Consider the following 72,089-nt stretch of genomic DNA (forward strand, 5'->3'; position numbering starts at 1 on the left):
CTATGTGAACATCCCTGTCCCCATACATGGATACCTATGCTGTGCCCAACACCACGTATCCCGTGGGAGGGATGGCGCTGTGCGGTGCACCAGCTGACATGGGGGTGGCAGCAGGCACTGGATGTAGACATATGTGGTACCCATGTCAGGCCAGGCAACCATCCATGTGCGGGATAGCAGTGTGTGGGCACATACAGCACTGTGTTGAACAATATCGCAGCACATAGCACCTGTCAGGGTTAATGTGTATGCATGGATGTGCGATACCTGCATGCACCAGACACACCCCCACCAAGCAGCGTGCAGCCTACCTTGCAGAAGGCCAGTGTCCACACCATGATGATAGACATGTGTAATGTCCATATACACATAGCAATGACATATGGAATGGACAGCCACCCTGCCAATATCAGTACCCCCAGGTGGGTCACATCCCAGTGCCATGTATGTGACATACCCTGCCATACCATGCAGCCCTGCCCAGCAAGGCTGCACGTGCTATCACAGTCCTACATGGTGCGATGGACAAAAGGCACTTTCACTATCAACCGTCCACAGCAGTAATGTGGCAGTGATGCACCCTGTGGTGTTACAGGTGCTGTGTGTTGCTGTGGACAACGTGCGTGCGCACATGCTATGCATGACCTTTCCTGCTAATGTCACATGGTTACACATTGTCCCATGTGTATCACATGTGCAACACAGGTGAGCCGTGGCAGGTTGGCCAACACCCGTACAGTGCTGTGTAGATGTACATGGCACAACACATGCATGTACAGGTGTCCATGTGTATGTGTGCAGTGCCACCGCTGACATTCATAATGGCCGTGTACGGGATGCCTAGTGACATATACACAGCATCCAGGTGAACAGTAGAACTGTTGTCACATGGGGACATGTGCCAACTGATATGGACACAGGTGCAGGCAGGTACACATGTCCACAGCAGGCTAACATCAACATGGTGCGTGTACAGTGTGATGAGGTGACACACAGATATGATATGAGACCCACTGCTTAATGGTGTGACGGCAACACGTCGGCTGTGTCACTGCCATGATGCATCGCAGAGATTACTGTGCAGATGTTGTACATGTCATAGCAACGTATGTCCAGCAGTATGCCAGTACAGCAGTGTAAATGTGACCTGTCAACATCATTATGTCTTACAGATAATGCCACGTTCCGGCTGCCTGCCTTCAGCCGACAGGAGGATGACGTGATTATACCGTTGCTCCACGACAACTACGACATACTATTCAGCCATGTGCCACTACAGGCACAGCAGCGTGATGACATGTGGCAGGATTTGCGCAGGAGGGTGAACAACGTGCCTGGCAACAACCGCACCTACCAGCAGATCCGCAGACACTGCACAGACCTAATTCGCAGCGAAACAGCGTGCGCCCGCAATCGCCAGACAACAAGGTGGGACAGGTGGTGGGCCACCAACCCAGCCCCACTCACACACGGAGGAGCTCCTGGCCAGTCTGGGGACGCCCAGGGGACAACATGCAGAAACACTCGCTGCCATCGTGGAGGTGGGTGTCTCCCAACCAACGAGCCTGGAGCTGCCTGGTAAGTCAGTCTTGCATGTTTGTATGATAACTGACGTAGGTGTGGGTGTCATAGTACACCACATAATGTACCAACACATGCCAGGTATATGGCCACACAAGCTGCATACTACAGTATGCTACGTTGTGTTTGCAGACATGTGCATAGCACATGCTAACACACAGGTACATGATGTGACATGCACAGTGCTTACCGTGGCGATAGTAATGGATAATGTGTATACTGTTGTGTCGCCCTATACAGGTACCTCTGGCGTCGCACAGACATGGGTCCGTCGCAGGTGAGACTGTTGCTAGTAATAGGCATGATACAGTGTATAGATATTCCCCATGTGTCCAGGTATGACATGCACACCTGGGTCTGCCCCAGTCATGGTATACAGGTTGCACCACCTGACACACACGCCACCCATGTACAGTAGATACAACCGTTAGTATAGACCGGCATGACACCACATAACCCATCGGTGTGATATGTGCAGTCAGCTATGCATACAATGGTGGAGGTGTTCCACAATGGCTGCATGTGTAGTATGCATCGGTATGCCTTTGCGGTATGCACACAGTACCACATAGTGAGCTGTGATCTGGCCAGCACACAGGTGTTACCACTGTGACCTATGCCCCTGCATTGGGTGCACACGTTGTGACATGGCACATGACATGTCCCATGCACGTGGTGGTCTGTCCGCAACATTGTCACACCATGACATGACCTACGCGACATAGCAGACATCCACAATGTCTGCATAGCCTTCGGAATGTGACACCTCAGACTAGTATGGGTGTATGTCACATGGGCCACCACAGGGATGTGTACACGATGCCCATCACACACAATTGTCCATGAACCAGTCAAACATGGCCATGGGTGATACCTACAGGCATGTTGCCACACAGTACATCCGCAGTGGGTAGTCACCGTTGCACCCTGTCCACACATAGTGCGGTCATAGCTGTAGTGGACCCCCTGGACATCTGATGTGGTACACCAGACAAATGAAATGCCTGTCTGCAGCCACTAGAGGTGCCACCAATGTCTACCATATACGTGCTGTGGAACAGCATGACTGTGTTGCAGACATGGCAATGCAATGCGTCCAGGTTACGCATCGCACAGAAACATACCTGTGTCTTGCTGCCATGCAGTGGCACAGTGCCCGTACTCCCCACTGTACAGCTATGTACACAGCTCACACCAACCACACCTGCACAGACATCCTTGTTACACATGCATTCTATCTGTAGCCTGTACACATAACACTGCACTGTGACATCCGTTTTGATGTGGTGCATGTGGTGGGACACCATTGTCACATGTCCACATGTTACCGCACATGTTTGCGGTGTACATGACATAGTGACGCCAGCCATGTGTACTGTTAACCCGCCCGTGGCCACATGGTGTATCACGGTGATGCATGCAAACTACCATGAATGTGTGTACTGCAAGCCTACTAAAAGACACCTGCTTGATGTAGTGTGCACCCCAGGGCAGTATGCATACTACCACTATTAATGTCTGGGCTGCATTCACTGGGCTGTGGTGTGGGAATGCTGCATGCCACCTGCAATATCACATGCATGATGTGTCTGCATGTGTGTGTGTGTCTGTGTGTATGTCAGCATGTGTGTGTCCGCATGTGTGTGTGTGTGTGTGTGTGTGTGTGTGTGTGTGTGTGTGTCTGCGTGTGTGTCTGTGTGTGTGTAATGTAACTTACGGTATGTCTTTGTATTCACAGGTGCTGTAGGTGCGTTCCCCTCCTGCGGTCCATCTGATGCTAGTGTCCCCACAGATACTAGCGGTGATGACCATGTGCATGAGGCACAGGCAGGGTCGTCATGGGCAGAAGCTGTGCCATTGGATAACATCCCACCTATGTCCCCTTCATCTCCGCACATGGTTCAGATGCCGACACATACCACATCACCGCTGCCCATAGAGGAAGGACAGTCAGCGTCTGTTGGCACCGAGCAGGAATGTGTGGTGGCTACAGAAGGTGCAGGTACACACCATGTTGCCAGTGTAATGACTGGTGATGTGCCACACAGGCATGTGGCTGGTGCTGCTCGTAGGAGGAGCACTGGTAGACATGCACCTGCCGTACAGGGTGCAGCAGCTGGTATCACCAGATGCATGTTTCAGACTGTAATGGCGGCACAGGCATGCCGAACGGCAGAACCAAGAAGGGCAGAGGCTGCAGAGGGCCGCAATCCGTTCCTTGAATGAGAACATCCAGTCATTGGCGAATGCTCAACAGCAGCTTGCCGATGTTCTGGATAGGAGATTAGGTGAGATGGTTGGAATCCTCGACCGAGGCATGTCAATCCGCGGCGTGAGCTGTCTGTGCTGGAACACCTGGTAGGGGTGAGGCGTAGGACACGTGGCCATAGGCCAGCAACACCACCTAGTGCAGGTCGACGTGTGCGTGCCACCTCTCATGCCCACTCACACAGTGCTGGTAGCAGCAGCAGTGCAGCTGGTGCTACACCAACCACACCAGGACACAGCAGGCCACGTGGACGTGGCCCTGGATGGTCCCAGCATGGACACGGTTCCAGCGGACATGTGTCATCGGAGAGTGGCCACTCCATACCTCCACCTGGTAGTGCCCGTGCGACCCCAGGCAGGCACGGGTCACGTGGCCGCAGGCGGACACAGTGAGCCGTACACCTGCACTGTACAGTCTGGGGCTGCCAAGTATACCCCGTGTAGGCATCACAGATGGCTGAACTGTGTACACACATACCCACACACAGCAGACACAACTGTAGGGCTCCACCACATCCACATGCATTCTGCACAGTCATGCCCAGTAAATGCACAGGCCCTTACACACACACATGATGTCATCCATTGGTACAGCCTATACACATATCACCCTGTGCATATGATGAAGCCTCTGCCGCAGCACCGTGATACACACCATCGGTGCAAGTTTATGCAAACATATTTTGATGCACAGGGTGGACAAGATAGTGAGAGGTGTATGTGATACCTGTGTCCGCGCATAGTACGATGTGTATGTTGCAGTGGTTGTGTATGACAGGTGACAGGTGCGTATGTGGCGTGGGTCGTGCACTGACATCATGCAGCAGACATACCATGTAGTGCAGGTGCAGCATACATTGATCTGTGTACACGGTATGCGTGGCGGTTACATGTGTAGCACCATGTTGGTTCAGTTAACCTGTATGCCAATTATGGTGTACTTGCATGTGCCTACTGGGAGCACTGTTATCAGTCCCCCACATGTAGCTGTGGGGTACCCACAGGCACATCTGGCAATATCAGCATACCACAGGTACCCGCAACCTGCATGGACCCCTACATAGGTACATAGGCGCATAGGTACATACCAGGCTATGTGCCCTACGGCATGTGTAAGCCTAGCCAGAGTGTATGTGGCTGTCATCACCCCTTAGGATGAGGATACCACATCCATCGGTCCGCTGTCCCTCTGTCCAGCAGTGACACAGAGATGATGCCTGGTGCATACCTACGATCACACATCCACACGTCAGGATTACTCTTGGACAAAGTCAGTCAGGGGCTCTGCTTCACATGGGCTGGGAATCCTTTCCATGTTGTAGGGTGTCTCTGGGCGTTGACCCTGTTCCCCCAGCACGTCCTATGTATGTCCGTGTTGAGGTTTCTGTCAGTTGCTTCTGTGCCCGTGTTTGCTTGGAGCCTAGGAGGTGGAACATGTCCATGTCACCCAGGTCGGACATGGCCGTGTATGTCAGGCACAGATCACCACAGAGCAGACGTGCTGGGAAGGTATACAGCCGGAGTCCCCTTGGTCGGGCAGCATGTGACACATGTCTCAGCACCTTTATCCCTGTGTTGTGGAATGTTTGTGGTCCTTCCGAGTGCTGCAGGTGTCAGGTTAGGTACATCCCAGATGTGGCATTGTACGCAATCATTGGTCTGATGTGTGAAGAGTACAGGGTACAATGAACTCCCCTGATGTGGATGTGATTCCTTCCTGACCAGGTGGCCACAGTGGAATGTATTCCCAACCACATTGGCATTGTGAGTGTCGACAGAGGTTACCGACAGGTGTGGTACCCATGTCCCTGAACACGTCCACCATGTTCAATGGATTACCACCTACATGTTACGTCAGGGCGAACATGTCCTTCCCACTGGGTAGGTCTGCACCTTCCCTGGCATGTAGCATCAGGCCATGGCTCTGGCACCAGTTATCCATTTCTATGAGGCCCCAGGTGGATGTCCGTGTCTGATGGGGTGTTGAGTATGGTGGCCGGTGTGCAGTCATCTGCATACCTTGTCTGCCACAATCCCCCATGTTTGCATGCACATTGGAAGGTTGAATGCCGAACAGGAGGGGGCCCAGGACTGAGCCCTGTGGGCCTCCACTCGAGACCAGCTTGGAGTCTGACATGGCACCAGGAACACAAACCCTGTGTGGTGTGACCTCCATCCAGTTGGCAAACCATCGTGTGACATATGTCTCCACATGTACGCTGGTGAGCCTTTCCATGAGTCCCACGTGGAGTGTTGTTTGAACGCTCCCGCCAGGTCATGGTAGTCTGTGCAAACCGACGTACCCCTATCAATGGCCTTAGTGACCCCTCCAGACAGGTCGAGCAGGTTTGGGAGGCAGGATCTGCCCTTGACTAGGTCGATGTGGGTATGTTCCGGTATTGGCTGTACACCACTGTCTGTACTTATGGGCTCCAGTATGGACCTCCCCACAGCTTTGCAGATAAGGCTGGTCAAGTTGATAGGGCAGGGATGTCTACAGTCCAGAAGAGCACTACCCTGGTGTAGTGGGACCACAGCTGCCATATGCCATCCAGCGGGGACCTAGCCCGTAGTAAGCCTAAGATGACACAGTGGCCTTATGTGTGGGGCGAGGGCCTCAATGAGGTTGTGTAGCACACAGCCAGGGACACCATCTGGTCCTTTGGTGCTGTGTTCACCGCTTAACAGATAACAGATCTCTCCTGGGCATACGAGATGTTTGGGAGGCTAGACTCTGGTGGGATGGATCCGTCCCCTCTTGGGGGGGGGTAGATGTATGCATGGAACATGTCCGCTGGTTTGTTGACAATGTCTGTGGGTTCAGTGATCATTGTACCATTCTGGTGTAATTCTGGGCATGACTGTGTGCTCCCACCCATGTCCCTACCACAGCTAAGGAAGGCCCTATGGTTGTCTTATGTGTCCTCTGCAGTACCACTCCCACAAGCGGCCTTGGATGATTGTATGTGTGATCGTCTGTTAACGCCGGTATTAATCAGTGATGCCTTCCCTGGTACTGATATTGCTCTGTCATGTACTAGCTCCAACTGTCGTTGTACAGTTTGTCAATGGCTGGGGTCCACCAGACCATGTGCCTGCCTTCGGTGGACAAGGTCCTGATGTTATCATGATCGCTTGGTGCAGACATCCCTGGGGGTGCTCAGAGAAGGCATTTGTAAGGGTTTCAGCAGTGTGGCCTGTGTTTACCACTGGCATGGAGGCCTTGTAGGGTACCACACCGGTCGTATGACGTGTGTGGTTCGCTGTGGAGAGGTGGTCACTTTGGTCTCCCATGCCGGTGTTGGCTGCAGGATGTGGATTACCAGTGGATTCACTATACGGTCTGACATCACCATTGAGGGATGTACATCCTGTGTGGAGCATATCCTCCCCATGTGTGATGATCAGAACTGGTATACGTCCCCCCCTTGTGGGTATGGTGCATGGGTGTTCCACAGCAGTCAGGTGTATGAACACCTGGGACCTTTGGCGTAGGGTGTTGTGTCCTGGGTAATGTTCTCGGTCTATGTATGGGTGGTTGATGTCACCCAATATGACGGTGTTGTGAGAGCATTCACACTCACCAGTGTCTTCAGGACGGCTGTGCAGGTATCCTGGGTTTGGGAGGGTGGTCTGTAGCATGCAACAAACTGTAGGGCAGTCCTAACCATGGTTAATTGCACCTGGATATTCCCCACTGCTATGGGCATCTCTGCCAACATGGAGGTGTGTGTATCCGTCATGGAAATGGGGACTCCCCCTCCTTCTGTGTTATGTCCGGGTTATGGTCCTGAACGCGTGATATGGGGTATGACCCGACAGTGCTGGGGTGCTCTCAGCAGCCCTGACCAATGTTTCAGTCACAGCACTGACATCGATGTCCTCCATACTGAGGAGGGCATTTGAGGGTGTGCAGCTTGGCCGTAGGCCACTGGCAGTGAGCTGTATTATCCTGTGTGTTCTCCAGGCTTGTAGTGTAGGGTGGTAGGTCTATCATTCCAGCCGTGCCTGCAGTGAGCACTGTGGGGGTGGCAGGTGCCTTCGCCAAACCCTTGAAGACCGGGGCGACAGCTGCCAGCCATACCATGCGAAGGGGCGTGGCATGCCAAGCATGTCATCCCAGGTAAGAGGAATCCGGATCCCCTCAGACTGACACCGGTAACCAGGCACATTATCAAGGGTGACCACATTGAGCCAGTATAGTGGCATCATACTTGATGAGGGTGGGATACTGCCCAGGGTCAGGGACATGCCGGCCTGGGCTACACAATCTGAGTGGCCCTCTATGTCTCCTGTAATGTATCCCAGGGTGGTATGCCACCAGTCGTTGACACCAGCATGGGCAATGACCGCGTCATACCTGTACATGCTGCGGAGTGACCTGAGTGCGTGTGTTATGTGGCGTATTCCAGCGGCCGGCAGGCAGCCTACTGTGATCATTCCCTTGTTCAGTATGGTGGGTGGGACGTCGGTGTGTCTGGCAGTGTCGTCACCCATTACAGGTGTGTCTGGCAGTGTGTGTGTCACCTTTGGGGCTCTGCCAGGTTAGCACACTGACGTTGAGAACTATGTGTTGCATGTCCAATGTCTTGTGGAGGCAGTAGCTTGTGTGTCTGCTTCAGAGGGCTCGTTAGGTTCGTGACATGTCCTACAGTGCCTCCAGGTATGTCTTAGTGTGTTCATGTGTTTGATCAGCATTTGCGATAGTCACATGTGACACTGGGTATGTGGTGTGCATTGTGTCCTTCCCCTCCCGCGTGGTCTTGCCGATCATGGTTGGAGAGAGCACAGCCCCCTGTCTGGCTATATAGTTGCGTCTGTCACATGTATTATGTTCATTGGGGGAGGTGCGGCTTGTCCGTGTCCATGAGGCACCTATAACAGTGGCCAGGACGCACAGATTCACCATCTGAACAGGAGAGGTCGCTAGCAATTGACCCATCGACATGCCAGAGGATGTGAATGCATTTGCTGTGTAACTGGGTCAGAAGGCACCTATAGGGAAGTGGGCACACAAGGGGATTCTAGGACAGTGTAGTACTCCATTTAGTATTCATGTACTTTATCTATGTGGGAATTCTATGGAAGCAGGTGCAGAGCTTTTCTGATGTAGAGAACAGACAGTCGGGATTGCAGGAAGAGAGGTCATACACATAAACCTGCGGAGCACGGAGCCGGATACAGTGTAACGTTGCTTACACGGTACATGACGCACATGTCCACACATATACTGCACCTGACGCCTGTGGTCGGTGCCACAGGCTACGGTGGACAGAGACATCACATACATGGCATGACACAGTACAGGTATGGTGACATTCTGCAGGTGTCATATGCAGTGTGCTGGCTACTGACCACAGGTGTCACCTGTCAGCTGTGGTGCACAGTGTTCGACAGTCGGATGCTGTACCGGTATAGGACTATTCCTGCATTCGCGGGGCGTACACCTCTATGGCACACACACCATTGTGTGCAGATGGGGACACCTGTCTGTGTGGTCGGCACCCTCACAAGACAATGCACCGACGTGCCATGTCACAGGGGGTGGTCTTGCACAGGTGGCCAGTAAGGCTCACAGGTATGGAAATGACAGGGCTGTACAATGCAGCACCACTACGGGATGGTCACCCTGTGTGGTCAGTGTCCAGTCACAACACGATATCTGCATACACCCTCTCAACAGGCAGCAGACATACACACATGTCGACACACTGACATGGTGGTGGCCACACATGTCTACATGGAGGGATGACGTGTTGCATGTACTACACCATCCACATCGGTGCACCCCACACTGAGGTAGGTACAGAGCTCTACCATGGTGTACAGTGATGTGTGGCATGTGGCACATAGTTCCCCCGATCTGTGGCATACATGGGCACATGTTCCTGCACACATGTTGGTGCTAGGAATGCCACACCCGCTACATGGGATCTGTGCAGGCGTGCAGCGGTATGTGATGCATCCTGCGTACTACCACTGTATCCGGCAGCTGTGCCAATATCTGCACTTGGGTGGTGGTAGGGGTTACAGTGGCAATGTGACATATGGTCGAACCCGCATGGCCGATGGGTATGCATCATGGCAGCGCTGTCATGTAAAGGCGACATAGCAGACTGTATGCACATGGCAGTGTAGGACGGTGTGTGACACACCTGTGACCAGCACCTGCACACATGCATGTGGACAGGTGTTTAAACAAATGGTGTACACACAGACTGCCATGCGTGCTGTTACTATGCCACCATATGACGGCCCCCATGATGGGTATGCATGTGGGAGGGGGTTGCAACTGTGTTACAGACACCAGACACTGCCCCTGCACGGCTGCACCATGCACAGTACACGTGTCACATGTATCCCCTGTTGCCATGTGTGTATGCATTGCTACGTTGTGACATGTGTGTCAACATGCATGGTACATGGACTGTGCTTTGGTATCACAGCTGTCACAGGCAAACTGTACAAGGGTATGTGTCCCTGTGAACACTGCCACACCCTGTAGGGGGTGCATACCACAGACATGTGTCCGCCTTCCCTTCATGTGTGTATTACCGCGTACGCCTGTGCCATGCATGTGGTACATCACAGGCTTCGTATGTGTCCTGCGTGCAGTCCATGCACACAGCCTGGAAACCACATATGTGACATATCCGGACATTGTTTCACTGTGGTACAGCTGCATTCATGTGTCATACCTGTGTCAGGCCCGTGGCATGTGTGGAGCACGCCTGTCCATGTATACCGGTACGGGTGGACTACATCACACCTGTGGGATCATTGATAGTACATGTGTACTCTGCACGATGGACGTACACTGCCACATAGTCTTCTGGACATATGTCACATGCAGTTTCTGGACCGTGAGGCATACTGCTGCACCGATGACATGGTGCTGGCATAGCAGCTACAGTGTTCACTTCGGTGTGTACATGTTCAGCCTGCACCCGTGGCGCCTGTGCTGTCATCTGTGTGTGTACGTGTGACTGCATGTGTGTCCACCCTGCGCGTGTGTACGGGTTTACCTGGCTGTGACTTGCGGTGTGTGCACTCCGTCTGCATGCCGGACGGCGCGTAGCACATACTACGTGTATGAGCATGGCCGGGTCGCTGTTGTGTGGCTGGACACACACGACGGTCCACTGTCTGCCCACTATGCCGTAGCCCCATGTGTATGCATGTCTGCACTGTGCCGATTCTAAGTGTCTGAGCATGCCCAGTACGCAGCTGTGTAGATGGACACACAGTACAGTGCACACCGCGCCTGACTGCATTGATACCCCGGGTGCATGCCTGTTTCCCCTTCGCAACTGCCACATCTGTGGCATGGCCGGGTTGCTGTTGTGTGGCTGGACACACACGACGGTCCACAGTCTACCTCCCATGCCGTCACCCCATGTGTATGCATGTCTGCACTGTGCCGATTCTAAGTGTCTGAGCATGCCCAGTACGCAGATGTGTAGATGGACACACAGTACAGTGCACACCGCGCCCGACTGCATTGATACCCCGGGTGCATGCCTGTTTCCCCTTCGCAACTGCCACGTCTGTGGCATGGCCGGGTTGCTGTTGTGTTGCTGGACACACACGACGGTCCACAGTCTGCCTCCCATGCCGTCGCCCCATGTGTATGCATGTCTGCACTGTGCCGATTCTAAATGTCTGAGCATGCCCAGTGAGCAGCTGTGTAGATGGGCACACAGTACAGTGCACACCACGGCCGACTGCGTTGATACCCCGTGAGCATGTCTGTCTCCCCTTTGCAACCGCTAGGTGTGAGAGGCATGGCCAGTACACCTGTCGGGGGTACACACAACAGTCGGCACCGATGTCTGCTACTAGGCATGTAGCCATGGCCAATGACATCCTGCATAGCCATGGTGACCATCCAGGTGACTCATATGTGGCTGTCATGCCACATTGGCTGCCTACATCCTGCACGCCGGATGCCCTCTCATAGGGTATACTGTCATGTGGTGCATCCCGTATTCATGTCGTGATGTACTGCTCCGTAGTTATTTGGTATTCCCGACTGCAGCACTACCGTGTTACTGTACGGCCACCTTGGGATGGTAACAGGCTGTGTAACTGCGCACTCTGTCTTCATTCCCTATCGGCCGCATTGCCTCTGCAGATGATACCACCCACCTAGGGGTATGCCTCCTGACAGTGCTGTGCTCAGTAATCCCGGTAGCACGTTCTGTAAATGCTGCATGCTGTAGTGAGTTCATGTAGGTAGGCGTAGGTTCGACTCTCAGCCCTTTCCTGTGTGTGTGTGTGTGTGTTTCCAGCTGCCTCTGCAGATGAACATGCTTTTAGATGCTTCGCAAACATACCTTGCCTATTGCCGGCTATTCTCTTACGGGTGATGTCACCCACCTAGAAGTATGCCTCTGACAGCGCTGTGCTCAGTAATCTCGGTAGCGCGTTCTGTAAATGCTTCATGCTGTAGTGAGTTCATGTAGGTAGGCGTAAGTTCGACACCCGGCCCTTCCCTGTGTGTGTGTGTGTGTGTGTGTGCTTCCAGCTGCCTCTGTGGATGAACATGCTTTTAGACGCTTCGCAACACATACCTTGGCTATTGCCAGCTATTCTCTTACGGGTGATGTCACCCGCCTAGAAGTATGCCTCTGACAGCACTGTGCTCAGTAATCTCGGTAGCGCGTTCTGTAAATGCTTCATGCTGTAGTGAGTTCAAGTAGGTAGGCATAGGTTCAACTCCCGTCCCTTCCCTGTGTGTGTGTGTGTGTGTGTGTGTGTTTCCAGCTGCCTCTGCAGATGAACATGCTTTTAGACGCTTCGCAACACATACCTTGCCTATTGCCGGCTATTCTCTTACGGGTGATGTCACCCGCCTACAAGTATGCCTCTGACAGCGCTGTGCTCAGTAATCTCGGTAGCACGGTCTGTAAATGCTTTATGCTGTAATGAGTTCATGTAGGTAGGCGTAAGTTTGACACCCGGCCCTTCCCTGTGTGTGTGTGTGTGTGTGTGTGTGTGTGTGCTTCCAGCTGCCACTGCGGTTGAACATGCTTTTAGATGCTTCGCAACACATACCTTGGCTATTGCCAGCTATTCTCTTACGGGTGATGTCACCCGCCTAGAAGTATGCCTCTGACAGCGCTGTGCTCAGTAATCTCGGTAGCGCGTTCTGTAAATGCTTCATGCTGTAGTGAGTTCATGTAGGTAGGCGTAAGTTCGACTCCCGGCCCTTCCCTGTGTGTGTGTGTGTGTGTGTTTCCAGCTGCCTCTGCAGATGAACATGCTTTTAGATGCTTCGCAACACATACCTTGCCTATTGCCGGCTATTCTCTAACGGGTGATGTCACCCGCCTAGAAGTATGCCTCTGGCAGCGCTGTGCTCAGTAATCTCGGTAGCGCATTCTGTAAATGCTTCATGCTGTAGTGAGTTCATGTAGGTAGGCAGAGGTTCGACTCCCGGCCCTTCCCTGTGTGTGTGTGTGTTTCCAGCTGCCTCTGCAGATGAACATGCTTTTAGACGCTTCGAAACACATACCTTGCCTATTGCCGGCTATTCTCTTATGGGTGATGTCACCCGCCTACAAGTATGCCTCTGACAGCGCTGTGCTCAGTAATCTCGGTAGCGCATTCTGTAAATGCTTCATGCTGTAGTGAGTTCATGTAGGTAGGCATAGGTTCGACTCCCGGCCCTTCCCTGTGTGTGTGTGTGTGTGTGTGTGTGTTTCCAGCTGCCTCTGCAGATGAACATGCTTTTAGATGCTTCGCAACACATACCTTGGCTATCAGCGGCCATTCCTTTACGGATGTTGTCACCCACCTGTACATGTGCCTCTGACGGTGGTGTGTTCGGTGGTCCACGTAGCGCATTCCATACCTGTGTCATACTTTTGTGCGGTTGGGTATGTGGGGGTGTGGTCAATCACCATGCCTGCCACATGTGTGTGTGTGTCCATGCTCCCAGCTGCATGGGTTCATAGGGTATGGCTTTAAGGTTTCCGCAGAACACTCATATCCTGCCGCCATCCCTGTGTTTGTGGATGGTGTGACGCAGCTCGTGTACTGCTTGTGTGCCTGCTGTGGTTGGCGACCTCCGTAGTGTGTTCTCCACGTGCACCCTGCTATGGTGTGGTGGGGTGGTGCTGTGTACATTACACTCACGGGCTTGCCACATGTGTCCGTCTGTATCTCTGTCATTGTATATCTACGTACCTATGTTGTGCCCGTAGTGATGCTCTTGCATGGACAGTTGTCTTTCCCATGTATCACATATTTGCACGGCTGACACATAGAACTGTGGTACGTTGCATATCCACACATTGTCCATGCACCGTCCATAGTCCAAAACACCCTAAAGACATCTGCTAGATATCGTGGCAGACAGCTATCCTTGCTGTACTGACACTGTACCCGTACACGCCATACACCTTGTGTGTAATTGCCTATTTATGGTGTGTGTATGTCTACCTGTGCTGTATGCATGGCCGTGTGTGTGTCCCGCTATAGCCATCTGTGCAGGTGTCACCACTATGGGTAATCCTTGTGGACCGCTGTTTCATGTGCACGTCTGCACATACCTGCAGACCGTACTACCCCTCCTACGGCAGCGGCCTTAGATCGACTGCTGCCCTAGGCTGTAGGGCTCCATGGCGCCCACCACCACAACACATGGTGCCCCCATATTGGTATACCTACATGACACACCTACTAGACAGGTGGCCCTACTAGTGCGGCACCCTGGGCAGCCGCAGGATTGGCGTATGCCTACGGCCGGCTATGAGCACATCGCAAGGCATACGAATACATTCGGTGTTTTACGACGTCTAGGTTATAATGCCAGAGGGGGGACCTCATCAGGTAAGCTGTAGAATGCGGATTTAGATGGATTATTAGGTGGAGGGTTGGCCACACACCAGGGCTGACCGATGGAACACTGATGAGGCCTCTTTTGAGAAGCAGGTGGATTAAACCCCCATAACAGGAATGTAGTTTAGGTACAGATATAGAGTTAACACACATTTGTCCACTTTTTCAGTTCTGTACCACTGTATTACAGTGATATGATATGCATATCTTCTATATATATTGTTAGATCTTTGATTGCTGAGTATTCGGCATAGTACAATATCATGTAATACATGTGTTAATAGGATGCTTTCTGAGATGTTAATATATGTGTGTGTAGTTAACATTGCGTCTGTGCTTTCTATGCTGTGGTTACATGTTCATTGTTTGCTGAGAAAGTAACAAATGGAAGTGTAAGGGGGGATATTTAAAGCCTGGATGCTTCTATGTTATGTGTAAGTCTCCACAGAGCTCACGGGTGAAAGCGCTTACATGTGTATGATGTAACCTTTGTATACCAGATGTGACCTGTCGTGGACAATGTCTACATTGTCTGTTTCATCTACCTATGTGTGACTTGGTTTGTGTGCCATAAGCTGCCAGCGGGTCCTTGATGTTGATTAGGTGTATTCCATGGTCAGTTGACATTTATCCTATTAATTCACTGAAGGATGTTCTTCATAGGTGGGAACGCCATAGTTTGACCATCGTATGACTTTCCTAGCTGACGTTGATATTGTGCCATTGGTATGTGTTCCACAGGTCACCCATTTGTTCCACGGTATGGAAGCGTGTGATCCCCATTTAGGTGCTGGCAGATTGAGTGCTGTGTACGCCGGTATTCGCACAGCGGTCTGGCTTTGTATGGGGAGTATCTACTGTAGTCCCTATCTGTATTTCCTGTGTTATGCCTCACTGGAGCTGTGTGATTCCACCAGGTTTGCAGTTATGGGTGCCATCTTGGTCCTACACTTGTCCATCCCTAGCGATTGCCTACTGGACACTGGTTTGGAGCAGTACACATTTCACACCTGCATCTAGCATTAGCCGGTGGATGCTTTGCACAATTAGTGGGGAGTAAGGCACGTGCTACTCCCACATGCCTCCCACGGTGCGGGACAACGTATTATCTGCCAAACAACACCAAACCCCGTTTCTGCATACCCAGGATCCCATGGCTGCAACCCTCGATGGTACCCATTACACATTCGTCATGTGTGTGGAAATGGGATGTGGACGCACCTCTATGGACTCTACAATCTGGGAATGTCTGTTCATATGTCCTGCATTCAGTGGACAGTTGTCATCAACCTTGAACATGCTGGGGGTGCATATGTCTGGCTGTACCGTAGTCACGGCTGTCAGTTCTTCTGGGTCTCTCGATCGCAGCTGGTTGACATTGCGTACGGATGAATCTTTGGGGTCCTACTATGAACACCATTGTGCATATGTACAGTGTAGACCTTGTTGGAGTGTGTCCATCTGGCCAGTGGGTTTGACTGCTGCTGTATGTTCCCCAATCGCGGCTGTCTGCTTGCTACACATATTATGTAGTGCTATGTTAACCAGGTTATTCTAAACTGAAAACGGATGGTGTAAATCCAATGATGCAGGCTAGGAAATGCTTTAACTAATCCTCAGATGTCCCATTAGGAAATTTCCACCACTGTATTGTCAAAATGACACAACCAAAACATGTAGATCCTATTAATTCATTGAAGGATGTTCTTTATATGCGTGAACGCCATAGTTTAAGGATCCTATGACTTTCCTAGTTGACGTTGTTGGTGTGCCATTAGTATGTGTTCCGCAGGTCGCCCATGTGTTCCGCAGTATGGTAGCGAGTGATCCCCATTTTCTTGCTGGCAGATTGAGTGCTGTACGCGGTATTTACGGCGGTCTGACTTTGTATGTGGAGTCTCGACTGTAGTCCCTATCTGTATTCCCTGTGTTATGCCTTACTACAGCTGTGTAATTCCACCAGGTTTGCAGTTATGGGTGCCATCTTGGTCGTACGTTTGTCCATCCTTGGGAAATGCCTACTGGACACTGGTATAGGGCTGTACCCATTTCACAGCTACATTTAGCATTTTGCGGTGGATGGTTTTCATTATTGGTAGGGGGTAAGGCATGTGCTATACCCACATCCCTCCCACGGGGCGGGACAACGGATTATCTGCCAAACAACACCGAGCACCATTTCTGCATACCCACGATCCCATAGCTGCAGCCCTCGACGGTACCCATTATACATTCTTCATGTGTGCGGGACTGAGATGTGGACGCACCTCTATGGACTCGGCCATATGGGTATTTCTGCTCATATGTCCTGCATTTCATGGACACCTGTCATCAACCTTAAACACGCTGGTGGTGCATATGTCTAACTGTGCTGTAGTCATGGCTGTTACGCCTTCAGCGTCGCTTCCTCCATCACGTTTATATTGCATAGGGTTAAATTTTTGGGTCCTACAATGGACACCGATGTGCATATGTAAAGTGTAGAACCTGTTGCACTGTGTCCATCTGGCTAGTGGGTTTGACTGCTGATGTATGTTCCCCAATCGCGGATGTGTGTTTGACTACACATATTATGTAGTGCTACGACATCCAGGTCTTTCAAACCTGAAACCGAATGGTGTACATCCACAGATGCAGGTTAGCAACTGCTTTACATAATCCTCAGAAGTCACAATAGGAAATATCCGCCACTGTATTGTCATAATAACACCACCATAACATGTGGATCCTATTAATTCATTGAAGGATGTTCATTATATGTGGGTACTCCATAGCTTAACCATCCTATAACCTTCCTAGTTGACGTTGTTGGTGTGCCATTACTATGTGTTCCGCAGATCGCCCATTTGTTCCGCAGTATGGAAGCGAGTGATCCCCATTTTCTTGCTGGCAGATTGAGTGCTGTCTATGCCAGTATTCGCACGCCGGTCTGGCTTTGTATGGGGGGTGTGTACTGTGGTCCCTATCTGTATTTTCTGTGTTATGCCTTACTGCAGCTGTGGAATTACAACGGGTTTGCAGTTATGGGTGACCATCTTGGTCGTACGTTTGTCCGTCCATGGGAATTGCCTACTGGACACTGGTATTGGGCTGTACACATTTCACAGCTGCATTCAGCATTCTCCGGTGGATGATTTGCATTATTAGCGGGGAGTAACGCATGTGCTATACCCACATCCCTCCCACGGGGCGGGACGATGGATTATCTGCCAATCAACACCGAACCCCATTTCTGCATACCCACGATCCCATGTCTGCAACCCTCGACGGTACCCATTGCACATCCTTCATGTGTGCGGGAATGGGATGTGGACGCACGTCTATGGACTCGGCGATCTGGGGAGTCCTATTCATATGTCCTGCATTTCATGGACACTTGTCATCAACCTTGAACACGCTGGTGGTGCACATATCTAGCTGTGCCGTAGTCACGGCTGTCAGTTCTTCTGGGTCTCTCGATTGCAGCCGGTTCACATTGCGTACGGATTAATTTTTAGGGTCCTACAATGGACACCAATGTGCATATGTAAAGTGTAGAACTTATTAGACTGTGTCCATCTGGCCAGTGGGCTTGACTGCTGCTGTATGTTCGTCAATCACGGATGTCAGTTTGAGTACCCATATTATGTAGTGCTACGTAAACCGGGGTTTTCGACACTGAACCCAAATGATGTTATTCCAATGATGCAGGCTGACAATTGCTTCAACTAATCCGCAGATATCCCATTAGGACATTCCCGCCTCTGTAATGTCAAATTAACATGACCAAAACATGTAGATCCTATTGATTCATTGAAGGATGTTCTTTATATGTGGGTACGCCATAGCTTAACCATCCTATAACCTTCCTAGTTGACGTTGTTGGTGTGCCATTAGTATGTGTTCCGCAGGTCGCCCATTTGTTCCGCGGTATGGAAGCGAGTGATCCCCATTCTCTTGCTGGCAGATTGAGTGCTGTGTACGCCGGTATTCGCACGGCGGTCTGACTTTGTATGTGGAGTCTCTACTGTAGTCCCTATCTGTATTCCCTGTGTTATGCCTTACTACAGCTGTGTGATTCCACCAGGTTTGCAGTTATGGGTGCCATCTTGGCCGTACGTTTGTCCATCCATGGGAACTGCCTAATGGACACTGGTATAGGGCTGTACACATTTCACAGCTGCATTTTGCATTCTCCGGTGGATGATTTGCATTATTAGTGTGGAGTAATGCATTTGCTATACCCACATTCCTCACACGGGGTGGGACAACGGATCATCTGCCAATCAACACCGAGACCCATTTCTGCATTCCCACGATCCCATGGCTGCAACCCTCGACGGTACCCATTGCACATCCTCCATGTGTGCGGGAATGGGATGTGGACGCACTTCTATGGACTCGACAATCTGGGGATTTCTGTTCATATGTCCTGCATTTCATGGACAGTTGTCATCAACCTTGGACACGCTGGTGGTGCATATATGTAGCTGTGACGTAGTCACGGCTGTCACTTCATCTGGGTCTCCTGATCGCAGCAGGTTGACAGTGCGTACGGATAAATTTTTGGGTCCTACAATGGACACCAATGTGCATATGTAAAGTGTAGAACTTGTTGGACTGTGTCCATCTGGCCAGTGGGTTTGACTGCTGCTGTATGTTCAGCAATCACAGATGTCTGTTTGAGTACCCAAATTATGTAGTGTTATGTAAACCGGGTTTTTCTACACTGAACCCAAATGGTGTAATTCCAATAATGCAGGCTAACAATTGCTTTAACTAATCCGCAGATGTCCCATTAGGACATTCCCGCCTCTGTATTGTCAAATTAACACGACCAAAACATGTAGGTCCTATTAATTCATTGAAGGATGTTCTTTATATGTGGGTATGCCATAGCTTAACCATCCTATAACCTTCCTAGTTGACGTTGTTGGTGTGCCATTAGTATGTGTTCCGCAGGTCGTCCATTTGTTCCACGGTATGGAAGCGAGTGATCCCCATTCTCTTTCTGGCAGATTGAGTGCTGTGTACGCCGGTATTCGCATGGCGGTCTGACTTTGTATGTGGAGTCTCTACTGTAGTCCCTATCTGTATTCCCTGTGTTATGCCTTACTACAGCTGTGTGATTCCACCAGGTTTGCAGTTATGGGTGCCATCCTGGCCGTACGTTTGTCCATCCATGGGAACTGCCTAATGGACACTGGTATAGGGCTGTACACATTTCACAGCTGCATTTTGCATTCTCCGGTGGATGATTTGCATTATTAGTGCGGAGTAACGCATATGCTATACCCACATCCCTCACACGGGGCGGGACAACGGATCATCTGCCAATCAACACCGAGACCCATTTCTGCATACCCACGATCCCATGGCTGCAACCCTCGATGGTACCCATTGCACATCCTCCATGTGTGCGGAATGGGATGTGGACGCACTTCTATGGACTCGACAATCTGGGGATTTCTGTTCATATGTCCTGCATTTCATGGACAGTTGTCCTCAACCTTGAACACGCTGTTGGTGCATATATGTAGCTGTGCCGTAGTCACGGCTGTCACTTCATCTGGGTCTCTCGATCGCAGCCGGTTGACATTGCGTACGGATAAATTTTTGGGTCCTACAATGGACACAAAAGTGCATATGTAAAGTGTAGAACATGTTGGACTGTGTCCATCTGGCCAGTGGTTTTGACTGCTGCTGTATGTTCCCCAATCGCGGATGTGTGTTTGACTACCCATATTATGCAGTGCTACGAACCCATGTTTTACTACGATTAACCCAAATGGTGTTAATCTAATGCTGCAGGTTGGCAACTGCTTTAAGTAATCCTCGGAAGTCCCAGTAGGACATATACGCCACTGTATTGTCAATATAACACAGCCAGAACATGTAGAACCTATTAATTCATTGAAGGATGTTCTTTATAACCGGGAACGCCAGTGTTTAAGCATCCTATGACCTTCCTAGTTGACGTTGTTGGTGTGCCATTAGTATGTGTTCCACAGGTCGCCCATTTGTTCCGCAGTATGGCAGCGAGTAATCCCCATGTTGTTGCCGGCAGATTGAGTGCTGTGTACGCCGGTATTCACACGGCAGTCTGGATTTCTATGGGGAGAGTCTACTGTAGTTGCCATCTGCATTTCCTGTGTTAGGCCTTACTGCAGCTGTGTAATTCCACCGGGCTTGCAGGTATGGGTGCCATCCTGGTCGTAGGCTTGTCCATCCATGGGAATTGCCTACTGGACACTGTTATGGCCCGTACACATTCCACACCTGCATTTAGCATTATCCGGTGGATGCTTTACATTATTAGTGGGGAGTAGGTCATGTGCTACACCCACATCCCTCCCACAGGGCGGGACAACGGATTATCTGCCAAACAACACCGAGCCCCATTTTTGCATACCCAAGATCCCATGGCTGCAACCCTCGACAGTACCCATTACACATCCTTCATGTGTGTGGGACTGGGATGTGGACGCACATGTATGGACTCGTGGATCTGGGGATTTCTGCTAATATGTCCTGCATTTCATGGACACTTGTCATCAACCTTAAACACGCTGGTGGTGCATATGTCTATCTGTGCCGTAGTCACGGCTATCGCATCATCTGGTGGTCAGTAACGGCTGGATGGAATTCTGTTAGGATGAATTTTTGGGTCCTACAGTGGACACCAATGTGCATATGTAAAGTTAGATGTTGCTGGACTGTGTCCAACTGGCCAATGGTTTTGACTGCTGCTGTATGTTCCCCAATCGCGGATGTCTGTTTGACTACCCATACTACGTGGTGCTACATAAACCAGGTGTTTTAGAACTGGGAACAAATGGTGTACATCCAAAGATGCAGGTTAGCAACTGCTTTAAATTAACCTCAGGCGTCCCAATAGGAAATATCCGTCACTGTATTTTCAACATAACACCACCAGAACATGTTGATCCCCTATGTATTCATTGAAGCATGTTCTCTTTATAGGTGGGAACACCATAGTTTACATATCCTAGTTGACGTTGTTGGTGTGCCATTAGTATGTGTTCCACAGGTCGCCCTTCTGTTCCGCAGTATGGTAGCGAGTGATCCCCATTTTGTTGCTGGCAGATTGAGTGCTGTGTACGCCGGTGTTCGCACGGCGGTCCAACTTTGTATGGGGAATGTCAACTGTAGTCCCTATGTGTATTTCCTGTGTTACGCCTTACTGCGGCTGTGTAATTCCACCTGGTTTGCAGTTATGGGTGCCATCTTAGTAAATGCGCTTGTCCATCCATGAGAATTGCTTACTGGACACTGGTATAGGGCTGTACACATTTCACACCTGCATTTAGCATTCTCCGGTGGATGCTTTGCATTATTAGTGGGGGGTAAGGCAGGTGCTACGCCCACATCCCTCCCACGGGGCGGGACGACAGATTACCTGCCAAACAACACCGAGCCCTGTTTCTACATACCCAGGATCCCTTGGCTGCAACACTCGACAGTACCCATTACACATCCTTCATGTGTGCGGGACTGGGATGTGGACGCACTTCTATGGACTCGGAACTCTGGGGATTTCTGTGCATATGTCCTGCATTTCATGGACACTTGTCATCAACCGTAATAACGCTGGTGGTGCATATGTCTAGCCATGCCGTAGTTACGGGTGTCGCTTCTTCTGGTTGAACGATAACGGCTATATGATGTTCCATAGGTATCAATATTTGGGTCCTACAATGGACACCAATGTGCATATGTAAAGTGTAGAACTTGTTGGGACTGTGTCCATCTGGTGGGTGGTTTTGACTGAACTTCCTAGTTGACGTTGTTGGTGTGCCATTAGTATGTGTTCCACAGGTCGCCCATTTGTTCCGCAGCATGGCAGTGAATAATCCCCATTTTGGTGCAGGCAGATTGAGTGCTGCGTACGCCGGTATTCGCACGGTGGTCCGACTTTGTATGGGGAGTGTCCACTGTAGTTCCCACCTGTATTTCCTGTGTTATGCATTCCTGCAGATGTGTAATTCCACCGGGTTTGCAGTTATGGGTGCCATCTTGGCCATACGTTTGTCCGTCCATGGGTAATGCCTACTGGACACTGGTATAGGGCTGTTCACATTTCACAGCTGCATTTAGCATTCTCCAGTGGATGTTTTGCATTATTAGTGGGGAATAACGCATGTGCTATACCCACATCCCTCCCACGGGGCGGGACGACGGCTTATCTGCCAAATAACACCGAGCCCCATTTCTGCATACCCAGGATCCCATGGCTGCAACAGTCGTCAGTACCCATTACAAATCCTTCATGTGTGCGGGACTGGGATGTGGACGAACTTCTATGGACTCGACAGTCTGGGGTTTTCTGTTCATATGTCCTGCATTTCATGGACACTTGTCATCAACATTAAACACGCTGGTGGTGCATATGTCTAGCTGTGCCGTGGTCACGACTGTCGCTTCTCCTGGTTGGACGATGAAGGCTGGCAGGTACTCCGTACGGGACAATTTTTGGGTCCTACAATGGACACCAATGTGCATATGTAAAGTGTAGAGCTTGTCGGACTGTGTCCATGTGGCCAGTGGTTTTGACTGCTGCTGTATGTTCCCCAATCGCGGATGTCTGCTTGACTACCCATAGTGTGTAGTGCTACGGAAACCAGGTTTTCCAAAGCCGGAACCAAATGGTGTACATCCAATGATGCAGGTTAACAACCGCTTTAAATAATCCCCAGAGGTCCCAGTAGGGAAGTATCGCCACTTTATTGTCGGAATGACACCACCATAACAGGTAAATCACGAGCACTTTGGCCCGGTCTTACCGGCCATTTGCAAGTGTACTTAGCAGACACATATCAATAAATGTATAATAATACATATTGTAATACTGAAGTTAATCTATGTTATTTGGACAATGGATTCTGCTATTGACATACGATGCTGTGGGTGTTGCCGGTTACCATACACATGGCTTTCTCAAAGGCCGAATTCACAATTCTGAACACTACTGTGGTCTCCTTTAAGGACCCTGAGCCAGTGGTCAACATTACTCAGGCCACTGCATCACTTACATATGCCTTCTACTGGCACCTACAGGACTGCATGGATCAGGCATTCCCTTACCCAACTGTGGTTCATTGCCAATGCCAAGCATCCAGTGTGGTGTACCCCAGCCATACACAAGCTGTCCAACGAGAGGAGGTGCCTACTACAAGGCAGAGCAGACACCTTGTGAGGTATGACACCCTTGCTCATTATATGTGAAGAGCTACATGCTGACATGACATAGTCCGGGGCAGGTTCCACAGATATATCTCCAGGGACTCGACAGACAATCATACGGCCTTCATTTGCTATGCTGGACACCTGGGAGGTAATTCCCAGATATGCTCTGACTGGGCTCACAATGATGTGGAGTTTACTGAACATACACACATTGCCAACATACGGGCTGACAGGTTCAGTGAAGACATCTCCACCCCCCCCCCCCCCACATGGAGAGATGTCTGTACCAGCGGTTTGTGGTCCCCGAATGTTCTGTAACGCATGGGTGGGACATGCTCTGTCCAAGGTAGTGAACACAGCATCCATGGGACCAGCTGGTATCCCGACTGTGTACTCCGCGATCTCATTGAGGAATTAGACCCACAGTTGGGACAGCTGTTTATTCTTAGCCTCACCTCGGGTAATGTACCCAAGTTGTGGCGCACGGCGACTGTAGTCCCACTTCACAGGGCCAGTGCCTCCACTGACCCTGGTTATTACCGTCCCATTACCATGAGAAGACTTATCTGCAAAGACATGGGGAAGGATCATACTGCGGCCCTTAGATGACGACATAGGGGACCTGCATACTTTGCATCCAACCCAGTTTTGCTTGGTCAGGGGCGGTTCATGCGTTTAAATCCTGGTTGACGTTTTAGGGACAGTCACCGAGGCCATTGTTGAGGGTCATGCAGTCCATACAGCCTACCTCGACCTGGCAAAGGGCTTCAACACAATACCCCCCTCGGGTATCATTGATAAACCCATCGGCTTGGATGTGAACACGTACATCGCAGGATGGGTTGCAAACTGGCTAGGTGACACAACCCACGTGGTCATAGTTGCTGGCAGCATATCGGACTTACTGCCTGTCACAGGCGGTGTCCCATGGGGCTCTGCCCTGGGTCCACTCTTTTTCTACATCTACATTTCCACAGTACAAGCACACACAGGGGTGTTATGGCTGACATTGTTTGTAGATAACTGCGAACCGGGTGCCATAGTGGGACGGACATCTGACACAGATATCCTTCAAAGGGGCCTCCCAGATATGGATATCTGCTATCAGGGACATGGCCTACAGCTACATGCCAGGTGATGCATAGTCATACCCATCGGGAAGAACGAGGTCACCCCTGTCCGGCATATGGGTGGCAGTCCACTGAGCATGGGAGGAATTACCAGGGATCTGGGGACCCAGGTTGTCAGTCACCATTCGTTCGACACACACGTTGCTATCATGGTTCGGTAGAACTTCTACATTGCCCGCCTGATCGTGCAGGGATTCACATCTAGATCGGGGTAGGTCATCGTCTCCTTGTACTCATTACTCTTTACACCTATGATTGAGTACATTGCCCCATTCGGAAGGTATTTGACCCGACACCTACAGCGGCTGGGAAGGCCCCATAGGTTAATCGTCAGACAGATGCAGGGTGTCAGGGATTTGTGTTATGCTGCCCCACTGTAAGGACCCCTGCTCCATTCAGTCACATACCTCTTGTTCAGTGTTGACCTGTGCCTGACATACGAGGCCATGTCGACCCATATTTGATGACTATGCTTCACCTACTGGATCTACATCCCTCGGAATCACAAGGGCAGGTGACGTGAACCTTGACACGGTCATTAATAGAATGTGTTGGAGTGACACATACATCACCCAGACACTCACTATGCTGTGGATCTACATCACAGTACATGTGAGGCAGAGAACCTTGCTAGCCTTGTTCGAGGGGGATCTTGTCCATTGGATGGGGGATTGCAGATATACCCCAGGGATTACATCATTGTCACTGCTTGACAGAGGTACAGCAATATAATAGGCATTTATCTCCAGACCGGAGGGTTGGCAAAGGAAACCTAGCTATGGCCTAGGGTTATGGCTGCCCTTGGGTAGATAGCCTACTCTGTGCCTATGGACCTATGAACCTATGTTCATAGTTTGTCCCATTCACACTTGTCTATCCCCTATCCTCTTTCTCATGTGTATATTTCTGTGGCACATGATTGAACTCTGTATTACCTGCAGGTATGCTGTCTACAGTGCACATACGTCACGGTTGATTACAGTGTATCTGTGTACCTTCCTCTGTGATACTGAGGACTACCACACATCCTTCACAGCATTACATGCATATGTCCATTCTATTATTCTTTGGCCTAAGGGGGGGTGTTCAGGCAATGGTTACACGTGTCCCTGTTTGTGCGCGCATCATGGTGGTCTTTGACCAGCCTCCGTTGCTGTCGTGGGATGGACGGTGGTGTTGGTGTGTGTTTGGCATGTGTTTTCACTGCCGGTACATCTGTGGGAGGTGGGGTTGGCACATGTTCCTCTTTGCAGGGGGCCCCATCCTGGACTTTTGTGTCATGCATCTACACTTGGCACGTGCCATATGTCCTGTGCTATTCCCACAGTCGTGTATGCCTTCATGCATTACTACTGCGTGTTACTGGCTGTTTGTATGTGGTACACATGGCTATTATGGTGGATGGCTTGTCCTATTCCCATGCTATGACATACCCATCCATCCAGGCATATGCATGTTATTCCGTCCTTTGCGTTGGCCGTGGGTGTTTGGCCATCTGGCAACGCTACTCTCAACATGTCCCACCTTCCCCTTCTGTGCGTGTGGCACCCTGTTAGGGCGTCCTGTTTGGTAGGCAGATGTTCTGCTATATGTGTTGTGTTTGACATGTCTGCATAGCTAATCATCGGTGCGGTGGCTGAACATACCGCCTTGTCCAGATGTGTGCAGTTATGGGCACCGTGGCGTGTGCACGCCTATGGGGTTTCGACAGGTCCATACCACATGCGGGATGTACACATTCTGCCGACACATTCACATGCAGCCATTTGGATATCTGTACGTGAGGTGGGTTGTTAACATGTGGGGTACATATTTGCCCGCGTGGCATTGCCTAGGACAATACTTCTTACCACTTTTCAGGTATGCCCATCGTGTGTAGGTGTGTAGCTGCGCAAGGCTGCTAGCTGGGTTGGGTGCATGGTCGTACGTGGGTGCAGGTTACATGCTATGACGGGGCTGTTGTGTATTACATTTGCATGCATGAGTTCTGCTTCTGGATATTACGCTTAGACATACGCCGTCCTATGTGTATGCGACAAGCACGTTGCTGGGTGTGGTACATGTTGCTATGCACATGTTTGCCTGTGTTTAGGGTATCATGTTTCCTTCTTGTTGTTATATCGACACGGCTACCCGGCTGTGTACTCTCACTACTGCTGGTGGCCATGCCCATGTCGCTACTTCTATGTCGGTGCGGTGCGCTGACATGCTGCGGTACACCTTCACTGGGTATGCCCACTGACAGTGCATTGCGGGACGGACACGGTATTATGCGTATCCTTTATTCCTTGGACGGGTACACTTAGGACTTCGTGGGTTAATGTTTGGTTCTCCGTTTTGTTGGAACAGGTACTATGTTGCATAGTGTGCGTACGTTTCATTCTCCGCGGGCCCTGGCTGGTGCGGTTACTATTACAGGTGGACTGTGGCAGTCAGCACTTTAGGTTGCTCATCGCCTGCCGGCTTGGCCACGCCTCCGGACGCATCCTACTTGGGCTCGCTCACGTGCCCTACGCACGTGTCTGTGGTTGTGGCGCGCACTCATTACTATGCATATGGCGCTGCTACGCCGACTATTCCCTGCTCCGCCGGCGCAAGCCTTACACTGGCCTTGCGCCGAGCTTCATGAATCCCGGGGAAGGTATAATATAGATTATTTACCATAATTTGTGTATATAACAGCTTCTTGAAAGGAATGAATTTAATTGTATTTTCAATGGCAGGTTTCTTATTTTCTTCAGTCAGTGATTGCTTTTTCATTAATAGTTTAAAAATAATAGAGAATTCTTATGTTTTGTACTCATTACAATTTTATAAGTCCTAGAAATTGTTTTCCCTTTAATCGCAAGATTTTCAAGTATTAATTTAACTAAATTTATGTTCTGTAAGTCAGTGTGTATTTGTGAGAATTTAGCATTTATAAGATGGTGAAGTTGGTTAAGGATAATACTATAATTCTTAGGAAGTTTGAGTTCAAGTCTCATTTGCCCCGTGTTAGAGTCTTTCTATTGGTATATATCCCATATTGTGTAGTCTTTTATCAGGGGGTAGTTTGTTAGATTTACGGGTTTATTATTTATTAGTAGATTAAGATTTAGGTGTAATGGTTGTATAAGGGCAAAAGTGTCAGCTAATTGCAATGATTTAAATAGTTTCTGTGTTGTAAGAATCATGTTTTTAATTAGTGGGTGTAGATTCTTCGTGTATATGCTAGTCTGGTTTAAATTCAAGAATGGTAGGGATTTGATATTATAGCCAAGGGATTTCAACTGTTCATACCAGATTTTGGTCCACTGAGGTGTCCAAGTATTTATGTATGAGTCATAGTTTATTATTTGTATTAATCTGTAGACAGTAATTATACTATAGTAAAGCTTAACATCAGGCAAGCCCAATCCTCCCTTATCTTTGGCGAGTACAAGTTTTCCATATTTAATTCTGGTAGATTTGGGGTACCATAAGAATCATGATATAGCTTTTTCCATGCAAGGAAAAAGTTTTGGGGAATATTTGAAAAAGTAGCATTTAATTGAAAGAGTATTCTTGGTAGAAAATTTATCTTGACAACACTAGCTTTTGACATTAGAGACATATTGATGTTCTTCCATCTATCAGTATCGTTTTGAATACTAGACCATGTACTTAGTAGGTTATTGTTTATAATATCTTTGAAGTCCGAAGTAAATAGTGTTCCTAGAAATTTTATCTGATAGTTTATTTTGATCTTACTCATGGGAAAGTACAATTCTTTATGACCTATAGGATTGAGGGGAAATATATGTGACTTGTTTAAATTTAAGTTATAGTTTGAAACTACCAAGAACTCATCAATAGCTTTAAGTATTTTTGAGAGGTCAGTAGTGGGGAGTTGGAAGTATATATTTAAGTCATCAGCAAAGGCCGAGTATATAAGATTTGTATTGTGGATTCTGGGAATATGATGAAAGCTTTTTTGTGAAATAAACAGAAGGAGGGGTTCTAGATAAAGATTAAATGGGTATGGCGAAATAGGACATCCTTGTCTTGTACCATTGGATAAGAGTATAGGGTTAGTTATAAGTTTACCTGTATAGTGGTAGAAGCTTTCTGATACAGAACTTGGATCATTTTAATGTATTCTTGAGGAAAACCATATAAAGGCAGTATATTAAAGAGAAAGTATAAGTTTACTCTATCAAATGCTTTGGTTGCATCTACTGTAAGGGCATATCTGGGGCATTTATCACTATTAAGTAGTCTTATAATGGTATCTAAGAGGAGAGTGTTGTCACTTGTTTGCCTGTTTGTCATAAAGCCCATTTGTTGTTGGGAAATAATAGAGGGGAGTATATTCTTAAGTCTATTTGCTATAACATGGGCTAATATCTTATTATCAGCGTTTATAATGGCTATTGATCTATGATTTGCTGGATCTGTTGGATCAGAATGTGGTTTAGGAATCAACACTGTCTTGGAGTTATTTAAGCATTTGTCTGTTATACCATATTATATTATATAGTTGAAAACTTTTAATAAAACTTTGGAGATAGGTTCCATGAATAACTTAGAAAAATCAGATGTGTATCCATCAGGCCCAGGGGATTTACCTAGTTTTAGTTTGTTTATTGCAGTTTTTATCTCTTTTAATTGTAACAGTGATTTAAGAGTTTCCTTTGATCTTCTGTAATTTGTGGAAAGTGTTTATTATGTATAAAATCCTCAAATCTGTCTGTAGATGGTGATAAGGGTATATTGTATAATTTCTTATAAATATCTTCAAAAGCGTCCACTATATCTTGGTCTTTATATTTCACCTGCCCTTCATATTTTATTTCTTTGATCCTAGGAGGTCCACTTTTTATGTTAATTAGTCTAGCTAGGAATTTTGATGGTGTTTGAGCCCATTCTGAGTATTGATATATTGACCTTAATTCTAAGAAGAAGATATTTTCTAAATAGTGTGTGTGTAATTGTTTTTGCCAATCAATTATTTTTTCCTCAAGTTCTTTAGAATATTTTGCCTGATGTTCTAGTTCAGCAGTGTTTATTTGATACTCTAGTTCATTCTTAAGTTTGTTATATTTTTTTTGAGCCATGCAAATTTTTGAATAATAATACCCCTGATGACCACCTTGGTAGCCGCCCATTGTATGTCATATGGAATTTGAGTGGATATAAAATCATTTTGGAGTTGGGCTAGGACATTCTGAATTTCTTTTGTTGTTTCTTGGTTTTGTATAATTTTAAGATTTAATGTCCAGGTATTGAGTGAGATAGGAAATATTTTGTTTTTGGGCTTGAAAGTTTATTAAAAGACTAATTTTGGAATGATCTGAAAGAGTTCTAGGTGATACAGCATAATTTAATTTGTTAGAAAGGAAAGCAAGGGAAATTAGAAAAGCATCTATCCTGGACCAAGTCTTATGAGTGGCTGAAAAAAAAGTAAATCTTGATATTGTTTTATCATATTGAAATTTAACATAAGGGTCAACTAGTTCAAATGTATTTTGTAATTTTTCAAGTGCTGTAGTGGTAGATTGTGACTGTCTGTTTTTATTATGCAATCTATCCTTATCTAGATTTAGTAAAGCATTCCAGTCCCCACCTACAATAAACATATGGTTTGGGTATTTGGTTAACATATTAAAGATTTCATAAATGAAGGGCTGTTGATTTGAGCAGGGGCTATATATATTAAGGAAGAGTAATGGTTTGTTCAAAGTATGATATTCAGTAGTAAATAATACCCATCTTCCCTTTGAGTCAGATTCATAGGAAGTAATCTCTCCTTAGAAGGATTTATTTACTATAATGGCCACTCCCCTGGACAAAGAACTATAATTTGCAGCCACTATTGTTTTAACCCATTTTGTTTTCCTTTCCCTAACCCAAAGTTGGTCATCTAAGTGAGTTTCTTGCAAGAAAGTTATATCAGCCTTAGTTTGCTATGTGAGGTGCATGATTAAATCTCTTTTCTTTTTATCTACCATCCCTTTAACATTCCAAGAGTCTATGATTATCATTTTATTAATATTGTTGAAGTTTCTCATTAGTTGATACTCAAATGTATGGTTATAAACTTTGTCTGTTAGTGTATTTATCATAAGAATAAATGTTGTGACTTCTATACTCCTAAACTCTAAATAGGTGCCTAAACACCCATCCCTTTGTATTAGTAAATGTGCATGAGTTAAGAAACTAAAAGAGACTATTATTTTTAGCAACAAGGAGTAAATATTATCAGAGGGATGTCAATAATACCCATACTGTTCTAGATGTGAACAGTCATCAGCTAACATACTGTGCCCATCCTGCTCCTTTTGTCATTTATCTACTGCATATTCATTTTCAGACTTCTTAAAATATTATGTTAATTGTACCCTTAGATATTTTATAGAGAGAAAGAGAAAGTAGTTTTTATAAAAAGTTTTGTAGTAACAGCAACATATTATAATTCTTAACATTTCAAGAGTTATTAAAGAATTTACCAAACAATATTTTCAAAAAACAAGTACAATATATGAAAATTTAAAGAAGACAGCAATTTAAAATTCAACAAAATTTACATTATTCTTGCTAACAGCAACTAACTGTGGTTCTCTAAAATGTATTGAAAACTTTGTTTAACACTGCACTGGCAAAAGCCATACAAGCAGATAATTGTGAACTCATATATTATTAATTAACCAGTGCCATCTACTGGACAAACAGTGAGAAAAAAAAATAAAAAGAGAAATGTTTTTGTACCTTGCTCATAGACACACTTAAAAGCAACTCAATGATTATGCCAGTAGAATAATGATTATACATTTTAACTGAAACTACTAATGTCTAGTATTTACACTACTTAAACTATTATATCAAAGGTTATATCCCATTATTTTAAATCTAGTTTAACACTCCTTTTTTGTAAGATGTAAATGCACTTTAAAGTAATTTCTCTATGCAGTCAGTGTTAGGTAGCTTTCCAGCTTTCAAATGTAGAAGGCAGTTATTAAAAGGCAGTACCTTAAGTATTACAGTGTAGCAAAAACGTTTTCTTTACAATCAGGTAAGCAGAGTTATTTAGAAGACATTCCACATCGTTTTTCTTGAAGTTTCCCATAAGAGTACTATATTCTTCTGTCCTGTAATTCTATGGAGCTGTAGCACTTGTCTAGCCTTCCAAATGTTGTTTTTGGATCAAAAGATATGAAAAGAGTTGTCTCAGGCAGGATTTACTTTGAAGAGACAAAGAAATGTAGATTTTGCCTGGTCAGGTGTTTCCAGGGATATTTTTTCTTCTTTGTAATAAAATGTTAAAGTTGCAAGATATTTCATTTGGAAATGAATCTTATTTTCAATGAGGTAAGTGAAGTATTTACTGAGTTTCTGTCAATTTTGTTTAATTTCTAAAGGAAGATCTTGAGTAATCATAATTTCATGTGCTCTCCATGTAATATTCTTTTTAACTTTATAAGCTGACAGTATCTGTTGAACATGTGCTGAATTAAGCAGTCTGATGTAGATTTGGCTTGGAAGATCACTTGTTTGTGTATGCTTTATAGCTCTGTGGGCTCTTTCAATCACTGTCTCATCCAGGAGATCTTTATTAGTCAGAAGAGAGCTTAGTATTTCTTTTATTATTGGAATAAGTTGTGGATTATCAATGCTCTCTGGAATACCTCTTATGATAAAATTATTTCTCCGGCTTCTAGCTTCCAAGTCTAGCATGTTTTGCTGTAATTCTTTAATTATGGTGTCATTGGTTTGTGCTTTTTGTAGCAGTTCATTTATTTTTAGCTCATTGTCCATAACTTTAGCTTCATTTTTTTCTAGCCTAAGCACAATTTGGTCTAGAGTAGAGACAAATGTAGTTAGCTTATGAGAGAAACCCTGCACTTCTGTTTGTAAAGGTTGTAAAGCAGTTCTTGTTGTTGCTTGCTAATTTTTTGCCTTTTAGAAGTGGTTTCTTTCTCAGGAGTAGTAATTGCAGACAGTTTGTTTTTTGTGATTACAGTTTCCATCCAATCTGGCTGATTCTCCATTAATCTTGTATAGTTAGATTCCTAGTAGTATTGCAGAATTTTATGATAAGTCTTGTTGTGAAAATTGTTTTTCTTCTTACTTTCCTCTTATTAAGCCTGTTGATCTTGAAGAATCTACACCATGTGGTTCAGGGCTCTGTTTCCAACAAGTAATTATTTTCCTTCAGAATGAGAGAATTTTTGAAAAATAAAGATGAAACAAGTAAGTACTTGTATTTCTGCTTTAATCCATTGATGTTTGGTATACTTTTCCCAAGTGATGCGCTGGTTTGAAGTCAGATTATAGTATAGGAATGCAGGATCTGCACTGTCAGTGTGCTTACAGGCTGTCCACCATTTTGGAATCAAGATAATACTTTTCTTATTGATGGCCTCGGTCCATAAGAGACATGGGGGCCAGACTGGGGTAAATTTATGATTTCTCATCCAATTGACATGGTTTTATTTGAATAGAGTTGCAGATGAACTCTGTTTTACATGGATCGGGAGCATATTCCATAGTGTGGGGATCCTTTGGGACACATATCTGTCTCTCCAGCAAATACTATTTATGTCACAAGCCAAGTTCATACCTCTGGATCTAGTGATTCTAGTGCTGTTTGTTTTGTGCATGTGCAACAGATATATCAGGGCTGGGTCTGAGGAAGCTGCATAAGCCTGGCAAAGATCCCCTCTCAGTAGCCTGTGGGAGACTGTAGACAAAGACAGAGCTATTAGGCAATCAATGTAGGACAGGATATTCATGTTCTGAATTCTCCTGTTGTGAAACCTATGTGGGTGTTCAAACTGTTGCAAGTGTCTGGTTAGATACATGGCAAAGGGGGGCATTGAATTCAATGACAGGTCTGATAAGGAGCGAGTAGAGTGATACTATGTCTGATAAAGATCGAGTAGAATGATACTATAACTTCCTTGGACCTGGATGCCATACCCTTACCTACATGTTGGGTGACATAGAATGATTTTCTTATTATACATGTTGGACAAAGGACATGTTGTTGTCTTCTTATGTTCATAGATTCCCTACTACTGGGTCAATTCTTGGGGGCATTTCATTAATGGACCAGTTAACATACATTGACTGTTTCCTAAAAGGCATTATAAGGCATTTTTTCTCTTTGAGTTTTAAGCCCAGGGCTTTAACACCAGTCATTTGTCTGTGTTAAACCCACTTTCATGATGTATGTGTCTTGGGTGGAATCTATAATAGCTCACAATTTGCAGTCATCTGTGAACTTGATGAGCCAGAGACCTTTAACATTAGCCTTGACTTCTGAGAAGAATGATGCCAAACAGGATCAGGATGAGCATGGAGCCCTGGGGTACTCCACTAGTGACCAGTCTCTTGGTGGAGGTGGTCTCACCATTCCTGACTTCTTGGGTCCTGTCTGTGAGACAGCCAGCAATCCAGTGAGTTATGTAAGGGTTTATGCCTAGCTTAAAGAGCTTGTCAACAATGTCTGAGTGGGGTATTGTATCAAATGCCTTATCCCGGTCAAGATACAGAATATACAGTGTTTTACCCTTGTCCATTGCCTTGATGACCCTCTCAAAGAAATCTACCAGGTTAAGTAGGCATGACCGTCCCTTAACAAAGGCAAATTGGGATGGTTCCAGTGTCTGCAGGTTCTCAATGTCCTTGTTTGTCATTTCCAGGATAATTTGTTCTATGTCTTTGCATATCAGGCTTGTTAGACTGATGAGTCTGTAGTTTCTTGGGTCAGTTGATGATCCACCATTGTGATGTGGGATGATTGCTGTGGTCCTCTATTCAATTGGAAGATAGCCTGTTTCAAGGCTAGAGTTGAAGAGTGCCTCAAGTAGTCCTGATAGGTCATGTTTTAGACTGTTCAGGAAGCAACCAAGGATGTTGTTGGAACCCAGGGAAGTGGTGTTCTTGGGAAGAATATCTCTTGTTCTTAGGAAATATATTGGACCTTGTTCTTGGGAAGTCTATTGGAGGTGATTTCACCTGGTGGAACTTGGGAGTGGGATACAGGGGTGAAGCTCGAGCTGAATTTGTTACTCAGCAGATTTGGTATGTCAACCTGAACAGTATAGGTGGTACCATTCACCACCAGTTCAGCACACTGTTGTGTGTTACCTCAATGGTTCCGGATGTAGCTGAGGAAGGCCATCTGTTTGTCCCTATCATGTGAGGTTATCCTGACCTCTTAGCTGGCCTTATTGGACGTATTTAGTTGTCTTAGTTTCTTGTTTGGTTGGATAAGAGAGCACTTGTCTTCAAGGGAGTTGCTTCTCTTGATTTTGGTCATGAGTTTTCTTTTTTATTATATTCCCTGTTTAGGTGAGGACTCTATCAGTGGGGTTGGTTTTTAGTGTTTGTTTTGGTTTATTTCTGGTAGGTATGGCAGCCTCTATGCAGTCATTCACATGTTTGTACAGTGACTCTGTGAATGATTCTGCATAGGTTGATGTGATCTCAGGTTTGGCGGTAGCCTTGAAATTTGAGAAATGGTCATTTAATAGGATGTAGTTTGCTTTTGAATAGTTCCTAATTATTATTGGTTTAGCTGAATTCTATGGTTTGAGTTTTACTTCAAATGACATAGTTTTGTGATTCAACCTCACTATTGAGGACATGACACAGGGGGTGCAACTGTATCTCATGTTGGTGAGTACCAGATCCAGTATGTTTGATCCTCTGTTTGGAGCATGCACTATCTGTTCCAGGGTGTCTGTGTTAATAAAGTCCAGGAAGCATTCCTGTGACTTTGAGGCAGCGTGCATTTTCCATTCTATACAGGGGTAGTTAAAGTCACCCATGAATGGGTGTTTGGTTAGGTGGTGAGCACCTCTAGTAGATTTAGGTAAGAATTGTAAGACTCTAGAGGCATAGATGGTGACCTATAGCTAGCCATGATATAGTGAGGGACCTTACTGTAGTGACTTGCACATAGATGACCTCCATGGTATCATCATGTTTAACCAACCTGGAGGTATATTTATTGCTAACATAGATTGAAACACCTTCACCTTTGGCCCCAATGTGTGCTGTTGCTAGTCTAAATGTGTGGAAGGCACTGTAGCCTTGCATTTCTGGAGTACTTTCTACAGCTTTAAACCAAGTCTCTGGCAAAGCACAGATGGCTACATTCTCCAGAGTGAGGAGGGCTTGAAGAGTGTGGAGTTTTTTGTTTAGGCTCTGAGCAATGGTCAATAATACTTTAAGGTTGCTTTCAGACTTTTTCACTATGTTGGAAGTTGCCTTTTTGGCATTGCCTGAAAAGGTTCTAAGGGGATGAGTGCAGTTTTAGTTAATATCTAAAAGCCTAGGGGAGACAGTTGCAATCTGGTGTTTTGACCATGTTCTCCCATGTTGACAGATATTGGATCCCACTGGAGTGACACCAGAAACTAAGCCAATTATTAAAATCAATAATTTTATGTTCCAACTGTGGCACCATGCTTGGTAAAGGTAGAATGTGGCTGAATGCAAGGCTTATACTTATCTGTGACATATCCTAAAAGAACCATTATGTCTCCTTTCATATAGTCAAGTAAGGCATGTCTCAGGTCATTTACACCCGGACTATCATAGAATCATATTGATAAGTGCATACAGTAACTTGAGTGTGTACAAGATATTGCAGATCCTGGCCCCAGACAGACTTCTCCTTGTTCAACCTGGTGACTGGGGTGTCTGCATGTTACACAATGGAGTCCCCGATGACAAGAGTATGAGGTAAAGTATATGCTTGCCTTATGGGCTTTGCTTGGTTTACCTTCATAAGTGCATTATGCACTTATGCAAATCCACTTTCTGCGAAAGGTTTTCATTACATTGGTATTCGCTCATTGCAGAATCAACACTCTGGGTGCGGATTACATTATAGTGGGAATCGGGAAATGATCCCTTTCCCCACTGGAGTGCAATCTCAGAGTTAGTATATTAATGTAGGGAGGTGTGGGGGTCTTCGACAATTTAGTTAAAAAATCAGTGAATCAGCTGTTTGATTTGCTGATTTTCGAACTTCTGAGAATGTCGAAGTTTGAAATTTGCACATTTGGTTCACCCAAATGCGCGATCAATATTGTCATTTCCGACAATATGAAGGTAAACCTTTTGCTCTTGGTGGACCATTGGGTGTAGGCTTAAGTGTGATGTTCAGGGTTGCTTTTGGTATGTGGCTTAGTGATTGCTTTAGAGCAGTATTGCTACTAGATGGCTTTTGAGGTTTTTGAGATTTGGGAAGGTTTCTTTTAAACACCGTAGCATAAGACAATCTGTGAGTGTGTGTGTGTGTGTGTGTGTGTGTGTGTGTGTGTGTGTGTGTGTGTGTGTGTGTGTGTGTGTGTGTGTGTGTGTGTATGTGTGTGTGAGTGCATGTGTGAGAGTGTATGTGTGTAAGGGATGTAATGTGGGTATTCCTGACAACATTGTTGTATGCATGTATGCAAGATTTCTACATCCAAGGAAGTTGTGTACTTAATATCTCTCACATACTGTGTTATTTTCTTTAATGATTAACTGGGTACCTGAGAACATAAGACAATTCCTACATTGCCTTAGGATGCCCAAATTTACCAAGCTGGCCACAGAGACATTTGGAAATTGCACATCCATGTTGTCTGGTCCTGAAATAGAGTTGGCTGTTTTGGATTAAGGATCAAGTTTTAACATGGGTCTCCGAGGGTAGTTTCTGGGTTAAGGGCAGTATGTTTTATAATGCTAGGATATAGTAGTGCTAGTCAATGCACAGGCTAGTTAGTCTAAGCTTATTTCTGCACAATGCCACACTCTTTAACAGGTTTTGGATCTAATCCTAACTGTACTGGTAAATTTACTGTTTAGGCATTTGCTACTATAGGGGACACTGCTAATTGCTGTGGCCTAGTGGGCAGCCCCATGCAGTGAGAAAAAAGGCTTGAAAACTGATTCTTATGTCCTCTAGTCAATAAGCAACCAGACTTTGAGCTTCCTCCAGTACTTTCTAACTCAGAGAGACCAGGAAACACCTTCTGCCACAAGATGTCTAATCTTGGAATTTCTTAATGCAAAAGCACAGTAAAAACAGCTCCCAAGTGCAGATTAAACAACAAACAACTACCTGTCTAATTTGCCCTTCTGCAATGATATTTGGAGGAACACAGATTAGAAAAGCCAACAAATAGAGAAATTACTATTTTTCCACAAATTTAAGTACATGCTTTAAAAATAGTACTGTCCTCTGTATAAAGCAAGTATAAGTGTAGTTAATTTAGGAAACTATTCTTGCCTGAGCGCAATGCACACTAAGCTGAGGCAGCAAGTGAAATGTGTAGACATCATGCAAAACATATGTCAAGCAGGTTACAGCAATGACGGTGGACACACATGGCATCCAAGACAGGAATTCTATGGCCTATGAAGGTGGAATATAAGTGTCTTCCACAGACACACTTGAACATATAACTACAGTTTTGAAATACAATGCAAAGTCAACATGTGCTAGAAAAAACGCAAACTACGATTCATAGTGTCCTAAACATGTTGGAGAATGTATGAAAGCTCATAAGTAGAAAATGTGCATGTTGTGCCATATGTATATGGGACTGTTGATTGCATAAATGTGCTGTTAGGCTGTGGAATGCATATGTTATACTGATATGAAGTTTATTCAATGGCAGTACCTACAGAAAAACATGTGACGGCAAACGCAGGCATGTTGTTCCAGTTATATCTGTGTGATCAGTTTTGGAAAGCAATATGAACATATTCATGAATAATGACCTACATATGTCTTCTCCCTTCATTGGGCCACATTTAAAAAGTAACTCTTTGAGTGCTCCAGCCTCCAGGTCATTCCACGTGTATCTGCAAACTGAATTACAAAAGTGAGTAATTTTGGAATTCAGTATTTGTTTTAACTATATCTTCTGTAACAAAGTCTACTGAGAGATGGCTGAGGGGATTCATGATTATCCATTGAAGGATTATTCTTAGATGCATCAAGGGGATTCATGATTATCCATTGAGGGATTAATGCAAAAACATGATTCACTGACTGCCCCAACTTATGTATACCAACTCCATGGTTGCACAACAGTGGAGAAAGTGCAACAACCCCTGTTCACTGAAAGTGGCTTTCAGTAATTCATTGCTTGCACCATAATCCCGTGATAAACTTTCACATTCCTGACTGATGCATGTCCAAGTGCCCAACTGGATGGTCCTAGAAACTCTCCACTTTGTTCATGTGTATAATGTACATGAAGGCAGGCTGCAAGTGGACCAGCAGACTTTCACTATGCTAGACATCAGGACCACCATTGACATGGAGCTTCAAGTAAGGTCAGAGATTTATTAGACGGCCATGTAGGTGTATCATCGGTACTACATCCTGTACTTGAGGATGTCACAGCAGCTGGGGGACTGGATATCTGAGGTTTGCAGAGCCCCCTTTGGGACCCTACTGTAACTGAGGTATTCTATACTTAACACGGTCCCATGGCTTACTAATTTAGGATTGTGTAATAGTTTTCCCACTCACTTAGACTAATATGTGCTTACCACCTTCAATAACAACATAGTATGTACCTGTAGTGATTTGCCACAAAAATCCTGAAAAACCACAGATTTAATGAGGAACAGAACAAAAATATGAGGCATAAATTCACAAGTGGTAGTGGCTAGGGACTTTAGGCTCTTTTTACCTTGTACACAAGGTACAGGGTTTGAGCCTGAGTTCCTCTAACCACCAGGTCTATTCACCTGTGGGCATTTTCACGCACACGCACTTTCCAAGTGTTTCTACCATGATGTCATCGTGCATTAAGGGGTGCCACTCGGAATTGTAGCACCCCGTAATTTGGACCCCAAAACTCGGTAAAAACTGAGTAATTCAGTATGGTTGGGAGGTATGACACGCAGTATGTGCAATCAGAGCCTTCTCATGCTTGAATTTGCTCAGTTCAGCAGGTATAGCTGTAGTCCTGTGTCGTGTTTAGCATTAATAACAGAGTTTCAAAACCCGGTGGAAGTGTGTCTTTTTCCCTTTTGCTGATACCGATATGGGAAATGTAATTAAGTTACTTTGTCAGTAGTGAGGCATCATACAGGCAGACTAGCATGAACTTGTATTTATTTTTGAAAAACAAGTACACTGTTGACGCAGTGTAAATCTGTTATATGATGACAAGGGCCCACTGTAATCTACTTTCATGCCATTATCCATACACACATATTTTCCTTATGATGTGCACACAGAATGTCAAGGTAAATGTAGGCCATGAAAGAGTCAGCATTCCACTGGAATCAATTATATACCACAAGGAGCACAGGAATACTCACTAAATATATAACATAATAAACTTTTAAAAATATATGTGTATAGAAATGTATATGTGCCATAATATTGCTCATATGTGTGTGTGTGTGTGTGTGTGTGTGTGTGTGTGTGTGTGTGTGTGTGTGTGTGTGTATATATATATATATATATATATATATATATATATATATATGTATATATATATATATATATATATATATATATATATATATATATATATATATGTACAGGTCACTTGGGAATGTATAAAACTGAGGCCTGAAGGCCTGAGTATGAGATCAATCATATTAGCTGGGGATTATAAAAGGAACTGCAAAAATCTGTTCATCTTGTCCAGACTGTCAGAAAGCAGTTCCACAATGTGTGTCCTTGAATCCTTTTCTTTAAATGCATATTACATAGGAGTCATTTGAGTACATTGGTAGGGATATTATTGGACTATTCTTAAGGTAGAGTGGTTGGTATTAATACATTTTCATCATAGCAGGCAATGAACGACATAACATTTCTAGACACTGTACCATTACACAAGGTTAATGCTAAATCTAATGCAATGGAATTAGTGTTGTTATTCTGCAGAGAGGATATCCATTAGGAGATACTTATCAACCAAAGTAGATCCTTTATGATAAGGGTTATGCAAGCAACATTTGTGCCAATGCTTTCAGGTGAAGTAGTTAGAAATGTCAATGTACCACCTGCAAACTAATGGTTTAGTAAAGAGTTTCAATAATACATTGAAAGTCATGCTAAGAAAATTAATTAAAGCAGAAGCAGATGACAGGAAATGTGTTTATTATCTTACTTGCTGTTTGCAGCAAGAGAGGTACCACAAACATCAATGAGGTTTAAATTATTTCTTCTTGTGTACAATGGACCTATAGGTCGACTTTATATTGCTAAAAAGTGCCAATAATAATAAGAAAAAAACACCATTCAAAAGTGTGATAGAGCATTACAATAACTTACAATAAAGATTTAGATTAGAGAGGCTGATAGTGAAATAAATACTAAAAGCTCAAGAAATGCAAAGAAAAAAGGAATAACTTAAGAATAGTTACTTCTGATTCATTGACAGCCATGGGTTAGGGGTTAAGGTGCTTACCCCACAGACACAAAGCACAGGGTGTGATTCACACATTTGAAGGGGAAATTGTCTAGGCTTCAAATGGACCACAAGGGCAGCTAGCCTCGTTTTTACCTAAGAACCTATCCCGATTTTTTACCTCAAGGAGGTACATCACTGCGGTGGGGTGTCTCTATGGCCTAATGCAAATATAAATGAGGAATTCCAGGAGAGCTGCATATAATTATTAATCATGCACTCTCCCCAGAAATGCCTGAGATAAGGGAATTATGCAGCTCAGTGATTCTGGGAATCTTTCATACTGACTAAATCCTTACCAGTAACCACATTAGCTAACTTGATCAAAAGTTTTTGCATTCCACATTACGTTTAATAGAGGAGATTGCATTAGAGGTAAGTGGTACAGGGTTTAGTGGTCAGGTAGTGGTGGTGATGGTGTGTATGCATGTGTGTGTGTGTGTGTGTGTGTGTGTCTGTGTGTGTCTGTGTATTTTGGTTTGGATGTCTGTATATGTGTAGGGAAGTGAATGAGAGGGGTTCCTGTGCAACATGATGCATGGCTTTTCAGTGGTGATTTTCACAGCAAAATGCTTGTTAGTGCATGTGGTTATCCTGGAGTGATCAGAGACATGCAAATTAATTGATAGTGAGGTCTTTCCTCATAGTCATTCTGATTAACTGGTTTCTACTGTCATGATAAAAGGCCCTTTTTACAGCTGTCTTCTCATCCTGGCTGAACCTGTTTCTGAATCCTGGTCAAAGTCTTAGTTTATAACATAAAACAGAATGGTGAAAGAACAGCAGTGTGATCTATAATGGCAATGTGCTGAATAAATTCAACAAAGCTGAATTTTCAGTAGTGAGTGGCAACACTGTGGTAGGAAAATGTAGCCAATAAAGGAATCATGCCTACTGCTCACATGGGTGAGTTTTTGTCAGCGATACAGAAGCAAGAAGTGCTGCAGTTTGTAGTCAAAAATGAGGAAGATCTTTCAGATCTGCTTAGGAGAACAAGGTGTACTTACATCCTTATAGTGTGCCAGAAGCATAAACGAAAGCTATGCAACAAGATACTTAGGGTAGTCCTGCCGAGAAAAAATACATTTGTCAGAAATGTCTAGCTATGAAACCAATGACAGATACTGAACATGAAACAGAAATGCATAATTATAGAGTTGATCTCTCTATTAATGACAGAAAAGATGTGTTAAGAAAATTAGTGATAATGTGTTAGGGTAAAAAGATTCCAACAGTGAGGCTAGCATTACCTATGAAAGGAATATTGAAGTGGTGTTACCTGAGAAGAGTAACGGTGCTGGAACAATCCGAGAAAGGATAAAAATAGAAGCTACTAAAAATGTTTTGTTATACATATAGCAGTGAGACAAGAAAAAAAAAAACAGAGTTACAAGATGCTGTAAAGCAAGGGTATTACAGAACTCAATATTAAGACAGGCAGTGGGTCATGCAAAGTAGGGAAGGAATTTCAGAAGGAACTTCATACTGTTTGTATTACTCCTATAAAATATATCCTACATTATGATACCTTAAGACTCACAAGAAGGGGCTCCATGGCCAGAGTTTGGGGACACTGATGTAGTGGTCATCTCTAAGAGGTCATTTTTTAGGACACAGTGACATTACACTATACTGTCATTGCATGAATTACTTGAGTCATTAGCTGGCCTGCATTCTACCCCGACATTTTACTGTCTAATAAGCTGTCAACAACATGGATCCAGCCCTATAGTTAGATGGGATGCCCGTGTAATATAAACCTTCCACTGGAATGTAGTATTTTGGGTTATTGGATGCTATAAGCAATGTAAATATTGTAGAACATGCTGTATTACGTGGTATTTTGGTTTTAAAACAGTACTACTACTGCTATGTGATGTAAATAATGCTGTTTATTTAAGAATAGTCAGGTATTCATTAGAGGAAATAATTTGTTCATGCTTGGTTAATTGGTCATCATTTGGCCAATTATATGACATATGTCTTACTAAACATAGGGGGTTTCTACACTAGGACAGATTTGTTAGTCTCAGGTGAGAGCCATTGCCCCATGTATCAGAAGACTGGAGTCTGAATGGCAAATATCATTGTGCTTCACTTGGGGTGGGTCTCATTCCTGGGGAAGGATTCTCAGAAAGGAAATGTGTCTCTAACTGTCTAGACTGGGAAGCTGTAGAAAAACTATAAAATCATGAACCTGAAGTAGGATGGTCTGGGTGGGGAAAAGGTTCTATTGCAATTTTAATCCAGTTTTGGAATTTTTTTTATAGAAATCTCATCAAGGACAGAGCGTGTACTCTAATCACTGTAATATGTATGGAGAAATGCAGCTTATTTACTCAAAGCAAAGGTCTTAACCTCACAAATACAAAATACAGGATCTGATTCTGAGCTCTCATTATTGGCAAATTTGTAATAGCCTGCAGACTGCTAGCTTATTATTAACCTATATTTTCTCTTATTGAGAGTATATACACATATATACAGTATATATATATATATATATATATATATATATATATATATATATATATATATATATTTCACTGAAACACATTTGACTGTGCACAATTCACTGAAAGCTCAATTCACTGAAAACACAATTCACTGAAACACATTTCACTGAAAGTTATATATGGTCTTTTCCCCTCTGTTGTGCGACCCTGGACTTAGTATATATAGTAAGGGGTGTGTGGGGGGCACCACCACCCACATCGGGGAGGGTGGGGGGGCTATACCCCCCACCTATTTTAAATATTTTGAACTATATACATGGATACTTGCAATTCAAATAAATTGCTTTTTTCTGAACTTAATATATATCCAAATATGTGGGGGGCTACACCCGCATACCCCCCTTACTATATATATTAACTCCAGGGTCGCACAACACTGGGGAAAAGGCCATATATAACTTTCAGTGAAATGTGTTTCAGTGAATTGAGTTTTCAGTGAATTGAGCTTTCAGTGATTTGTGCACAGTCATTTAACTTTCAGTGAAATGTGCTTTCAGTGAATAGTCCTATACCCATATATATATATATATATATATATATATATATATATATATATATATATATATATATATATATATATGTGTGTATATATATATATATATATATATATATATATATATATATAGATATTTAGATACATATATATAGATACATATATATATATATATGTATATATATATATATATATATATATATATATATATATAGAGAGAGAGAGAGAGACATCCTGTGGAAGAGAGGGAATGGAAGATTAATGCAACTGAGTACTGCGATCACCAATTTATTTAAAACATGATGCAGTTTTTTATATAAATATACAATTACTTATAGGTTCATAGGTTCATAGATTCATACTAGGCTATCTGCTCTGGGGCATTTATAAGCCTAGCCTGATTGTGTTTGGCTTACGCCACCCCTTGATTTGAGTATACTGGGCCCTTTTTAAAGTTTAGTTTACTGTGCCTCTGTCTAATAGTGACACGGAAGTAATCCCCAGGACAAACCTACGATCCCCCATCCACTCATCAAGATTCTTCTTGAAGAGAGTCAGTGAGGTGCTCTGCCTAACATGAATTGGAATTCTATTCCAGAGCGAAGGGAGCCTCTGGGTTATGAATCTGTCCATCCAGCATGTTCTATTTATTTCTGTGCTGAGGTTCAAGTCCCTCGAGTGCGTGGCTGTAAGGGATTTAGATTTACTGAGGTGGAGCATGTCCATTAATTCTGGGTTGGACATAGCTTTATATGTCAGGCATAGATCGCCTCGAAGTAGGCGGTATGCAACTGAGTAGAGCTGGAGTTTTCTTAATCAAGCAGCATATGGCATCTGTTTGAGTCCCTTGATCCTCCTGGTGAGGTACTTTTGGGGTCTTTCTAATTGCTGCAGGTGTCGGGTAAGGTACATCCCAAAGGGAGCATTGTATTCTATGATGGGCCTGATGAGGGATGAATAAAGGGGCACGATTACCTCTCTTGATCTAGATGTGAATCCTTTCATGATGAGGTGGGCTATGTAGAAGGTCTTTCTAACCACTTTGGCAATGTGGTTGTCAAAGGAGAGATTGCTATCAACTTGGGTCCCCAGATCCCTAATTACTTTCTCTGTACTTAATGGGTTGCCACCTATGTGGTAATTTGTGGGCACATTGTTTTTGCCAAAGGGTATGACTATACACTTTTGGCATTTAGCTTTAGACCATGGCTCTGACACCAGTTATCCGTCTCTGCGAGACCTTTTGAAGGATGTTTGTGTCAGCTGGAGAGTCGATTATGGCACCCAGTTTGCAGTCATCTGCGAACTTGGTGAGCCATAGTCCTCCCACATTGGCCTGTACCTCAGAAAAGTAAATACCGAACAAGAGAGGTCCCAGGACAGAACCTTGTGGGACGCCACTTGTGACCGGTTTCGAGTCTGACATGGCTCCAGCAACTCTGACTCTGTGGGTTCTGTCTTTGAGCCAGTTTGCGACCCATCTTGTGACATAGGGGTTTATATTTAGGCTGGATAGCTTATCTATGATGCCCGAGTGGGGTATTGTGTCAAATGCATTTGTGAGGTCCAGATAGGCTGTGTGGACTACCTTCCCTTCATCTATGGCCTTGGTGACTGTTTCAAAGAAGTCGACCAGGTTCAAAAGGCAGGATCTGCCCTTGATGAAGCCAAATTGGGTAGGATCTAGTGTCTGTAGGTCCCCAATGTCTTTGTTTATGAGTTCCATGATGTTCCTCTCCATAGCCTTGCAGACTAGACTAGTCAGGCTTATGGGGCGATAGTTTCCAGGGTCTGCAGAGGCGCCACCTTTGTGGAGTGGGACCACTGTTGCTGTACGCCATTCTTTGGGCACATATCCTGTAGTGAGGCTGAGATTGTACAGCAGTTTTACTTGAGGGATTAGTTCTTCTTGGAGTTCATGTAGGACGCAACCCGGGACGCCATCTGGTCCCATGGAAGCAGTGTTTTTTGCTTTGGAGAGGGCGGCCTTCACCTGAGCATCAGAGATGTTTGGGAGGCTGCACTCTGCCGGGATAGATACTTGCTCTTTTGGGGGGGGGGGAGTTTGCACTGAACCTGTCTGCCAGGATATTGGCGATGTCTGTGGGTTCAGTGTATTTTTTGTCTTTTAGAATCAACTCAGAACAAGTCTGGGAGTTGCATCCCAGGTTCCTAACATAACTGAAAAAAGCCTTATGATTGTCTTTAGTGTCCTGTGCAATTTTTCTCTCAAAGCTGGCCTTGGAGGATTTTATGAGGGATCGTAATTTTTTGCTAGTACTGATCAGAGATGCCTTCCCTTTTAGAGATTTTGCTCTATCATGTCGTAGCTTCCTCCTTCTGTAGTACAGTTTCTTTATGGCTGGGGTCTACCAGACTTGATGCCTGCCTTTGGATGATTGTGTCTTGATTTTGTTTGGAATAGCATGATCCATGCATTCCTGGAGATGTCCGTAGAATGCGTTTATATAGGATTCTGCAGTTTGGGCCGTAGTTTCCACTGGCCCTGGGGCCTTGAAGGATTCCACTTCGGTTTTGAGAAGTGTGAAGTTCGCTTTTGAGAAATTTTTCACTGTGGTTTTCTGGGCTGGGGGTGGGGTCGGGATGTGGATATCCAGTGAAATTAATTTATGGTCTGATCTTACCAATGAGGGATATACTTCTGGTATGGAGCATAGAGTCCCCATGTTGGTAATGATCAGGTCTAGTATGTTTTCCCCTCTTGTGGGAGTGGTGACTAGTTGTTCCATAGCATTTGAGTTTATAAATTCCAGAAACCTTTGGGCTAAGGTGCTGGGGCTTGAGTAATGCTCCCAGTCTATGTTTGGGTAGTTGAAGTCGCCCAATATAATGGTGTTCGGGGAGATCTTCATGTTCTCCAATGTTTTCAGGAAAGCCGAGTGGGATTCCTGACTTTGAGAGGGTGGTCTGTAGGATGCTATAAACTGAAAAGCAGTCTTGCCCACTGTCAGTTGCACATGGATGGTCTCCGATACTTCGTGCAATGCCACTAACCTGGAGGTGTGGATATCCTTGATAAATATGGAAACTCCCCCTCCTTTTGTGGTTTGGTCCGGGTTTTGGGGCTGAAAAGCATGATATGAGGTATAACCTGGTAGTGCTGGGGTGCTCTCTGGAGCCTTGAACCAGGTTTCTGTCACTGCACAGATATCGATATTCTCCATACTGAGGAGAGCTTCGAGTGCATGCATCTTGAGGTTAAGACTTCTGGCGTTTAGCAGCATTACCCGTAGTTTCTTGTTCCTTGTGCTGTCTATGGAGGTGGGTTTGACTTTTGAGCCTTGCCTAAAAAAGGCACTATGGGGGTGGCAAGAGCCTTTGCCAATATCCGAAAGCCCAGGGGTGACAGGTGCAAGCCGTCCCTAGCGAAGCAATGTGGCTTGTCGAGTATGTCATCCCAGGCTGACAGACATTGGATCCCCTTTGAATGACACCAAAATTTTAGCCAGTTGTTAAAATCGATCATTTTGTCTTTATACTGTGGCATCATTCTAGGTGAGGGTAAGATGCTGCTCAAGGTCAGGGTCATACCGGCCTGGGCTACATGATCAGAGAGCTCCTCTATGTCTCTTTTCATGTAGTCGAGGGAGGTACGTCTCAGGTTATTCATGCCAGCATGTACAATGACTGAGTCATATTTGTATTTGCTTTGGAGTGACCTGAGTGCTTGCGTTATGTGGCAGATCCTAGCGCCCGACAGGCAGCTCACTGTGACCTTCTCTTTATTCAGCCTGGTGAGCAGGACGTCAGTGTGTCTGACAATAGAGTCACCTATTACAAGAGTATCAGGTGTGTTATTCAGCCTTAAGGGCTGTGACTGCTTGCCACACTGACTTTGTGTGCTATGTGTTGTACGTATTTTGTTTTGGGGTAGCGTTTGCTTGGATGTCTGCTTTGGAGGTCTCTGTTGCTTAGGTAGATTTTTATTTAGAGCCTCCGAGTATATTTTTGTGTTTTTATGTGTTTGGTTCGCTGTTGTGGTGGGGCTATGTGATACTGGAATTGTGTTGTGTGAGGTTACCTTCTCCTCCTGACTGGTTACACCAGTTTTGAGAGGAGAGAGCTCAGCCTCCAGTTTGGCTATATGGTTGCATCTCTCACATATATTTGAACCTGTTTGGAGGAGGAGAGGGTCGTCCGTGTACATGAGACAGTTGTAACATTGCCTCAAAATTCCCAGATTCACCAGCTGGACTGGAGAGGAAACCATTGACTGACCTTTGGACATGCTAGTGTGATATAGGGAACTGAATTAAAATGGACCAATAGGGGACAAGGTAATCGTAGAGAGTATAAGAGTAAGTAGTGCTTATGGTTTATTAGTGCTAACTTGTAAGATTACTTATTTGGACCAGTGAGGGGCCTTAGAATGAGAATATGGTGTTTAATTTGAGAGATAGAGCAGTTCTAAGGGAAACAGTGAATAGCAGACTTTGTGGAGCCAGGAATAGTTTAAACCCAATTAGAAGGCACTGCCCGATGTTGCGCTATGTGCAAAAATGCACAAAACTGCACAAAAGAGGGTTTTAAGAGAGGGAGATCAAGGAGTTTGGAACTGACCCAAAATGGCCAATAAAAATACAGTTTCAAGGCAGTAACCACTCCCACAGGGGCAGGCAGGCTGCTCAATGTTTATCATTGCCACTGATGAACACAGAGACTTCCCTTTAGCCCAAGCAAACAATGGCCTCCAAGAAACTTACAAACAGTTCAGAACAGCAAATCTGTAACTGAACTTTTTTAAATCTCAGAAAAGTGGGAAAAAGCAAGATTTTTTTTTTGTTTTTTTAAGGAAAGCAGAGGTTCACATGTATCAACAAGTTAGAACAGTGCAGTAAATGACCCCACACTTGAGTGCTAGGCCAGAGACAGATAAAATGCAAGTTTTAAGAAAAAAACGATTTTAAAAATAAGTGCAGGCAGGAAATTCAGTAATCAGCTCTAGGTTGTGTTCTAAATACAGTTACCAACACAGAAATCAAGTTTAACAAGCCAGAAAATAATCAAAAGTAGGCAGCAATGCAGAAAAACTTAACAAATAATCTGAAGCAAAATACTTAAAATCTCAAAAGTGGCTCCTTTCTTCTCTCAGCATTTTCTCCTCTTGGTGGGTGCTTCACCAACAGCCAACAAGTCCGAAAAGATGCCAAAACCACGAGGCAATCGGGTTTTAAGAGAGGGAGATCAAGGAGTTTGGAATTGACCCAAAATGGCCAATAAAACTACAGTTTCAAGGCAGTAACCACTCCCACAGGGGCAGGCAGGCTGCTCAATGTTTATCACTGCCACTGATGAACACAGAGACTTCCCTTTAGCCCAAACAAACAATGGCCTCCAAGAAACTTACAAACAGTTCAGAACAGCAAATCTGTAACTGAACTTTTTTAAATCTCAGAAAAGTTTAAAAAAAGCAAGATTTTTTTGTTTTTTTTGTTTTTTTTAAGGAAAGCAGAGGTTCACAAGTATCAACAAGTTAGAACAGTGCAGTAAATGACCCCACACTTGAGTGCTAGGCCAGAGACAGATAAAATGCAAGTTTTAAGAAAAAAACGATTTTAAAAAATAAGTGCAGGCAGGAAATTCAGTAATCAGCTCTAGGTTGTGTTCTAAATACAGTTACCAACACAGAAATCAAGTTTAACAAGCCAGAAAATGCTCAAAAGTAGGTGGCAATGCAGAAAAACTTAACAAATAATCTGAAGCAAAATACTTAAAATCTCAAAAGTGGCTCCTTTCTTCTCTCAGCATTTTCTCCTCTTGGTGGGTGCTTCACCAACAGCCACCAAGTCCGAAAAGATGCCAAAACCACGAGGCAATCGGGTTTTAAGAGAGGGAGATCAAGGAGTTTGGAATTGACCCAAAATGGCCAATAAAACTACAGTTTCAAGGCAGTAACCACTCCCACAGGGGCAGGCAGGCTGTTCATTGTTTATCACTGCCACTGATGAACACAGAGACTTCCCTTTAGCCCAACAAACAATGGCCTCCAAGAAACTTACAAACAGTTCAGAACAGCAAATCTGTAACTGAACTTTTTTAAATCTCAGAAAAGTGGGAAAAAAGCAAGATTTTTTGTTTCTCTGTTTTTTAAGTAAAGCAGAGGTTCACAAGTATCAACAAGTTAGAACAGTGCAGTAAATGACCCCACACTTGAGTGCTAGGCCAGAGACAGATAAAATGCAAGTTTTAAGAAAAAAACGATTTTAAAAATAAGTGCAGGCAGGAAATTCAGTAATCACCTCTAGGTTATGTTCTAAATACAGTTACCAACACATAAATCAAGTTTAACAAGCCAGAAAATGCTCAAAAGTAGGCGGCAATGCAGAAAAACTTAACAAATAATCTGAAGCAAAATACTTAAAATCTCAAAAGTGGCTCCTTTCTTCTCTCAGCGTAGCCTACAGCACCTGGTATTCTCAGGCGGTCTCCCATCCATGTACTAACCAGGCCTGACCCTGCTTAGCTTCTGAGATCAGACGAGATCGGGTGCATTCAGGGTGGTATGGCCGTAGGCTCAGGGTGGTATGGCCGTATGGTTTAACTGAATGAAAACAAGTTACTTTGCTTCAGCATTATATTGCTGGAATCCCTACTGGTATTACTCTCTCTCTCGCTCTCTCTCTCTTTTTCTCTCTGAATTCTTCTGACAGTATAAATGTCCAGCTTCTGCTATGCCTTATTTGATTCTCCCTTTCATAGCCACTGCTGTGGATTACCATTCCCTTTCCACACACAATGAAAATAGCCTTCACCTAGGCTTTCTCATACCTATTTTATATTACAATTAAAGAACTAGTAAATAAGCTTGCTCTTATTCGTATAGACAGGTGGTTCTGTCGTTTTAAATCAAGAAGTCCATTTAGCAAGGTACTTTCTGCAGTTAAAGAAATATCACTGTATTTGCTATAGATTCTCTACATCACTGTCATAATCACTGTTTCTGCAACTATTTATGAATTCATACATTGTTTAAACCATTATTTATACATGCTTGGGTTGTTACGTGTATCTAGTGACAACCATCACAATATGTTGAAATGACCCCTTCCCGCTTGAAGGTATTAGTTTTGTGCCTAAAGGATGGATTGTGTACCTATTACTAGCCATCTGCATTTTGATGGAATGAGCCTAGCCTGTGTTGGCTGCAATAATAGGGCCCATGAAAGCAACTTTGTGTTTATATTTTGTTATTGTCATAACCATATTAGGAGCATGGCATGTTACTGGGGTGAATTATCTCCCTAGCAAATAATATCTTAGGTGAATCAAGTGCCCACATGATGACTAGGCATCCTATGTTGATTACAAAATATCTAACCTTCACTTTAGCTTGTTTGGGGATGATGAAACAGATGTGATTTACCTCTCCAATACAAGTCTGTGAAGCACTGCTTCTAAGCCCAACTCCAATGCATTTATAAAGACTTTAAACAGTTTCATAAAGTCAGAAGATGCTAATACAGGTTTAAATAATATTTCCTTTATCTTACAAAAATCAATGTAAGTTTCTACTGTCGATCATATTTTGAGGGTATCTTTCCATTGATTAGGTCATGAGGGGAGTTGTGTTATAGCAAAATGGGGCACAAACTTAAAAAATAACCCACTGAACCACAATATGCCCCTTCCTGTTTTTTCTTTCTGGGACAGTTATTTTTCTTTCTACTTCCACCTTTCCTTTTTGGCTTTTATCCTTTCCCTTGGTATTTATTTATTTATTTATTTATTTTACATTTGTTAACCGGATAGTCCACTGGACAGAGGACCATTTTCAGTGGAGGCCCGGGGAGAAAAGCTCCACACATATGAATAACATGTAAAAAAAAAAAATGACAAAGTTTACAAAGTATATTTAGATACAAAATGCAGTGAGTCTTAATTAATAGTAGTATATTCATACACAGCAGTCACAATTAGTTAAAACAGAGAAATCTTACAGTAATAGTTTCATTAGTCTAAAGAGATATATAATGACCTCAGTCATTGCTGGAGGGAGTTATGTGTAAACCAACAACTTCTTAAATGTTATTGGTGTCTAAACCATAACAATCTATTTTATTATATTGTATGTATTTCTACAGTAATAGAATATAGAACTATCTGTTCATCTTGAGGTGTGAGATAGTTAAGGTGGTGTAGGGTCTAACATAGCGGAGGGTCTAGCCTGGTGAAGTGCAAGAGCATTAACTATCAGTCCTCTTTGCCCCAGGAGTTCATGTACAACCTATACCTTAATGAGCTGTGAATCCTACTCCTCAGACCATATAACAAAATTGTCTAAGTAAACTGGAGTATTGTTAGTATAGGTTTAAGACACAGTACAGTAATATCTGGAAGGTTGCTGGAGTACCATGTAACCCAAAAGGAAGAATGTTAAAATATAATAATCATTCTGCTACTAAGAAGGCTTTTCTTTTCTTTAGCCTTAGTGATAAGAGGAATTTTCCAGTAATCCTTCATTAGTTTCATTGTAATTAAGAATATACTGCCTTTTCTAATCATTCTTTTAACTCACTAATTGCAGGCATAGGGTAACTTTCAAATTTTGAAATGCTGTCAGCTTCTTAAAATCATTACAGAACCTGATTGATCAGTCATGCTTTGAGGCTAACAATATGGCACTCTTACACTCATTTCTTTACTCTTGTTACTCCTGGCTGATGTATTTTTCTTACTTTTTCTTATTTTTCTTACTTCTTACAATGTCTTTCTTTGTTACTCCAGCATTCATCCTGGACTGGTAACTGTATGGTGTTAATCAGTTTTGTTCTGCCAATCATTTCTAGAAATACTTCCTGGTTCCATAAAAGAAAACTTTTATTTCATGTTTTTATGACTTGAGCAGAATATTGTCTGTGTGAAATGCAGGCATGAAGACCACTTTTCTTTCTCAACTAGATTAACTAACGTCTGCTGCTAAATTAACTACCGTTTGTACTTTATTCCATGGTATCAAAACATTTTGATATGCTATATCTCTTCTGGTGTATTCTTGCTAGTCTGTTTAACTTTGCAGTACTCCCTGATTCATTCTCCCTGCTATTGCAAATAGAGCCCCCCCATCCTCGTTTAACCACAAATATGTTCTGTTTTGAGGGGAGCAAAACTAATACATGTTCAGTTGCCTGTAAGAGGCCAGGATCTCCCAGATCATGTATGCACTTGGGTCAATAAACCACAAGTACCAGAATGACTTGGTCATAGTCCATGAGGGTGTAAATGACCTGAGACATGTCTTCCTGGACTACATGAAGGGAGACATGAGGGAGCACTTGGACTATGTGTCCTAGGCTGGTATGAGCCTAACACTGAGAAGCATTCTACCTTCTCCCAAGGATGATGTCATAAAATGAACAGAAGATAAATTACTTTATTAATTGGCTTAGTATTGGTGTCATTCAAAGGTGCTGCAACATTTGTCAGACTGGGGGATATCATTGACAAACCACACTGCTTTGCCAGGGATGATCTCCACCTGAGACCTCAAGGCTTTCAAATATTGTCAAAAAGTATGTCCTCCCCTATAGTGCCTTTTTAGGCATTGACAATGTGCTAAACCTTCTAACATAGTGAAACCAACACAAAAAATCTAAAGGTGTTAATGCTCAATGCCAGGAGTCTAAACAAGAAACTCCATTCCTTGCAAGCTCTCCTCACTCTGAAGAATGCAGATCTCTGCAGTTACTGAGACATGGGTTAGAGACACAGAAAGCACCCCAAGAGTGCATGCTTATAATGTCTTCCACACATTTAGACCAGCTACTGCACAGGAAGAGACAAAAGATGGAGGTGTCACAGTTTACATCAAAAACAAACACACCTTAAGGCTGGTCAAACAGTATAACACACTCAAGCTTCTCCAAGTCTAGTGTACAATAGCCAAAATCCCATACCATATCCATGCAAGCTATAGGTCCCTCTCTATGACACAGGAAAGCCCAAACACATACACAAACATGCTGACGACACTTCCCATTCAACCCAAAACCATATTCATGGGTGATTTTAATTACCCCACTATAAACTGGGAATCATACATGACCCCAAAATGCAATCCCAGAGATTCCTAGACTTTGTAAACACAAATTTCCTACACAAGATAGTCTTTACACTCACTAGGGCTCTAATATGCTTGACCAGGTGCTCACAAACATGGGAGAATTTTGCACCCCCCCCCACCCTGTGTAATGTCCTGACTAGTCAGGTCAGACCATAAAGCTGCTTTCTATGAAACAAAAGTAAAACCCAGCACCCTAGCTAACCCTGGACCTTTTAGGAATTATTTGAAGGCAAACTTCCTACTATTAAATGACACCCTGGCAAAATTTACAAGCACAGCCAAACTCAGATTACATTGATGCCTATTTGGAATTGTTCATGGAAATCCTGTTCCATCATTTTAAGGACTGCATAAAGACAGCTGCACCTATCTGGAATAAGCTCAGGTCAAACTCAAAATAAGCAACCTATCCTGTTGGAATCCCAGCATCAATAGGTTATACAACAAAACCAAGAAAATCAATGAAAAAATTAGGACGTGCAATACTCAGCAAGGAAAAAAAAATCTTCATCAATTTAGGCATACAACAAAGGGACTAATCAAGTCCACCAAAGCTAGATTTGAGGTAAAAATAGTTTCTCAGGACAAGGACAGTCATAAGGTATTCTTCAGATATGTTTGCAACCTTAAAGGCAATAAACAACAATGTGCTAAATTAATTATAAATGGAGGCAACAGTATTGAATCAGAAGATATAGCAAATCTACTGGCCATCAAATTTAACTCCAGTTTTACCCCTCCTGTCCCTCACAGGCACACCTTAAGAAATACTCAACCATAATTCCCACAACTGTCGCTAAGGAACAGGTCCTCTGTGTACTCTCCATGGCTAAGAATACTGCACTGATGGTCCCTGATAATATTCTAAAATTTCTCCTTAACAGCATCAAACATGACCTGCCAAGACTGCTAAAATGACTTTGTGCCAAGTGAATGGATGACTATAGCTGTCATCCCTCTGCAAAAGGTTGGGTCATTTATGGACCCAGGTAACTGCAGATGCTTAAGTCTGACTAGTCTCATATGGAAAGCTATCGAAATAATTATCACGGAAATAATAAACAGTGACATAGGAAAACTTCAGACATGGGATCCAAGCCACTTTGGTTTTGTGAATAGCTAGTCATGCCTACTCAGCCTGGTGGCCTTCTTCAAAAAGATCATGAAACAATCAGTGAGAGAATAATTTTGCATACTACCTACCTTGACCTGGCAAAAGCATTTGACACAATGCCCCCACTCAGGTATTGTAGACAACCAAGGAAAAAACAACAGGAGCTCAATGTCAAACACTACTTTAATGAGTAAAATAATAAAACACAGCCAAGTGTTTGAGTTACAAAACTCTTTCTCAATGCAATTACACATCTCATTATCTTCACAGTATTTAAATATTTACACCAGCCAAACACACATATTCTTAAAATCACATGGGTTATTAAATAGCTAAATACAGTTAAAATAAAACAGCATAGTAAAAGGAACACACACACATATATAAAAACTAGCCCAGGACCAAATAAAAAACTTATAATAGAAACCAAATATAAATAAAGAATATATTAGATTTTATAAGTACTATTATACTAAATATTATGATGAAAATACAAACAAATTCTACTTATATACATACTGATGTCTATTTTTCAATATGAGCTTTTAATACTATTGGTACTATTCAATCCTGGCATTTTATCAGCTATAAAATAATTAATCCAATCATATTCAGTCATCTCTGTTTTATTCACTAAGTCACCCCCTCTTGCATTGCAATGGACAACTTGTAAAACCCTAAACTTAAACTGATGATGAAGGCCCACAGATAAAATGTATTTGCTCAGGGCATTTTTTTCAACATTTCTTCGCATTTCCTAAAGATACGACCCTATTTTTTTCTTTTAATTTCTTATTAGTTTTACCCATATAAAAGCACTCACAGGAGGTGCAATTAGCAAGATATATCATGTTCTGAGTATTACATGTAGCAAAAACATGAATGACAAATTCCTTTGCTGTGATGAGATGCTTAAAAGAAAGGTCAATATTAATATTTAATTAGCACCATTTAAAATCAAGATTTGCCCTTTTTAAGCATTTTGTGGATGATATTTTTTTTGCAGTGGATGAGAGGTATTCAGGACAAACTTCCTCACAGACTGGATCTACTCACACAAGAACAGGGGTGTTAGATGTACCTCATCATCAATCATCTTCAAATGGTTGTCTAGATGATAGGGTCTTAATTCATTTTTGGCACCTGTTTACTGAGGATGCACAGCAGGAACTAATGGAGGCAAGAAAGCCTGCTACTATAAAATCATGCATTAGTTGGTGAAAACAACATAATCAGCACCCATTCAGGGATAGTTGTTATCCAATTTTACAATATCCTATGGCATTTCTTATTCCTCTATCAAGATTCACTTATCAGCCTTTTCAGCATGCCTGCCCATGGATGCTCCTCTTTCAATGCAGTTTCATGTCAAAATGTTCTTGAATGGGGTTTTGCATACGAGGCCTCAAAGAAAACTGGTGGCCCTCCTTGGGGTCTTAATTTTGTGTTAGAGAAACTAACAATTTCTCTACTTGAACCAGCAAGTTTAGATAAAGTGAGGATCTTAACATGGGAAACAGTTTAAATGATTGCTTTAGGACCTTCATTTTCCATAGGGATAGGGTTTCTTGGAGAACTAATCCTTCTTTTACACCTAAAGTGGTATCCAAGTTTACTTTAAGCCAACTACCCATCTCCCCATTCTCTTTCCTGAACCTAAAATGAGGGAGAATGGATACTCCCTACCTCAAGATATCCACAGACAGCTTATATACTCTCTTGACAATACTAAATCTTTCATAGCTTCAGACCAACTGTTCATTCCTTGTAAAGATAAGATGAAGAGACAATCTGTGTCAAAACAGACTATTTTCAAATGGTTGTCTAAGGCTATCACCTTTTGCTATACTCACCAAATGAAAACTATTCCAGGCAGGGTCAAAGTCCACTCTACCAGGGCCTTGGCTTCAGCTATGGCTTTTTGGAAAGGTTTGGATTCTAGAGGTATTCTACAAGCTGCTACTCAGTCCTCTGTACATACGTTTTATTTTTTTTATTTATTTTTTATTTATTTTATTTTTACATTTGTTAACCGGGGGTGTCTGACTGAGCCGAAAAGGCCCTTTTTCATCAGAGGCCCTGGGAGAAAAGCTCCACAAAGAAAAATTACAGACACATTTAGTTATTTAGACATGATCAGTATACACACAAATTACAAGAGACATGTTTTTACAGTGGTATGCGACACATAAACAGTTACAGTGGAGAGAACAAACAAAAAAATATTAATTTTAAAAATAAAGGTAATTAATAGATTTGTGGTATACAGCTGAAATTTGGAACATAGGTAGAAAGCATACGTACACAGGTACAGTACAGACATTGTAGATTAGCCAGTGGGAGATGCATAGAGTACGGTGGATAGAAGTTGGGAGCGACCAATGGCTGATCTTGTGTTGTTGGGAAGAAATGGTTTGATACGGTAGAGTGACCCCAGTTTGGCATGTACTTTTTTAATAGTTAAGTTGAGATGACTAACAAATTTTAGGTGGGAGTCTATGGTTATTCCCAATAGTTTAGCCTGTGCCACTGGAGCAATTGGAGTAGCATTTGTGGAGTATATAGTGAATTGACCGTTAGTGTTTTTGTTAGAACTGGTTATAATCTTAAACTGAGTTTTCTTTGGATTGAGGATAAGTTGGACTTTGGTAAGGTAGTTTTCAATGTCAGAGAATGCTAGTTGAGTTGTTTGTAGCAGGGTGGGAATGTTTTGTGCAGCACAGATTAAGATAGTGTCATCTGCATACTGAATTATAGATGCATGCTGTGTGGAGGTATGGAGGTCATTTGTGAAGACTGTGAATAGTAGTGGTCCTAAGATAGAACCTTGTGGGACTCCTATAGTTATGGGCAGCTGAGGAGAGAGAGAATTTTCCCATTTCACAGCTTGGTACCTGTCAGTTAAGTAACTTTGGAACCAGGTAAGAGTGGAATTTTATAGATGATATTGGTTTAGTTTGTTTAGCAGGATTTGGTGTGAGACTGTGTCAAATACTTTGGACTTATCCAAAAAAAGAGTTGACACTTGTAGACCTTCATTTTTGAGACGGTTTACTGTGTCTGTGAAGCAGAGGAGGGCTGTAGTGGTACTATGGGTAGGTCTGAAACCATGCTGAGTAGGTGACAGGATGTTGCTGTCTAGAAGATAGTTTAGCATCTGGGTATGGATGCATTTTTCTAGGATTTTGGCCAAGGGGGAGAGTAAAGCAATGGGTCTGTAGTTATTAAGTTCAGTGGAGGTCCCGCCTTTATGTATGGGTGTAACATAGGATATTTCAATAATAGGCATTAGAATCAATGGCTTTTTAAAACATGTATAAGGAGCTGTGTTCAGACACTCAGGGCATCCAGCACGGAAGTTCTCAGTTTCATTCTTTTTTTTTTCAGGCCTGTAAAACTTTGCTATGATCTATACTTAATTTTGTTGATTTGTGGGTTAGCAGCAACCACATGACTATGTGCTAATCTCATAAAAGGTACAGGGAGCAATAGTTTGCATAGTGCTTCCTCTCTCTACCCTTACTTAGTACAACAAGCAATTTTGTAACAGAAGGGATACATACCAAATATGAACAACTTGCTTAATTTCTTCTCCTACAATCCAATATATTTTCTCTTGCTCTGCTCAAGGAACCATCTTCCCACTTTAACTGGTGATGTGCTAATTATGGAGTTTCCTCAAAGACTACTTGTTGTGTGGTAGTATTTATTTATTTATTTAGATAGATAGATAGATCAACTTATTTGTTTGTTTATTATTTTTAATTTGTTTACGAGGGTAGAACATTGACCCAAGTGGACCATTTTCAGGTTCAGCCAGGGAAGGTACAATAAATAGTGACAGAGATGGAGACTGTGTTATGTTACATTGAAGGATGCAGTGTGTAAACTGTCAGAGTTCACTTTGTGTAACGTAATTCTTATATTCTCTAGATTCTAAGTCTACAGTCATGGAGGGGAAGTGAAACAAGTAAAGGATATGTGAGCCTGAAGGTTAGTAATAGTTTATTAGTAAGAAGATAGGATGAGAGAGGGGAGGGATGGGAGGAGGACATGATGGTTACAGAAGACAGTAAATGTATTAGTATAATACTGGTGGGACATAAGATATCTTTTTACTTTTTTGTGTAATTTACACAAGACTTCCTCTTGAAGAGATATTTTACATGTTTGCTTAATTCTTTAAAGGGGAACAGAACTTTAGTTATGGGGATTTTCATACATGGGGAGCCAGTGTGGAGAAACTGTGATCAGTACTTTGACGGTTACTCCTTGAGATAAGTAAAGTAAGGAGGGGAATTGTAGTTACTTAGATTGTAGTTGGCACTCCTTTTAGTTTATCTGCTGGCAAAGAAGGGGGCTATATCCAGGTCTAATATCTTAAAAGAGAAGGATGACAGCAGCAGAAAGCATTTGTGCTGTGCTGGTAGTCATCTTGTTTTAGTAAGGACTCTGCAATGATGTTCTATCTTGGTGACAATGGTGATGAATCTACAGATGTTGGCAAGTGTGTTCTAGATGGAGAGGCCATATTCAAGTTGTGTGAGCAGAATGTCTTTGCCTACAGCTCTTCTACCTTCGGGGTGGGGGTGAGAAAATGCAAGATCTTTTTTGACAAAAAAAAAATAAAAAATAAAAACATGAGTTAACTATATTGTTGGTGGTATGGATGTGATATTGGAAGTTTATTCTTGATTTAGGCAAATAGCTATGTATCTAAAGTGTGTGATTGCTTGCAGGGATTTTAGATTTTTATGCATTATGGCCCAACTTCTGAGGGCCATAGAGAGTTTCCATTTAATACCAAATATCATAAGGCTAGTTTTTGTTTTTATTTTGTTAAAAATATGTTTGCTATTATTTTTTTTTCTGGTCCCCTTGGACCTATTTATACTGTCCCAGCCCCCAGTGGTCCACGTCCATTCTGGGTCTACCAGCATCCTTCTGACCCCCTGTGTTTGTTCTGATGTTGCTGGGGTTGGTCATAGATCTAATGGGTGTTCTGAGGGCTTTGTCATCTGTGTATATATGCAGTGTTTTTTCAATATGCCCAACCCCCTTCCCCACTGGCTGTGTCTGAGAGTAACTCCCCTCTTTGAACCATGTTTCCCCTTAAGGAGCTTCAACAACAAGTGCCCTCAACCCCAGGATGGGCATGCCCATCCCTTTCTGCTGCTCTTTGAGTTGCCCATGCTGCTAATCAAATCTGGGAGAGCTGGACTATAGTTAAGGCTTTATCAATCTATACCACCACAGTGGCTTAAATAAGTTTGCTATTGTTAAGTCACTTTGAGAAGTGGCAAAGCTCCTTTTCTAATTCTTTTATATGATGGCGGGTTTGCAAGAGATGGCCCTAATAAATGACTGTCATCTGCATAAATAATGATTTGGATATGAGAGAATTCAATGAGAAGTGTATCCTATAAACATTGGGAAAAGCAGGGGGGATAGGATGGACCACTGCATTAATCATTTGTTTACTGCTGAGGAAGGGGAGATAGGTTCCAGTTTGGAGTTTAAATTGTCTGTGGTTTCGAATGGCTTTAAATCATGGAAGGGAGCCTTGGCTCATATTGCTGATAATATGGTGTTTAAAAGTAGATGATGGTCAACTAAATCAAAGACTATCATGCAGGTGAAGAGTCTTGTTTCTATATTCTGGTAAATATCATAAGTGTAGGCACATAAGGCTGTCAGCTTACTATAGCCAGACCAGAAACAGAAACCATGGTGTGGTAGAGAATGGATGTTGTATTTTTGTGTATATTCTGTTCACACTCTGTTAGCATTCATCAGATTGGGCATATAATGCTGTCATATTACTGTAGCTGGACCAGAAGCCATGGTGATGTAGAAAATGAATGTTGTATTTCTGTGTGCATTCTGTAAGTTGCGAAAAGACTACCTTACATGGATTTTGGCAGGGCTGTCCAGGATTGAAATCATTCTGAATGTCTTGGTAATTTTAGGATTAGCAAATTTACGAACTGATTTTTCCTTTGGCCTTTACTTCTTGGGTAGGCATTTTGTTGTGACCAGGCATAAGTTAAAGGTGGTGTAGGGCAGAGAGCTTGTGATCTTTGCACAGAATGATGAACCAGGGCAGAAAGCCATCCTCACTAGCAGGACCATCAGTAGGGATTTCATCAAAATACTCTTTTGTTTCCTTATTGATTTTTGAAGAAAAATTAATGGGTGGTTAGGAGGTTCAGGTTGTGTTTGGTGTGGGGGATACTGATGAGTAGGGTATGAGGGTAGGATAGTGAATTAATTTAGGAAGTCTAGTTTGAAAAAGTGCCTTAGGGATTAGTTATGGTGTCTTGCTGTAGACATTTTTTCCAAGGGATATGGAAAATGATGTCCATGATGAGCTTCAAGAATTGTTTGGGTCTATTTTATAAGGAGGTCTGGATGGTAGAGAGAAAGTTTGCTTTGTGTTTCCTGTTTGATTTTGGCAAGGTTTTTAAGGGTAATAAACTTGTCTCTGTTTTTTGATGTTGTTAGTTTTTCCATTTTTGCCAAGCTTTGTCTCCATATTTGTATGGAGCTTTTACCTCTTTGTCAGAAATTCTTTACAGCTGTTTTTGGATAGTTTGGTAACTACCAGAAAACATCTACCCTGCAGATAGAAACGTTTAGCTGTTTGAGTACTGTGAAATTATCTGGGTCACACTGTTCTAAGGAAGAATAAATAGTCAATTCTCAATAATTCTTTTTTCTAAGGCAGAACATTTTGGGAGGGTTTAAAGCAGAAGGAGGTAAGATTAGGGGAGTTGCTGTTGTTGTTAATAGCTAGATAGAGAGTTCAGAGGGTGGTGGTCACTCAAGGAGGGAACATATGTATGCCAGTTATTTTATGTGGCGTGTTGGGTAAATCAAGAAGTGTTTTTCTATTCTACAGTTGGGTCTACTGAGATCTTTAATTATTTATGTGAGTTATGATTAATAGGACAGCCTATCAATAACATAGTTAGGGTATAACAAGAGAGGCAATTGCCCTGGGTGGAAAGTGTTTGAGGGTCACCATCAGCAGATCCTAATTTAATGAAATACCTGTTTTTAAAAAAGGTATTGCATTTGCAGTGAAACACAGCTACTGTAGTGCTCAGTGTGTGGTCTACACTGTAAGTACTGTAGTTTGATACAGTTTAAAAGTTAAAAACAATCTCTCTTTTTTTAACTAAAACTTGAGTGCTGTAGTGCTCAGTGCTGTCTGGATATAAACTGTAGCAACTGCTTCCAACAAATATTTTAAAAGAAGAATTTTTTTTAAAACTGAAACATGAGTACAGTAGTGCTCTGTGCTGGCTGAGTATAAACTGTAGTCTGCTACAGTTTAAAAGCAGAAAAAAAGAAGAAATTATTGTAATAAAATGTGTTGAAGGAGTAGGGTTGGGGACAGGGCACAGAAATGGGACCTGAATGGCTGGGTTGGAGGAGGTGCCATGCATATGGTCACCTGGATGGTGTACCAGAAGAAAGAATGAGCTTTTTGTCACTCTTCAGTGGAAGAGCTGAGGGAGGGGTGTTGGATTTAAATAGGTGATCGGCCTGTTGTTCTCCTTTTCTTCTCCTTTTCTTCACTTCACAGGTTGAAGGGGTGGTGGGGTACCACTGCTGGTTCATGGCTGCAGCACAGGGTGCTGGTTGAGCTGGCTATACTTCTGCAGCCTATTATGTATGAACTGGTGGGCAACAACAGGTTCAAGTTATAGTCATCAAGAATGACAACGTCATTTTGACCAGATAGGAAATGTAGTATTACATTAACCAGTTATATGAATTTTATAGACTTGGATGGGGGAATAGGCTAGTCCAAGTTTATCTTTCTTTCTTGCTTTTTTTTTGTTAAATTGCAGATTTAAGATTAGCCAATTAGGGCCATGATCATTATTGGGATCACTGTAGCCTATGCTGGTGTTTTTAATGATGTTTTTTTACCAGGATCATGGTCACCTCCACTTGGTTTATTACCTGTTCTGCTGTTGAAATGGTAGTTGTAGTTAGAAAAGTGTCAGTTAAGATGTGTGAATTTTTTTATTGATCGTTCTATTGTACCTACTGTGTCTGGTAAGTGATTGATAGGGAATGACACCATTTATTGCATTTTGTTCTTAATGAATTTACTGCCTTCTCTCTTTGTTTCATATAAGAGCACTGCTTCTAGTCTTACTGTCACATACACTGAGGTTGTCACAGTGTTTGATTCTTCTCCTAAAAAAGACAACTTGTATAAGCATTTTTTTCTGTAAGTCACTAACTCAATGTTTTTGTTTGTCTCCTTTCTTTATACCAGAGTGAGCCTATTCAGGAAAGCTTGAGCCTTTATTTTAACATATAAAAATTGTATTTTTAATATTTTTGTAAGTGAAGCCCATTACTTCCAAAGAAAACAAGATAAATTGCCAATAAGAAAAACCAAAAGCCTTTCTGAAATAAATTAAAACTGCAGCAACACCGCCCCAAGATATTTGACACTCCGTTGAATGTAAACCATGTTCCAATAAGATCAGGACCTCCCATCCTTAATTTAGTAAAACATTGCTGTACCACAGAAATAAAGTCTGAAAGGATATTAACAATCCTGTTAGCCAGCACTTTGGCAAACATCATTAATTTCATCTGCATTAGAGAAAGAGGACTTGAACTGGACGACAGTTGCTTATCTTTGTCTTGTTTATGAAACATTAGTAGAATACTCAGGAAACTTGACATGCTAATATTTAGGCATGATTTTTACAGCCCTCAACTAATGTATAGAAAACTAATGCATATATACTGGGAAATGTGGGGCAATCTATATTGTGGAACAGGAGGGGAAAATGATGTAGTTCATATAAACAATTTTCCATCATTAGTCAGAACAAGGACTATTAGCAGATCCACAGAGATCTTAAATGTATTATTAGGAAGAGTATGACTGAATGTGAACTGAAGGTAACAATGTTTTCCGATGATAATCATATGTTTTTTCTCAACTATATTAGGAGTGTTGGAAGTTATACAAGTACTACACAGAATTAGTAATAAATGTCAGTACCCTTTCTTATTCCAAAACCATAACAAACGTCCTGGCTTGCAAATTTAATTCAAATTTCCCTCTCCCCATATCCTAGTGTCCCTTGTGTTGAATCTTTTAGTTCAGCTCCTCTCTTCATCGCTATGCATTCGATCCTGGAAGTTGTTACCAAATCTAAAAATAACAAATCCATGGGCCCAGATAATATACTAACTGCTGTAAACAACACACTCAAAAAGCAGCAAACAAGAACTGGAAGTATTCCCATGAGTACCCAGCTTAACTATGGATGAAGTATCATTTTTGTATGTGCTGTTTTTAGACTAATGACATTAATTGGGAAAGCATCTTTGTATATATTGTAAATAGGTATGTTGTACGACCTACATGTTTCTACTTTGTCCACAATGTATAACATGCAAATATGGTCATTTTGCAAATATGGAATGGTTATGGTTTTTGCAAATGTAAAACAAAAATAAAAATTATTGAAAAAAAACAGCAGCAAACAAAGCAATAAAATTATATGCAACAGTCCAGTCCACTCCAAAAGGAATAGGTTTAATATGTTCTAGCGCCTCGGCATTCACTGCCTTCAATGGAATAAATTAACATACTAAATACAATCTATATACACAATCAATTACATCTATAAATCAATTAATTACAGCATCAATTCATTAAATGAGTACTTTCCAATTACAATAGGCATTCAAGCCATCTGGATTTAAAGTGCAAACTTTAAAATAAATAGGGCTTCTTTCTATAAAAGCCTCTTTTTGACATCCAGATAATCACTTTTATTAATTTTCTCTAAAATAGTGCCCTGCAAACCGCTAGGGTCACCCTTATGACATTTTAAAAAGTGTTGCGCTACAGGGCTTTCAAGCTTGCATTTCTTTATATCTCTCACATGTTCCTGCAAGCGAAGCTGGAAAGCCCTTTTGCTTTCCCCTATATAAAACTTGTAAACAATACATTCAGTAGTACAACAGAAATTAGATAACACATTATATTTATTTCCATTACTATATTGAAAACTTTGTACAACATACTGAAAAACAATACATTTTCCACACGGAACAGTTCCTAAAATTTGTAAAGTATTCGATACTCTAGAATTCAGGGTTTGAAACTTGCTATGTACTAATCTATCCTTAGTACTACACCCTTTTTTAAAGGAGAATGTAGGTTTGGTACATAGTTCAGCAAATTCTCTAAATTTGAGCAAATAGCCCCAGTTTTGTTTTATAATTCGAACTATTCTATCACTCGATAAATCATAGGTCATAACCATATACATGTTTTTTTCTTCCACAACCTGATTATTTTCTTGAGTATACCCCACTCTATTACTATACATCCTATTTGTCTTCCTCACTTTGCTCAAAGCCTCCTTTACAGTTTTCTGTTCATAATCTCTCTGTATAAACATATTTAGAGTCCTATTTTATTCAACTTCCAAATCTTCCTTATTATTACAAAGTCTTTTTATTCTTATAAACTCACCGTATGGTAATGATTTTAATAAATGAGGTGGATGGAAACTTCAGCCATGGAGGAAATTAACCCCTTCAAGCTTCCTATGCACAGAAGTAGAAATATTCTGACCAAGTCCCTTTAGACAAACATCCAAAAAGACTACTTGCTCACCACAAGCTGAGATATCAAATGTCAACCCAAATCTATTGGTATTAAGTTTACTTACAAATGTTTCAACCTGATCTAAACCACCTGTACATAAAAAAATAAGATCATCAATGTATCTATAATAATAAAATACATTATTAATAAAAAATTCATCCTTGTACAAGTATTCATTTTCCAGCAAACCCATCATAATATTAGCATACATCAGTGCATATGGAGCACCCATAGCTGTACCCTGTAGTTGGTGATACAAAGTCCCATTGAATTTAAAAAATATATGCTTTAAACAAAAATCTAAAAGTTCAATGATATACATTGACACTGGACTATCTTCCATTGCACATTTTAATGCCTCCAACCCATACTTATGTTTGATGCTTGTATATAAGCTATTGGCATCAATCACCAGCCAATACATATTTTGTTCCTAATGAATATTTTTTATGTTTCTCAAAAAATCAAACATGTCTTGTATATATGATAACTGTTTTTTCACTATTTTCAACAATTATGAAGAAAAATCCCTATTTTATTCAGGAAATAGTTGCAAGCTGACACTATGGGTCTCCCTAGGGGGGTCTGTCATGTGTTTGTGTATTTTGGGCAGACAGTAAAATTATGCCATTACACAACCCTTCATATCAATTATTTTTTCTCAACATCATTCTTCGAAAAATACCTCAGTCTTTTCCCCTTCAGTAAAAGGTCTTTGTATTGCATAATAGCTTGTTGGTACTGTTCAACATTTATAGTTTTATACACATTTTCATCATGAAGATGTTGATAACACATTTTTAAATATTGTTCATAATGTTACAAAACCAATTTATTACCCTTGTCCGCTGGTTTAAAAATAATTTCCTTCTTATTACTAAGGTTGCATAAAGCATCCCACTCATTTTTAGTCAAATTATATTTGACTCTATTTTTTTGTTTTTCAAACTCAGCGGCAAGGTTCTCAATAGCATAGTTCACCATCACTGAAAACTGTTGAACACCTTCGTGTCTGAATGGTGGTATAAACTGAGACATAAGGAACAGTATCTGTAATTAACTGACAATAAGCACTTATGACAACCCCTTCACCAATGTCCGAACAACAGGAATAAAAGCTTATATCTAAATCATCTATACTGTCCGAAAAACATTGCTCATCATTATTTTTATGCACACTATTATGAAACAAATTCCATATATGCAACTTTCTCACTAAACAAAATACATCTTTTTTATATTGCTATCATGAACAGCAAAGGAAACATTCATTGGAATTGTATTAGATTAGATGCTTTTCTTTACAGCACATATAGAAACACAGGTTAACAAGTTGATTACCCAACTAAAGATCGTTTACAAAATATTCAATCTATTTATATAGCAGCAAGCTGATTTAATGCAGCTATTCTACTAGTTCCAAGAATTAAATGTGGTCTGCCTATTATAGTTTTATTCTCTCCCCAAAATACATTTTTATACAAAGCACTGTAAATAAAATACTTTGGTTTCTACACATAGCAAATGACAGAGAGCACTGCTGATTCACGCAAAGTTGAGCAAAATGGCTTCCCCTGTCATCTACAGCCTCATTGTTATCAAACACTCTTTCAAACTGATACATGGAAATTATAAATGCCTGCTGAAAATACAAACTATTTATAAGAGAAAACCCTTATTCACTAAGAAGCCTGAATGACATGCAGCTTGTTAGACCATGTTTAATATAAAGTACTGCTGAGAAAGTTTTCACCAAATTGGTTGCAGCATGTTGGAGTCTTCTTCTTCTTTCGGCTGCTCCCGTTAGGGGTCGCCACAGTGGATCAACTGTTTCCATTTCTTTCTGTCCTCTGCATCTTGCTCTGTCACACCAACCACCTGCATGTCCTCTCTCACCACATCCATAAACCTTATCTTAGGCTTCCCTCTTTTCCTGTTACCTGGCAGCTTCATCCTTAGCATCTTTTTCCCAATATACTCTGCATCCCTCCTCAGCACATGTCCAAACCAATGTAATCTTACCTCTCTGGCTTTGCCTCCAAACCTTCCAACCTGGGCTGACCCTCTAATATACTTATTCCTAATCCTGTCCATCCTCGTCACACCTAGTGCAAATCTTAACATCTTCAACTCTGCCACATCCAGCTCTAACTCCTGCCTTTTTGTCAATGCCACTGTCTCCAACCCATATAACATAGCTGGTCTCACTACCCTCTTGTAGACGTTCCCTTTCACTCTTACTGGTACTCGTCTGTCACAAATCACTCCTGACACTCTTCTCCACCCACTCCATCCTGCCTGTACTGTCTTCTTCACCTCTCTTCCACACTCACCATTACTCTGAACTGTTGATCCCAAGTACTTAAACTCATCCACCTTCACCACCTCTACTCCCTGCATGCTCACCATTCCTCTATCCTCCCTCTCATTCACACACATATATTCTGTCTTAGTCCTGCTGACCTTCATTCCTCTTCTCTCTAGAGAATATCACCACCTCTCCAGGGACTCCTCCATCTGTTCCCTACTCTCACTACAGATCACAATGTCATCTGCAAACATCATAGTCCACGGGGACTCCTGTCTGATCTCATCTGTCAATCTGTCCATCACCATTGCAAATAGGAAAGGGCTCAGAGCTGATCCTTGATGTAATTCCACCTCCACCTTAAGCACATCCGTCACTCCCAACGCAGACCTCACCGCCGTCACACTACCCTCGTACATATCCTGTACCACTCTTACATACTTCTCTGACACTCCCGACTTCCTCATACAATACCACAACTCCTCTCTAGGCACCCTGTCATATGCTTTCTCTAAATCCACAAAGACACGATACAACTCCTTCTGACCTTCTCTGTACTTCTCCATCAACACTCTCAGAGCAAACATCGCATCTGTAGTGCTCTTTCCTGGCATGAAGCCATACTGCTGATCACTAATCATCACCTCCCTTCTTAACCTAGCTTCCACTACTCTTTCCCATAACTTCATGCTGTGACTGATCAGTTTAATCCCTTTGTAGTTACTACAGCTCTGCACATCACACTTATTCTTAAAAATCGGTATCAAAACACTTTTTCTCCATTCCTCAGGCATCCTCTCACTTTCCAAGATTTCATTAAACAGTCTAGTTAAAAACTCCACTGCCATTTCACCTAAACGCCTCCATGCTTCCACAGGTATGTCATCTGGACCAACAGCCTTTCTGTTCTTCATCCTCTTCATAGCTATCCTTACTTCCTCCTTGCTAATCCACTGCACTTCATGATTCACTATCCACACATCATCCAACCTTCTCTCCCTCTCATTCTCTTCATTCATCAACCCCTCAAAGTACTCTTTCCATCTGCTCAACACACTCTCCTCGCTTGTGAGTATGTTTCCCTCATTATCCTTTATCACCCTTACCTGCTGCACATCTTTACTAGCTCGGTCCTTCTGTCTAGCCAATCGGTACAGGTCTTTTTCTCCCTCCTTAGTGTCCAACCTTTTATACAACTCTTCATACGCCTTGTCCTTAGCCTTCGCCACCTCTCTCTTTGCCATGAACCTCATCTCCTTATACACTTGTCTACTTTCTTCATCTCTCTGATAGTCCCACTTCTTTTTCATCAACCTCTTTCTCTGTATACTCTCCTGTACTTCTTCATTTCACCACCAGCTGTCCTTGTCCTCCTTCCTCTTTCCAGATGTCACACCAAGCACCTTTCTACCCATCTCTCTTACTAGCTCTGCTGTAGTTACCCAGCTATTTGGTAACTCTTCACTGCCACCCAGTGCCTGTCTTAACTCTTACCTGAACATCACCTCACAATTACCCTTTTTCAATTTCCACCATTTGATCCTTGGTGCTGGCCTCACACTCATCCTCCTCTTCTCGATCACCAATGTCATCCTACAAACTACCATCCTATGCTGCCTAACTACACTTTCCCATGCCACCACTTTACAGTCTCCAATCTCCTTCAGACTGGCCAACAGTACAGAAGTACATAAACAGTACAGCATGTTGGGGTATTACTCCAAAAAATAACAGGAAAATGAATAGTCTCCAACTCTTTAAGGCAAAACTAAAGTTACAGCTTGTACAGGAGAACAGCTGTATCTGTTTTAAAAGCACAGGGTGATTAAACACTAAATTACACAGTTGACCAATATGCTTTACTTATGCCTGCAACTAAATTCCTACAATGCAGTTGCCGTATTTCTTGCCCAAATGTAAATAATGTATATACTGAAGTGCACTGGAGTTAATTTGTGTATAATGACTTTTTTGTTACTCATGGATAATGATAGAGGAGGTATTAAGCTAAAGTATTAGCTGAGGTAGCATGCCATAGTATACCAATAGGGCTTATTTATAAGGTAACATTTCTTATACAGTGCAGGAAGTTCTTGGATTTCCATAATAGGTGTGAAGCATTGTAGCAATAGTAAAACCAATACAATTCCTTCAAAGCAAACCAAAAATCTGACTGAGAATATTAATAAATCACACATCATATACTCTATAGTACAACTAAAATTTCATATAATATAATCAGCAGCAGTGGTCCTGGGTTCACTGATAACTGCTCACTACAATGCAATAGAATAAATCTCAATTTATTATAGTCCCATACTGTGAAAAATGTAAATAGATCTGACTATTCTGCTGAACTTTGTATAATGCATGCAAAATGTCTGTGCATGCAAAAAATGCTAATATTCTGTTTGTAAGCAGAGTAATAATTTCATAGGTTCATAGTTATATACTAGGCTAAAAATCATCAGGGCCTTTATAAGCCTAGCTGTGCAATCCAACCCAACTGTGTCCCTATGTATAATGAGCACTTATTAGGAGGGTGTATATTGGTTAGGAAGTTTTTAGAGGTTATGTGGGGGTGGGTATGTTAGTTTGGGCATTACTGTCTGATGCTGTTTATCAGTGACATGGGGGCCAGACCTGGGGTGAATTTCCAATTTCCCATCCATTGGTCAATGTTATGCTTAAATAGGGTTAGGGATGGACTCTGTTTCACATGTTCTGTTTCAGAGAACTGGGATCCTTGGAGATTCATATTTGGTTCACTAACATATCTTAGTTATGTCACAAGCAAAATTTAAATCATTGGATCTTGTGGTTCTGATGCTTTTCATGTGTTAATATCCAAGATTCTCCTGGTAAGGAACCTTTGTGGGTCTTCCAGCTGTTGCATATGTTTGGTCAGGTACATGCCAAAGGGGGCACAATATTCAATGATGGGCCTGATAAAGGCCAAATAAAGTGGCATTATGACATCCTTAGACCTGGATTTCATGCCCTTACTAAGTTGGGCAACATAGAATGATTTTATTACTACTTTGGCCATATGTTGGCCAAAGGCCATATTACTGTCTACATATGTTGCCAGATCCCTGACTACTGGGTAATCTCTTAGGGGTATCATATTGATGGAGTAATTAGCCTGGGTGGCAATTTTCCCAAAAGGTGGTATAATGCATTTCTTGGCATTGAGTTTTAGTCTGTAACTTTTTTAAACACACCTTTATTGAATTATCACTTGTGACATAGGCAATTTTACATTTATACAAAAGTAATCAAACTGTATTAACAAATTAATATTAATAAACATTATACTTCACATATATTGCTATATATATCACATAACCTAAGCAACATTACATAAATTATTCAAATCCAGCCCCCCCTTTTTAAAAAAGATACATTTTTATTAAACCATGACTTATGACATAAGCAATCATACATTTGTATAAATGAAAACAAACCACACCAACACAATCCTAGTTGCAAACATTTTAC

General features: G+C 42.8%; 1 non-coding gene across 1 annotated transcript; it reads right to left on the minus strand.

Moving 5' to 3' along the window:
• Positions 1-50,838: 50,838 nt before the first annotated feature.
• LOC122801434 lies at positions 50,839-50,957 on the minus strand. The gene has a single exon (XR_006364716.1). It is a non-coding gene; the product is annotated as a 5S ribosomal RNA (ribosomal RNA).
• Positions 50,958-72,089: the final 21,132 nt, after the last annotated feature.

Source organism: Protopterus annectens, chromosome 4.part1 (genome assembly GCF_019279795.1).
Source record: "Protopterus annectens isolate FY-2018-M chromosome 4.part1, PAN1.0, whole genome shotgun sequence".
NCBI classification, from domain to species: Eukaryota; Metazoa; Chordata; order Ceratodontiformes; family Protopteridae; genus Protopterus; species Protopterus annectens.